The sequence below is a fragment of the Tachypleus tridentatus genome, chromosome 3 (genome assembly GCF_004210375.1).
Source record: "Tachypleus tridentatus isolate NWPU-2018 chromosome 3, ASM421037v1, whole genome shotgun sequence".
Taxonomy (NCBI): domain Eukaryota; kingdom Metazoa; phylum Arthropoda; class Merostomata; order Xiphosura; family Limulidae; genus Tachypleus; species Tachypleus tridentatus.
In genome coordinates, this window is record NC_134827.1 from 110,855,298 (window position 1) to 110,916,245 (window position 60,948).

At 34.1% G+C, this 60,948-nt stretch overlaps 1 protein-coding gene and 1 long non-coding RNA gene across 3 annotated transcripts; one reads left to right on the forward strand and one right to left on the reverse strand.

The window, feature by feature from the left end:
• Positions 1–18,425: 18,425 nt before the first annotated feature.
• LOC143247748 (voltage-dependent calcium channel type A subunit alpha-1-like) lies at positions 18,426–47,775 on the forward strand. Of its 2 annotated transcripts, XM_076496179.1 has the most exons (13): positions 18,426–18,745; positions 20,314–20,464; positions 21,333–21,460; positions 22,435–22,531; positions 27,841–27,946; positions 28,673–28,777; positions 29,372–29,481; positions 30,807–30,842; positions 31,442–31,587; positions 33,360–33,477; positions 37,919–37,993; positions 39,446–39,689; positions 44,113–47,775. In XM_076496179.1, the coding sequence occupies exons 1-13, from the start codon at positions 18,693–18,695 to the stop codon at positions 44,967–44,969; spliced, it is 2,226 nt and encodes a 741-aa protein (XP_076352294.1). In that variant the 5' UTR covers positions 18,426–18,692; the 3' UTR covers positions 44,970–47,775. The 2 variants fall into 2 exon arrangements, with proteins under 2 accessions (XP_076352294.1, XP_076352295.1); XM_076496180.1 differs by lacking the exon at positions 37,919–37,993 and having other exon boundaries at positions 18,427–18,745.
• Positions 27,566–47,861, reverse strand: LOC143247752 (uncharacterized). The gene is made up of 2 exons (XR_013026695.1): positions 47,662–47,861; positions 27,566–28,160 (listed from the first exon to the last, which is right to left on the reverse strand). It is a non-coding gene; the product is annotated as an uncharacterized LOC143247752 (long non-coding RNA).
• Positions 47,862–60,948: the final 13,087 nt, after the last annotated feature.

Genomic DNA, 60,948 nt, shown 5'->3' on the forward strand with positions numbered 1-60,948 from the left:
CAAACTTAGTAAATTACTCAAAAACAGAATATAATACTTGAAGGTCGTACAAACTTGTAGTAAATATTACTTGCAAGTAGAATATATAGATGAGAATTGAAGGTCGTACAAACTTGTAGTAAATATTAAAAGTAGAATATATACATATGAGAACGTTCAAACCAGTAGAATATAAGTAGAATATATAGAAGGTGAGAATTGAAGGTCGTACAAACTTGTAGTAAATATTACTTGCAAGTAGAATATATAGATGAGAATTGAAGGTCGTACAAACTTGTAGTAAATATTACTTGCAAGTAGAATATATAGATGAGAATTGAAGGTCGTACAAACTTGTAGTAATATTACTTGCAAGCAGTATATATAGATGAGAATTGAAGGTCGTACAAACTTGTAGTAAATATTACTTGCAAGTAGAATATATAGATGAGAATTGAAGGTCGTACTAAACTTGTAGTAAATATTACTTGTAGTAAGTAGTAGATATATAGATGAGAATTGAAGGTCGTACAAACTTGTAGTAAATATTACTTGCAAGTAGAATATATAGATGAGAATTGAAGGTCGTACAAACTTGTAGTAAATATTACTTGCAAGTAGAATATATAGATGAGAATTGAAGGTCGTAAAACTTGTAGTAAATATTACTTGCAAGTAGAATATATAGATGAGAATTGAAGGTCGTACAAACTTGTAGTAAATATTACTTGCAAGTAGAATATATAGATGAGAATTGAAGGTCGTACAAACTTGTAGTAAATATTACTTGCAAGTAGAATATATAGATGAGAATTGAAGGTCATCTAACAAACTTGTAGTAAATATTACTTGCAAGTAGAATATATAGATGAGAATTGAAGGTCGTACAAACTTGTAGTAAATATTACTTGCAAGTAGAATATATAGATGAGAATTGAAGGTCGTACAAACTTGTAGTAAATATTACTTGCAAGTAGAATATATAGATGAGAATTGAAGGTCGTACAAACTTGTAGTAAATATTACTTGCAAGTAGAATATATAGATGAGAATTGAAGGTCGTACAAACTTATAGATGAGAATAAGGTACTTAGCACTTGCAGTAGAATATATAGATGAGAATTGAAGGTCGTACAAACTTGTAGTAAATATTACTTGCAAGTAGAATATATAGATGAGAATTGAAGGTCGTACAAACTTGTAGTAAATATTACTTGCAAGTAGAATATATAGATGAGAATTGAAGGTCGTACAAACTTGTAGTAAATATTACTTGCAAGTAGAATATATAGATGAGAATTGAAGGTCGTACAAACTTGTAGTAAATATTACTTGCAAGTAGAATATATAGATGAGAATTGAAGGTCGTACAAACTTGTAGTAAATATTACTTGCAAGTAGAATATATAGATGAGAATTGAAGGTCATACAAACTTGTAGTAAATATTACTTGCAAGTAGAATATATAGATGAGTATTGAAGGTCGTTCAAACTTGTAGTAAATATTACTTCCAAGTAGAATATATGGATGAGAATTGAAGGTGGTACAAACTTGTAGTAAATATTACTTGCAAGTACAAAGAATATATAGATGAGAATTTGAAGGTCGTACAAACTTGTAGTAAATATTACTTGCAAGTAGAATATATAGATGAGAATTGAAGGTCGTACAAACTTGTAGTAAATATTACTTGCAAGTAGAATATATAGATGAGAATTGAAGGTCGTACAAACTTGTAGTAAATATTACTTGCAAGTAGAATATATAGATGAGAATTGAAGGTCGTACAAACTTGTAGTAAATATTACTTGCAAGTAGAATATATAGATGAGAATTGAAGGTCGTACAAACTTGTAGTAAATATTACTTGCAAGTAGAATATATAGATGAGAATTGAAGGTCGTACAAACTTGTAGTAAATATTACTTGCAAGTAGAATATATAGATGAGAATTGAAGGTCGTACAAACTTGTAGTAAATATTACTTGCAAGTAGAATATATAGATGAGAATTGAAGGTCGTACAAACTTGTAGTAAATATTACTTGCAAGTAGAATATATAGATGAGAATTGAAGGTCGTACAAACTTGTAGTAAATATTACTTGCAAGTAGAATATATAGATGAGAATTGAAGGTCGTACAAACTTGTAGTAAATATTACTTGCAGGTAGAATATATAGATGAGAATTGAAGGTCGTACAAACTTGTAGTAAATATTACTTGCAAGTAGAATATATAGATGAGAATTGAAGGTCGTACAAACTTGTAGTAAATATTACTTGCAGGTAGAATATATAGATGAGAATTGAAGGTCGTACAAACTTGTAGTAAATATTACTTGCAAGTAGAATATATAGATGAGAATTGAAGGTCGTACAAACTTGTAGTAAATATTACTTGCAAGTAGAATATATAGATGAGAATTGAAGGTCGTACAAACTTGTAGTAAATATTACTTGCAAGTAGAATATATAGATGAGAATTGAAGGTCGTACAAACTTGTAGTAAATATTACTTGCAAGTAGAATATATAGATGAGAATTGAAGGTCGTACAAACTTGTAGTAAATATTACTTGCAGGTAGAATATATAGATGAGAATTGAAGGTCGTACAAACTTGTAGTAAATATTACTTGCAAGTAGAATATATAGATGAGAATTGAAGGTCGTACAAACTTGTAGTAAATATTACTTGCAGGTAGTAGAATATATAGATGAGAATTGAAGGTCGTACAAACTTGTAGTAAATATTACTTGCAAGTAGAATATATAGATGAGAATTGAAGGTCGTACAAACTTGTAGTAAATATTACTTGCAAGTAGAATATATAGATGAGAATTGAAGGTCGTACAAACTTGTAGTAAATATTACTTGCAGGTAGAATATATAGATGAGAATTGAAGGTCGTACAAACATGTATTAAATATTACTTGCAAGTAGAATATATAGATGAGAATTGAAGGTCGTACAAACTTGTAGTAAATATTACTTGCAAGTAGAATATATAGATGAGAATTGAAGGTCGTACAAACTTGTAGTAAATATTACTTGCAAGTAGAATATATAGATGAGAATTGAAGGTCGTACAAACTTGTAGTAAATATTACTTGCAAGTAGAATATATAGATGAGAATTGAAGGTCGTACAAACTTGTAGTAAATATTACTTGCAAGTAGAATATATAGATGAGAATTGAAGGTCGTACAAACTTGTAGTAAATATTACTTGCAAGTAGAATATATAGATGAGAATTGAAGGTCGTACAAACTTGTAGTAAATATTACTTGCAAGTAGAATATATAGATGAGAATTGAAGGTCGTACAAACTTGTAGTAAATATTACTTGCAAGTAGAATATATAGATGAGAATTGAAGGTCGTACAAACTTGTAGTAAATATTACTTGCAAGTAGAATATATAGATGAGAATTGAAGGTCGTACAAACTTGTAGTAAATATTACTTGCAAGTAGAATATATAGATGAGAATTGAAGGTCGTACAAACTTGTAGTAAATATTACTTGCAAGTAGTATATATAGATGAGAATTGAAGGTCGTATATAGATGATTACTTGCAAGTAGAAGGATGAGAATTGAAGGTCGTACAAACTTGTAGTAAATATTACTTGCAAGTAGAATATATAGATGAGAATTGAAGGTCGTACAAACTTGTAGTAAATATTACTTGCAAGTAGAATATATAGATGAGAATTGAAGGTCGTACAAACTTGTAGTAAATATTACTTGCAAGTAGAATATATAGATGAGAATTGAAGGTCGTACAAACTTGTAGTAAATATTACTTGCAAGTTGAATATATATATATGAGAATTGAAGGTCGTACAAACTTGTAGTAAATATTACTTGCAGGTAGAATATATAGATGAGAATTGAAGGTCGTACAAACTTGTAGTAAATATTACTTGCAAGTAGAATATATAGATGAGAATTGAAGGTCGTACAAACTTGTAGTAAATATTACTTGCAGGTAGAATATATAGATGAGAATTGAAGGTCGTACAAACTTGTAGTAAATATTACTTGCAGATAGAATATATAGATGAGAATTGAAGGTCGTACAAACTTTAAATATTAGCAAGTAAATATATACTTGAATTGAAGGTCGTACAAACTTGTATATTACCTGCAAGTAGAATATATAGATGAGGAAGGTCGTACAAACTTGTAGTAAATATTACTTGCAAGTAGAATATATAGATGAGAATTGAAGGTCGTACAAACTTGTAGTAAATATTACTTGCAAGTAGAATATATAGATGAGAATTGAAGGTCGTACAAACTTGTAGTAAATATTACTTGCAGGTAGAATATATAGATGAGAATTGAAGGTCGTACAAACTTGTAGTAAATATTACTTGCAAGTAGAATATATAGATGAGAATTGAAGGTCGTACAAACTTGTAGTAAATATTACTTGCAAGTAGAATATATAGATGAGAATTGAAGGTCGTACAAACTTGTAGTAAATATTACTTGCAAGTAGAATATATAGATGAGAATTGAAGGTCGTACAAACTTGTAGTAAATATAGATGACTTGGTCACAAACTTGTAGAATATATAGATGAGAATTGAAGGTCGTACAAACTTGTAGTAAATATTACTTGCAAGTAGAATATATAGATGAGAATTGAAGGTCGTACAAACTTGTAGTAAATATTACTTGCAAGTAGAATATATAGATGAGAATTGAAGGTCGTACAAACTTGTAGTAAATATTACTTGCAGGTAGAATATATAGATGAGAATTGAAGGTCGTACAAACTTGTAGTAAATATTACTTGCAAGTAGAATATATAGATGAGAATTGAAGGTCGTACAAACTTGTAGTAAATATTACTTGCAAGGTAGAATATATAGATGAGAATTGAAGGTCGTACAAACTTGTAGTAAATATTACTTGCAGGTAGAATATATAGATGAGAATTGAAGGTCGTACAAACTTGTAGTAAATATTACTTGCAAGTAGAATATATAGATGAGAATTGAAGGTCGTACAAACTTGTAGTAAATATTACTTGCAAGTAGAATATATAGATGAGAATTGAAGGTCGTACAAACTTGTAGTAAATATTACTTGCAAGTAGAATATATAGATGAGAATTGAAGGTCGTACAAACTTGTAGTAAATATTACTTGCAAGTAGAATATATAGATGAGAATTGAAGGTCGTACAAACTTGTAGTAAATATTACTTGCAGGTAGAATATATAGATGAGAATTGAAGGTCGTACAAACTTGTATATTACTTGCAAGTAGAATATATAGATGAGAATTGAAGGTCACAAACTTGTAGTAAATATTACTTGCAAGTAGAATATATAGATGAGAATTGAAGGTCGTACAAACTTGTAGTAAATATTACTTGCAGGTAGAATATATAGATGAGAATTGAAGGTCGTACAAACTTGTAGTAAATATTACTTGCAAGTAGAATATATAGATGAGAATTGAAGGTCGTACAAACTTGTAGTAAATATTACTTGCAAGGTAGAATATATAGATGAGAATTGAAGGTCGTACAAACTTGTAGTAAATATTACTTGCAAGTAGAATATATAGATGAGAATTGAAGGTCGTACAAACTTGTAGTAAATATTACTTGCAAGTAGAATATATAGATGAGAATTGAAGGTCGTACAAACTTGTAGTAAATATTACTTGCAAGTAGAATATATAGATGAGAATTGAAGGTCGTACAAACTTGTAGTAAATATTACTTGCAAGTAGAATATATAGATGAGAATTGAAGGTCGTACAAACTTGTAGTAAATATTACTTGCAAGTAGAATATATAGATGAGAATTGAAGGTCGTACAAACTTGTAGTAAATATTACTTGAAGGTAGAATATATAGATGAGAATTGAAGGTCGTACAAACTTGTAGTAAATATTACTTGCAAGTAGAATATATAGATGAGAATTGAAGGTCGTACAAACTTGTAGTAAATATTACTTGCAAGTAGAATATATAGATGAGAATTGAAGGTCGTACAAACTTGTAGTAAATATTACTTGCAAGTAGAATATATAGATGAGAATTGAAGGTCGTACAAACTTGTAGTAAATATTACTTGCAAGTAGAATATATAGATGAGAATTGAAGGTCGTACAAACTTGTAGTAAATATTACTTATAGATGAAACTGAACAAGTAGAATATATAGATGAGAATTGAAGGTCGTACAAACTTGTAGTAAATATTACTTGCAATTGAAGGTCGCACAAACTTGTAGAATATATAGATGAGAGATTGAAGGTCGTACAAACTTGTAGTAAATATTACTTGCAAGTAGAATATATAGATGAGAATTGAAGGTCGTACAAACTTGTAGTAAATATTACTACAAGTAGAATATATAGATGAGAATTGAAGGTCGTACAAACTTGTAGTAAATATTACTTGCAGAGAATATATAGATGAGAATTGAAGGTCGTACAAACTTGTAGTAAATATTACTTGCAAGTAGAATATATAGATGAGAATTGAAGGTCGTACAAACTTGTAGTAAATATTACTTGCAAGTAGAATATATAGATGAGAATTGAAGGTCGTACAAACTTGTAGTAAATATTACTTGCAAGTAGAATATATAGATGAGAATTGAAGGTCGTACAAACTTGTAGTAAATATTACTTGCAAGTAGAATATATAGATGAGAATTGAAGGTCGTACAAACTTGTAGTAAATATTACTTGCAAGTAGAATATATAGATGAGAATTGAAGGTCGTACAAACTTGTAGTAAATATTACTTGCAAGTAGAATATATAGATGAGAATTGAAGGTCGTACAAACTTGTAGTAAATATTACTTGCAAGTAGAATATATAGATGAGAATTGAAGGTCGTACAAACTTGTAGTAAATATTACTTGCAAGTAGAATATATAGAGATGAGAATTGAAGGTATTACAAACTTATAGTAAATATTACTTGCAAGTAGAATATATAGATGAGAATATAGAAGAATTGTCGTACAAACTTGTAGTAAATATTACTTGCAAACTTGTAGAATATATAGATGAGAATTGAAGGTCGTACAAACTTGTAGTAAATATTACTTGCAAGTAGAATATATAGATGAGAATTGAAGGTCGTACAAACTTGTAGTAAATATTACTTGCAAGTAGAATATATAGATGAGAATTGAAGGTCGTACAAACTTGTAGTAAATATTACTTGCAAGTAGAATATATAGATGAGAATTGAAGGTCGTACAAACTTGTAGTAAATATTACTTGCAAGTAGAATATATAGATGAGAATTGAAGGTCGTACAAACTTGTAGTAAATATTACTTGCAAGTAGAATATATAGATGAGAATTGAAGGTCGTACAAACTTGTAGTAAATATTACTTGCAAGTAGAATATATAGATGAGAATTACAAGGTCGTAAATATTACTTGTAGTAAATATTAGAATTGAAGGTCAAAACTTGTAGAATATATAGATATAGATGAAATTGAAGGTCGTACAAACTTGTAGTAAATATTACTTGCATAGTAGAATATATAGATGAGAATTGAAGGTCGTACAAACTTGTAGTAAATATTACTTGCAATATAGTAGAATATATAGATGAGAATTGAAGGTCGTACAAACTTGTAGTAAATATTACTTGCAAGTAGAATATATAGATGAGAATTGAAGGTCGTACAAACTTGTAGTAAATATTACTTGCAAGTAGAATATATAGATGAGAATTGAAGGTCGTACAAACTTGTAGTAAATATTACTTGCAAGTAGAATATATAGATGAGAATTGAAGGTCGTACAAACTTGTAGTAAATATTACTTGCAAGTAGAATATATAGATGAGAATTGAAGGTCGTACAAACTTGTAGTAAATATTACTTGCAAGTAGAATATATAGATGAGAATTGAAGGTCGTACAAACTTGTAGTAAATATTACTTGCAAGTAGAATATATAGATGAGAATTGAAGGTCGTACAAACTTGTAGTAAATATTACTTGCAAGTAGAATATATAGATGAGAATTGAAGGTCGTACAAACTGTGTAGTAAATATTACTTGCAAGTAGAATATATAGATGAGAATTGAAGGTCCTACAAACATGTATTAAATATTACTTGCAAGTAGAATATATAGATGAGAATTGAAGGTCTAACAAACTTGTAGTAAATATTACTTGCAAGTAGAATATATAGATGAGAATTGAAGGTCGTACAAACTTGTAGTAAATATTACTTGCAAGTAGAATATATAGATGAGAATTGAAGGTCGTACAAACTTGTAGTAAATATTACTTGCAAGTAGAATATATAGATGAGAATTGAAGGTCGTACAAACTTGTAGTAAATATTACTTGCAAGTAGAATATATAGATGAGAATTGAAGGTCGTACAAACTTGTAGTAAATATTACTTGCAAGTAGAATATATAGATGAGAATTGAAGGTCGTACAAACTTGTAGTAAATATTACTTGCAAGTAGAATATATAGATGAGAATTGAAGGTCGTACAAACTTGTAGTAAATATTACTTGCAAGTAGAATATATAGATGAGAATTGAAGGTCGTACAAACTTGTAGTAAATATTACTTGCAAGTAGAATATATAGATGAGAATTGAAGGTCGTACAAACTTGTAGTAAATATTACTTGCAAGTAGAATATATAGATGAGAATTGAAGGTCGTACAAACTTGTAGTAAATATTACTTGCAAGTAGAATATATAGATGAGAATTGAAGGTCGTACAAACTTGTAGTAAATATTACTTGCAAGTAGAATATATAGATGAGAATTGAAGGTCGTACAAACTTGTAGTAAATATTACTTGCAAGTAGAATATATAGATGAGAATTGAAGGTCGTACAAACTTGTAGTAATATATTACTTGAAGGTCGTACAAACTTGCAAGTAGAATATATAGATGAGAATTGAAGGTCGTACAAACTTGTAGTAAATATTACTTGCAAGTAGAATATATAGATGAGAATTGAAGGTCGTACAAACTTGTAGTAAATATTACTTGCAAGTAGAATATATAGATGAGAATTGAAGGTCGTACAAACTTGTAGTAAATATTACTTGCAAGTAGAATATATAGATGAGAATTGAAGGTCGTACAAACTTGTAGTAAATATTACTTGCAAGTAGAATATATAGATGAGAATTGAAGGTCGTACAAACTTGTAGTAAATATTACTTGCAAGTAGAATATATAGATGAGAATTGAAGGTCGTACAAACTTGTAGTAAATATTACTTGCAAGTAGAATATATAGATGAGAATTGAAGGTCGTACAAACTTGTAGTAAATATTACTTGCAAGTAGAATATATAGATGAGAATTGAAGGTCGTACAAACTTGTAGTAAATATTACTTGCAAGTAGAATATATAGATGAGAATTGAAGGTCGTACAAACTTGTAGTAAATATTACTTGCAAGTAGAATATATAGATGAGAATTGAAGGTCGTACAAACTTGTAGTAAATATTACTTGCAAGTAGAATATATAGATGAGAATTGAAGGTCGTACAAACTTGTAGTAAATATTACTTGCAGAATAGATGATATACAAATGAGAATTGAAGGTCGTACAAACTTGTAGTAAATATTACTTGCAAGTAGAATATATAGATGAGAATTGAAGGTCGTACAAACTTGTAGTAAATATTACTTGCAAGTAGAATATATAGATGAGAATTGAAGGTCGTACAATATATAGATGAGAATTGAAGGTCGTACAAACTTGTAGTAAATATTACTTGCAAGTAGAATATATAGATGAGAATTGAAGGTCGTACAAACTTGTAGTAAATATTACTTGCAAGTAGAATATATAGATGAGAATTGAAGGTCGTACAAACTTGTAGTAAATATTACTTGCAAGTAGAATATATAGATGAGAATTGAAGGTCGTACAAACTTGTAGTAAATATTACTTGCAAGTAGAATATATAGATGAGAATTGAAGGTCGTACAAACATGTAGTAAATATTACTTGCAAGTAGAATATATAGATGAGAATTGAAGGTCGTACAAACTTGTAGTAAATATTACTTGCAAGTAGAATATATAGATGAGAATTGAAGGTCGTACAAACTTGTAGTAAATATTACTTGCAAGTAGAATATATAGATGAGAATTGAAGGTCGTACAAACTTGTAGTAAATATTACTTGCAAGTAGAATATATAGATGAGAATTGAAGGTCGTACAAACTTGTAGTAAATATTACTTGCAAGTAGAATATATAGATGAGAATTGAAGGTCGTACAAACTTGTAGTAAATATTACTTGTTAGTAGAATATATAGATGAGAATTGAAGGTCGTACAAACTTGTAGTAAATATTACTTGCAAGTAGAATATATAGATGAGAATTGAAGGTCGTACAAACTTGTAGTAAATATTACTTGCAAGTAGAATATATAGATGAGAATTGAAGGTCGTACAAACTTGTAGTAAATATTACTTGCAAGTAGAATATATAGATGAGAATTGAAGGTCGTACAAACTTGTAGTAAATATTACTTGCAAGTAGAATATATAGATGAGAATTGAAGGTCGTACAAACATGTAGTAAATATTACTTGCAAGTAGAATATATAGATGAGAATTGAAGGTCGTACAAACTTGTAGTAAATATTACTTGCAAGTAGAATATATAGATGAGAATTGAAGGTCGTACAAACTTGTAGTAAATATTACTTGCAAGTAGAATATATAGATGAGAATTGAAGGTCGTACAAACTTGTAGTAAATATTACTTGTTAGTAGAATATATAGATGAGAATTGAAGGTCGTACAAACATGTAGTAAATATTACTTGCAAGTAGAATATATAGATGAGAATTGAAGGTCGTACAAACTTGTAGTAAATATTACTTGCAAGTAGAATATATAGATGAGAATTGAAGGTCGTACAAACATGTAGTAAATATTACTTGTTAGTAGAATATATAGATGAGAATTGAAGGTCGTACAAACTTGTAGTAAATATTACTTGCAAGTAGAATATATAGATGAGAATTGAAGGTCGTACAAACTTGTAGTAAATATTACTTGCAAGTAGAATATATAGATGAGAATTGAAGGTCGTACAAACTTGTAGTAAATATTACTTGCAAGTAGAATATATAGATGAGAATTGAAGGTCGTACAAACTTGTAGTAAATATTACTTGCAAGTAGAATATATAGATGAGAATTGAAGGTCGTACAAACTTGTAGTAAATATTACTTGCAAGTAGAATATATAGATGAGAATTGAAGGTCGTACAAACTTGTAGTAAATATTACTTGTTAGTAGAATATATAGATGAGAATTGAAGGTCGTACAAACTTGTAGTAAATATTACTTGCAAGTAGAATATATAGATGAGAATTGAAGGTCGTACAAACATGTAGTAAATATTACTTGCAAGTAGAATATATAGATGAGAATTGAAGGTCGTACAAACTTGTAGTAAATATTACTTGCAAGTAGAATATATAGATGAGAATTGAAGGTCGTACAAACTTGTAGTAAATATTACTTGCAAGTAGAATATATAGATGAGAATTGAAGGTCGTACAAACATGTAGTAAATATTACTTGCAAGTAGAATATATAGATGAGAATTGAAGGTCGTACAAACATGTAGTAAATATTACTTGTTAGTAGAATATATAGATGAGAATTGAAGGTCGTACAAACTTGTAGTAAATATTACTTGCAAGTAGAATATATAGATGAGAATTGAAGGTCGTACAAACATGTAGTAAATATTACTTGCAAGTAGAATATATAGATGAGAATTGAAGGTCGTACAAACTTGTAGTAAATATTACTTGTTAAGTAGAATATATAGATGAGAATTGAAGGTCGTACAAACTTGTAGTAAATATTACTTGCAAGTAGAATATATAGATGAGAATTGAAGGTCGTACAAACTTGTAGTAAATATTACTTGCAAGTAGAATATATAGATGAGAATTGAAGGTCGTACAAACTTGTAGTAAATATTACTTGCAAGTAGAATATATAGATGAGAATTGAAGGTCGTACAAACTTGTAGTAAATATTACTTGCAAGTAGAATATATAGATGAGAATTGAAGGTCGTACAAACTTGTAGTAAATATTACTTGCAAGTAGAATATATAGATGAGAATTGAAGGTCGTACAAACATGTAGTAAATATTACTTGCAAGTAGAATATATAGATGAGAATTGAAGGTCGTACAAACATGTAGTAAATATTACTTGTTAGTAGAATATATAGATGAGAATTGAAGGTCGTACAAACTTGTAGTAAATATTACTTGCAAGTAGAATATATAGATGAGAATTGAAGGTCGTACAAACTTGTAGTAAATATTACTTGTTAGTAGAATATATAGATGAGAATTGAAGGTCGTACAAACTTGTAGTAAATATTACTTGCAAGTAGAATATATAGATGAGAATTGAAGGTCGTACAAACTTGTAGTAAATATTACTTGCAAGTAGAATATATAGATGAGAATTGAAGGTCGTACAAACATGTAGTAAATATTACTTGCAAGTAGAATATATAGATGAGAATTGAAGGTCGTACAAACATGTAGTAAATATTACTTGTTAGTAGAATATATAGATGAGAATTGAAGGTCGTACAAACTTGTAGTAAATATTACTTGTTAGTAGAGTATATAGATGAGAATTGAAGGTCGTACAAACATGTAGTAAATATTACTTGCAAGTAGAATATATAGATGAGAATTGAAGGTCGTTACAAACTTGTAGTAAATATTACTTGTTAGTAGAATATATAGATGAGAATTGAAGGTCGTAGAAAGTTGTAGTAAATATTACTTGTCAGTAGAATATATAGATGAGAATTGAAGGTCGTACAAACTTGTAGTAAATATTACTTGTTAGTAGAATATATAGATGAGAATTGAAGGTCGTACAAACTTGTAGTAAATATTACTTGCAAGTAGAATATATAGATGAGAATTGAAGGTCGTACAAACATGTAGTAAATATTACTTGCAAGTAGAATATATAGATGAGAATTGAAGGTCGTACAAACATGTAGTAAATATTACTTGCAAGTAGAATATATAGATGAGAATTGAAGGTCGTACAAACATGTAGTAAATATTACTTGTTAGTAGAATATACAGATGAGAATTGAAGGTCGTACAAACATGTAGTAAATATTACTTGTTAGTAGAATATATAGATGAGAACTGAAGGTCGTACAAACATGTAGTAAATATTACTTGTTAGTAGAGTATATAGATGAGAATTGAAGGTCGTACAAACATGTAGTAAATATTACTTGCAAGTAGAATATATAGATGAGAATTGAAGGTCGTACAAACTTGAAGTAAATATTACTTGTTAGTAGAGTATATAGATGTTACTTGAAGGTCGTACAAACATGTAGTAAATATTACTTGTTAGTAGAATATATAGATGAGAATTGAAGGTCGTACAAACTTGTAGTAAATATTACTTGCAAGTAGAATATATAGATGAGAATTGAAGGTCGTACAAACATGTAGTAAATATTACTTGCAAGTAGAATATATAGATGAGAATTGAAGGTCGTACAAACTTGAAGTAAATATTACTTGCAAGTAGAGTATATAGATGAGAATTGAAGGTCGTACAAACATGTAGTAAATATTACTTGCAAGTAGAATATATAGATGAGAATTGAAGGTCGTACAAACTTGAAGTAAATATTACTTGTTAGTAGAGTATATAGATGTTACTTGAAGGTCGTACAAACATGTAGTAAATATTACTTGTTAGTAGAATATACAGATAAGAATTGAAGGTCGTACAAACTTGAAGTAAATATTACTTGCAAGTAGAGTATATAGATGTTACTTGAAGGTCGTACAAACATGTAGTAAATATTACTTGTTAGTAGAGTATATAGATGAGAATTGAAGGTCGTACAAACATGTAGTAAATATTACTTGCAAGTAGAATATATAGATGAGAATTGAAGGTCGTACAAACATGTAGTAAATATTACTTGTTAGTAGAATATACAGATAAGAATTGAAGGTCGTACAAACTTGAAGTAAATATTACTTGCAAGTAGAGTATATAGATGTTACTTGAAGGTCGTACAAACATGTAGTAAATATTACTTGTTAGTAGAATATATAGATGAGAACTGAAGGTCGTACAAACATGTAGTAAATATTACTTGCAAGTAGAATATATAGATGAGAATTGAAGGTCGTACAAACATGTAGTAAACATTACTTGTTAGTAGAATATACAGAGAAGAATATAAGGTCGAACAAACTTGAAGTAAATATTACTTGCAAGTAGAGTATATAGATGTTACTTGAAGGTCGTACAAACTTGTAGTAAATATTACTTCCAAGTAGAATATATAGATGAGAGTTGAAGGTCGTACAAACATGTAGTAAATATTACTTGCAAGTAGAATATATAGATGAGAATTGAAGGTCGTACAAACATGTAGTAAATATTACTTGTTAGTAGAATATACAGATAAGAATTGAAGGTCGTACAAACATGTAGTAAATATTACTTGTTAGTAGAATATATAGATGAGAACTGAAGGTCGTACAAACATGTAGTAAATATTACTTGCAAGTAGAATATATAGATGAGAATTGAAGGTCGTACAAACTTGTAGTAAATATTACTTGTTAGTAGAATATACAGATAAGAATTGAAGGTCGTACAAACTTGTAGTAAATATTACTTGTTAGTAGAATATATAGATGAGAATTGAAGGTCGTACAAACTTGTAGTAAATATTACTTGTTAGTAGAATATATAGATGAGAATTGAAGGTCGTACAAACTTGTAGTAAATATTACTTGTTAGTAGAATATATAGATGAGAATTGAAGGTCGTACAAACTTGTAGTAAATATTACTTCCAAGTAGAATATATAGATGAGAATTGAAGGTCGTACAAACATGTAGTAAATATTACTTCCAAGTAGAATATATAGATGAGAATTGAAGGTCGTACAAACATGTAGTAAATATTACTTGCAAGTAGAATATATAGATGAGAATTGAAGGTCGTACAAACATGTAGTAAATATTACTTGTTAGTAGAATATATAGATGAGAACTGAAGGTCGTACAAACATGTAGTAAATATTACTTGCAAGTAGAATATATAGATGAGAATTGAAGGTCGTACAAACTTGTAGTAAATATTACTTGTTAGTAGAATATACAGATAAGAATTGAAGGTCGTACAAACTTGAAGTAAATATTACTTGCAAGTAGAGTATATAGATGTTACTTGAAGGTCGTACAAACTTGTAGTAAATATTACTTCCAAGTAGAATATATAGATGAGAATTGAAGGTCGTACAAACATGTAGTAAATATTACTTGCAAGTAGAATATATAGATGAGAATTGAAGGTCGTACAAACATGTAGTAAATATTACTTGTTAGTAGAATATACAGATAAGAATTGAAGGTCGTACAAACATGTAGTAAATATTACTTGTTAGTAGAATATATAGATGAGAACTGAAGGTCGTACAAACATGTAGTAAATATTACTTGCAAGTAGAATATATAGATGAGAATTGAAGGTCGTACAAACTTGTAGTAAATATTACTTGTTAGTAGAATATACAGATAAGAATTGAAGGTCGTACAAACTTGTAGTAAATATTACTTGTCAGTAGAATATATAGATGAGAATTGAAGGTCGTACAAACTTGTAGTAAATATTACTTGTTAGTAGAATATATAGATGAGAATTGAAGGTCGTACAAACTTGTAGTAAATATTACTTCCAAGTAGAATATATAGATGAGAATTGAAGGTCGTACAAACATGTAGTAAATATTACTTCCAAGTAGAATATATAGATGAGAATTGAAGGTCGTACAAACATGTAGTAAATATTACTTGCAAGTAGAATATATAGATGAGAATTGAAGGTCGTACAAACATGTAGTAAATATTACTTGCAAGTAGAATATACAGATAAGAATTGAAGGTCGTACAAACATGTAGTAAATATTACTTGTTAGTAGAATATATAGATGAGAACTGAAGGTCGTACAAACATGTAGTAAATATTACTTGTTAGTAGAATATATAGATGAGAACTGAAGGTCGTACAAACATGTAGTAAATATTACTTGCAAGTAGAATATATAGATGAGAATTGAAGGTCGTACAAACTTGTAGTAAATATTACTTGTTAGTAGAATATACAGATAAGAATTGAAGGTCGTACAAACTTGTAGTAAATATTACTTGTTAGTAGAATATATAGATGAGATTTGAAGGTCGTACAAACTTGTAGTAAATATTATTTGCAGGTAGAATCAGAACTTTACACAATGAATCATCTCTTAATTTCTGTTAACTTCCAAGAAGTAATGTCTGAAAATAACAAACACCCTTTTGTGGCGAACCGTGTTCGAATCTGTGCAGCATTCTATAATGTGCTCTACTTTTTTAGGTGTGGGTGCGTTATAAGTGTGATAGTCAATCTCCTAGTGCGAATAATGGGTGACAGGTTTCAGTTGACTGTGGTCAGTAGCTCATAATTAGGGACAGGTCATACAATCTTAGTAACTTTGCTTTAACTGCAGAATAAATATGCTTTGAAGTGATTCACAAATAGGTTCAGACATGTTTAAGATTATTTTACTTAGTTTTATTATGCAAGTGCGTGGGCGTTTATATTAGACAACTGATTTGTGCTCCAGATATTATATTTACTTATTTATTTGAACAAACCTTATTTTGGGGGTGGGGGTGATTTACAGTTGACAAAAACTTGCATACTTTGTAAATAAGTCATTAGCAGGTGAGGTTTTTTAGCCTAATTCGTGTTTTTCTTCTTCATGTACTACTGGGAGATAAACATGTTATCGCTTTATCAAATTATGTTTATTGGGTTGAAGGTCACACGAGGTTGTCATTACTTACAAATCAACATATCGTATTTAATGAACTTTAAACTATCACTTAAGTATAATTATATTGTTACAAATCTGCTTCAGAACTATGGTACCTTACAGTGTTAACTAAATAATAAAAATATTATATTGTTACAACTCGAGTTCAGAACCATGGTACCTTACAGTGTTACATGAATGATGTAAAATATTATATTGTTATAGATGTACCTCAGAACCATAGTACCTTACAGTGTTAACAAAATAATTTAAAGTATTGTTATAGGTGTACTTCAGAACCATGGTACCTTACAGTGGTAAATGAATACCTTAAGGTATTATATTTATGGTTTAGACAGGTATTAAGGTATTACTTGAAAAAAAACAGAATTTGTTTATTTATAGAAGACTAGAATAGTCAACAAAATGAGTGTGTAACCCTTATATATTCCTAAACTGAGGATTTTAAACGTTAAAAATAAATGCATATTTTATGAACTTTTACTTGATTGGTTAGTATAATATCACGTGACCATTTGGTTGTTTTCTGATTCGCGTGAACTGTAACTGTAAGAATTGTTATACATAAAAATATCGTATGTTTGAATTTAATTTGTGCCTTAACCCTATTTCCTCTTTAGTTTACACCATATCTTTGTTATCTCAACCAAACTGTGCTTTTAATAAACACTTTTTATTGCTTGCTTATTTCTCAGACTGGTTCTACTTGTTGTGTAGAACATAACAATTGCTGAAATGTATCGATAATGACTATATTTTTAAGTTGTTACTGAGCTATGAAATTCTTTATGCAACGATCACCCGCCATATTTGCTTTCTGTCTTGCACTCCTTTCGTTTGATCTTTTCTGTTATTTCCCATCCTGGACATCATCAGGTCTTTGGGAGCATGCAGAATCAACCAGATACAGACGTAACAACAACTTCCAAACCTTCCTTCTTTCACTGATACTCTTGTTTAGGTGAGTCCAACAACAGAGGGCGTCTTGAGGCGGGTGAAGAATCGCCGTTGTGTTTTCAGTTCTTCAAATTAAAATTATATAATTTTTCTGTTTAATACCCCAAAAATTACTTTTAAATGTGAGAAATTATAATTTTTTAAATGTCTCTAATTTAAGAGAAAGCAAAGAAAATTTGAATCAGAAAATACCGTTACATTGCAACTTAAACTGACGTTAAGAGGAACCGCGACCAGATATGTCATTAAAATACAGCGATGAAAATGTCATTCCTTACCCCAACGTGTGAGAAAAGTTGTAGCTCAGATTGTTGGAAGCCCGATAGAGTAAGAACTCTAAAAACTCTGTTTGTTTGTTCATTTCAACAGTTTTCCCTGCCTGTCTGCTTGCTTCCCTGATTTTAGTATTCATCTTTAAGTAAATGTTAATGTACTCGCATTCTGTTTGCCTGTTTCACTAGTTAGAATTGATTTTGTGTTTTAAATGTAGAAGTGAAATAGGCTGTGTTAAGCCTAATAAATAATACTGTTCGTGTACTAATTCGTTGTGTCACTAGTTTAGAATTTATAGAGATCATAGAAGTGACATTGGCTGTATTAGGCCTAGTATTAATACTTTAACCGTACTGATTCGTTGTGTCACTAGTTAGAATCTGGTATGTGTTTTTATTGTTAGCGTAGAAATTCGATGTAGTGTATTTATAGAAGTGGTAGAAATGTAATAGACCGTATTAGGCCTAATGATTAATGACGTAGTGGTTCTAACTATTTACCCCATCCTTTTGTCCCCAAAATTAGGTTTTTGGTAATATCGCCCTCAACCCAGAAACATCGATAATGCGCCACAATAACTTCCGTAACTTCTTCCAAGGACTCTTGCTTCTCTTCAGGCAAGTCCCTTCTTCAAACAACTAGCAAGATCTTCTTGCAGAGGGTTTTAACTTGTAATGTCGTTTAATGATGTCTTGGCCAACAGTTAACTTGTTTTTCATCCAAGTTATTAAGACTATTTCGACTTTAGTTCTTTTTTTTTTACCAATATGGAATCCAAAAATCCGTAGAAGTTTACTCAGCATAGAACCTGACTCTAATATCCGCTTGATTTTATTGTAGAATTTGATACGAGTTACATTTTTAAACTAAGAGAAATGAAAAGTTATTTGTGAACGTTTTAACATTTTTATTAATCACAACTATTACAATTCGAAATTCAGTTTTAATAAAAATTATCGTCGTCTTCTTTCTTATACGAGACAGAAACCAAGGTATTATTTAACCCTAACTTTATTATTTTCACTACGTTACTTAATATTTATTCGTACAAATAAATTAGAGATTTGTATAGCCTGGTGGTTAGGGGACGCTCGATTCGCAATCTGCAGGTAGCAGGTTCGAATTCCCTTCACCGAACATGCTCGCCCTCTTAAATATGTGTTAAAATATGAGGGTAAGTCTCACTATTTGTTGGCGAAAGGATAGCCAAAGTGTAGGTGGTGTTGACCAGTTGCCTTCCTTCTAGTTTAAATCGTTTTATCCCCAAATTGCGAGGAGAAATGAATCTGAACACGAAATGACCAAATTATTTAATATTTGTGGAAGATTGATGGAACGTATCTATAATGAATCATGTTCTTGTTCTCGGTTTTCACAAACTTAAAGTTCCACTTAGGTAAGCCTAAATTATATGGTTTTGAAAATAACGCCTCTTTTATGGTAATACTTTACTTAAAAAAGAATTTTTTGTGATTATGAAAACAATGCTAATAGCTCAGGTGTTAATCTTTAATTTCAACATAAACAAATCGTACCGCGTGTTTCACTCTAGCAGTAAGATCTGTAAACAGTTTATTGTTGTTTACATCGAATATTGTCATCATTACAGCCCACCAGTTCCGTTGTAAACATCCTAGGTAGTTTCTAAATATAACTCTGGAACAGCTAGAATGTAACTCATTCTTCTGTTTCGTAATGTAACATTTTAGAAATGTTTAGTTTATAACTCTTGACACAATTTCACAATATAAAACTTTGCATATTTTAGGGTATAATCCTTTTCACACTATAACCCTTTACACATTTTTAGATCATAACCTTTTTCACAGTTTCAAATTCGTAATATTTTACTTTGCACCAGAATGAAACTCTCTACACAGTTGTACGGTATAAATATGGTTTACACATTTCTAGAGTATAATTTTTAACACATTTCCTGCACATGATTCAAGTTTCCAGCGTCGTTTGATCTTCAGTTCTGAATTACTAAATATTGGCAGATGAAGAAAGTGACGTGATGCCACCCAGTATGAACTTTAATAGATTAACGCATCTGAGTCGTGTAACATTCGATGTTTTTATAATAATTCTAATTAATGCCTGCTTCAGAATCACCTAAATTACTGAGCGTTAGAACTGGCGTTTCCAGAATATTCGGTAATATTCAACGTATCTCACTTTGAAGGTGTGCAACTGGAGAGAATTGGCAAACAATCATGCTGTCCTGTATCAAAGGTCGACTGTGTGACCCCAGGTCCAGTAAGTCAGGTTATGAGTGTGGCAGTAACCTTGCTTATGTGTATTTCGTCAGTTTCATCTTTTTCTGCTCCTTTTTGGTGAGTTAGCGATTTTTTTATTATTATTTCGATGTATTTTCAATGTTGATCAAAATTTCTTTCTATGATCTGTTTTGATGAAAGAACAAACGTTTTTGGGGTTGTTTTATAGCACTATGTAATTGTAAACTTTGAATTCTTCCAAAGTTAAAAACTTAAACCAGAAAGTGAAATTTGTTTAATGTTCGCAACTACATGGTGTCTATGGATGGAAGACGTGCCATCTTCTGTGTCGAGATCTTCATAGGCCAAATGTCATCCTGATAAGAGATTCGACACAAAAACCGAAACTACGTGGATAACATGTTATTCTCTGTGTTTTAACACAGGTACCGAAATGACATGGACGACATGTCATTTTCTATGCTGAGACCTCCACTAGATCAGATAATATTCTGATGAACGTTCCAACGCAGGTACCGAAACGGCACCTATGATATGTAATATTTTGTGCTAAGACCTCCACTAGATGAGATAAGATTATAATGAAAGTTCCAACTCAGATACCGAAACGGCAGAGATGATATGTCATTATCTGTACTAAAACCTACAGGTTATCGAAACACATCCTGATGAAGGTTTCAGTACATTTGTTGTTGTTAATAAATGTTATAAAATTACGCCTAGTGTTAAGGTTAGATAACGCATAACAAATGAATCGAGTCTTACAAATGTATCACACTTACCTATTCAAAATTCCATCCATCTTTTGTTTTTGTTTGTTTGTTTATATTTTCTTCATGACGTCACGTCTTATGAGGAGACGAAATATGTGAAACTACAAGTTTTTTTAACCGTTTTACTTTGTGTTGAAAAAGATTTCATAACCTTACCTATTTCATTCTCTACCATTTATTAACTCTTGCAGATGCTTAACCTGTTCGTTGCTGTTATTATGGATAATTTTGATTATCTTACCCGAGATTCCTCAATTTTGGGTGCCCACCATCTTGACGAATTCATACGTGTTTGGGCTGAATACGATCCCAGTGCCAGGCAGGTTTCTTTTGTCGTTGTTTTTTTTATAAAGTTTATTCATCAGTAATTACTGATCAAAATGTACACAAATAACAAGCAGTGTGGTCACTACGAAGATAACAACATTGTTACTTTTATATCTCCCCAAACAAAACTACAGAAAAGCTTTAATTAAACAAGTACATATCTCTCTGGTCTTATTTGTCATGTAAAATAACATGAATTGTCCTGTTGGAACAACTGTCCTTCGACTTATTACTTCCATTGTACGTTTGTTTGTTTTGTTTTGAATTTCGAGCAGAGTAAGACTAGAGGGAAGGCAGCTAGTCATCACCACCCACCGCCAACTCTTGGGCTACTCTTTTACCAACGAATAGTGGGATTGACCGTCACATTATAACGCCCCCACGGCTGAAAGAGCGAGCATGTTTGGTGCGACGGGGATTCGAACTCGTGACCCTCAGATTACGAGTCAAGTGCCTTAACCACCTGGCCATGCCGGACCTCCGCAGTTCGAAATTGATGATTACTGACTTGGAGTACGGCGGAAGAAGTGTGAGGACAATCCGTGCTATTTTACATGCCAAACAGGACCAGAGAAATATGTATTTGTTTAATTAAAACTTTTCCGTAGTTTTGTTTGGGGAGATATAAAAGTAACAATGTTGTTATCTTCATTTTTAAAAGTGGCCAATTAGAAAAATAACTCTCTCTGAATTTGGAAGTTTACATTGAAATGTGTAGAGTTTATATCGACGTTTTTAAGTTTATATTCAACAGATTGTTAAGTAAGTTGTTTTATTTAATTTGAGACTGGAGACAGCTTTATTCTAATACAACATACCCAAGTGTCATTATAACTTATATGTACGTATGGTGTTTTTATCTGTTACAACAGTGCCCAATGCTTTATGTATTAAACCTCGCTTCCCTTGTCTTGAGGAAAGCTCAAATATTCTGTTTTTCTCAACTTCATTGTATTTATTTTTCAGCGGCTACATTCATTACACAGAAGTGTACGATATGTTGCGAAACATGGAACCACCGCTAGGATTCGGGAATAAGTGTCCATATAAGTTAGCATACAAGGTGAGCTAACCCTAAGTACAGTGTTAAGGCGATTAGCGATTGTTTATGTGTTCCGTTTGTAAGCAATAAATAAAACGTTTCTTCTATGTATGATTAGTAGTGTGTCTACTGATTAGAGTAATTACACTCGCAACCTGCGAGTCCCCAGTTCGTATCCCGTCACTGAAAAGGCAGTGTTATAGACCAGGGGGTTCCCAACCGGTGGGTCTCGACCCCCCAGGGGGTCGCGAAGCCTTGGCAGGGTAGTCGCGTAGCCTTGTTAGAAGTAGCTTGGGATAACATTAATTTTATTTCATCAATTACATTTTCATGCTCTTACATTTTTTTTTTTTTTTTTTGTTTTGGAGCAAAGCAGAACGTGTGCTACGTTAGTTCAATGTCATTAGGTGATATTATGGGTGTATGTATGCGTGCCTGTGAGTGAATGTGCCTGTGTGAATGTGTATGTGTCTGCAACTGTATGTATGTGTGTACTAGTGAGTAGCGAGTATGTGAATGCACGCGCATGTACGTATGCTTGTGTGTCTGTTTAGCTGTGATTAAGTGTGTGTGTGCTCGCTGTCGACACGTGAGTCGCATGTCCGTTGCTGATTGGTGGATGACGAATCGCGCGACTGGCCACGCTCCCTTCCCTCCCAATACTTACCCCATCATTACTCTACCTGCACCCCCCACAAGTAGTCAGTGTAAGATCTACAGTTGCCAAAGCGTTCATTATTCAACATTTTTATTTTATTTTAACAAGGAGATAAGTAAGCAGTAGAGGTGAGTTGTGTCCATGGCTAAACGGCGCAGATACTTAGAATGCTACCTAAACATTGGCTTCACCACTGTGCTCGCCAACGACGGCATCGAGAAACCACAGTGTGTTTTGTGCCATGCTGTCCTGAGTGCAGAGTCAATGAAACCATCAAAACTCAAGCGTCATCTTGAGACGAAACATCCCAGAACACGCAAAGAAGGGTTTGGATTTCTTCAAACTGCATGAACGGTGTCTTAAAAGCCAAAGAATCGATAGAAGTGGGTCGTTTCAGCAGCAGAGTGCAGCCGTAGTGGAAGCTTCATATGAGACTGCATTCGAAATTGCTAAACAAAAAAAGCCTCAAACGATTGGAGAAACACTTCTTAAACCCTGCATGATGAAAGCAGTAAATCTTATTCTTGGAGAAGCCAGTGCAAAGAAGATGCAGCAGGTATCCCTGTCAAATAATACTATACAGAGGCGCATTTCTAAAATGTCTATGGATGTGAAGGAACAGGTTTTGACTGAAATCAAGGGTTCCCCTTTGTTCTCCTTTCAGCTCGACGAGTCAACAGATATAAGTTCATGTTCTCAGTTGCTTGTCTTCGTGAGATACATTAATTCAGGTGACATCAAAGATGAATTCTTATTCTGCAGTGCACTTGAAACTACAACAAAAGCTGATGATGTCATGGAAAAATTTTCAACTTTTTTTTCAAGACGAAGATCTTCAATGGGAAAACGTGTGTGGGGTTTGTACGGATGGGGCACCGGCTATGCTGGGATCGAAATTAAGATTCCAGTCGAGGGTGAAGAAGCCAGCATCTCAAGCAAAGGGCATCCACTGCATTATTCACCGATATGCTCTCGCCAGTAAGACTCTCCCTGCCTCTCTGCAGGAAGTGCTTGAATCTGTAATCAAAATTGTAAATTATGTGAAGACTCAACAATCGCCTATTCAAAGAACTATGCAAAGACATGAATGCTGACCACGAAGTCCTTCTCTTCTACACAGCAGTACGTTGGTTGTCGAAAGGAAACGTTATTAATCGTGTCTTTGAAATGAAAGATGAAATAAAGCTATTCCTGGAGACTCAAGAAAGGAAAGATCTTGTAGCTCACTTCAAAGATGAAGCATGGAATAAAAGGGTTGCGTACCTAGCCGACATTTTTGACCAGCTGAACAAGCTCAATTTGAAGCTTCAAGGAAGGGAAACACATGTTCTCCTTTTTCAAGATAGTCTTCGGGCCTTTGTTTCCAAACTGCAGAACTGGCGTCGGAAAACCAATCTTGGAAACATCGCTATGTTTGAAAAACTTTGTGGAGTGACGGATGAGTCTCAGATCCAACTGGATCAGTTCCTCAAGGATGAGATTACTGAACATCTTCAGTCTCTAGAAAAGGAAGTCCAGCGTTACTTCCCTGAGCTATCACAGGAACAGGAGGCCCTAGTAAGGAACCCATTTTGTACTGAACTTGATGTATCCAGCATCCCAGATGATATCCAAGATGAATTTCTGGATCTAAGGAACGACTCTTCAGCTCGTGATCTCTTCAAGGTGAAATCCGTGATTCAGTTCTGGTGCGTTATGTATCAGTCATACTCCAAAGTCAGCATGATAGCTTCACGTGTCCTTGTTCCATTTGCTTCTACCAACTTGTATGAGGCAGGATTTTCCACTCTTGTCAATATAAAAACAAAGAATAGGAACAGATTGGATGTTGGAGATGACATGAGACTGGCTCTAACAAACGCTCGGCCACGAATTTCAAAGCTTGCTGCTGAAATGCAACATCAGGCATCTCACTAGCTGGGTTGGATAGCTGTTCAAACCTATGTTAATATTATTTTAAGAAATATATGTTCTTTTTGTGAATTCAGGTTGGACCAATGTGATTTAATTTGCTAATAAATAATTACAGAATTTTTAAATATTTTCTTTAGATGTTTCTTTCCCTCTCCTTCACAGAAAATAAAAGAAAAATTGAGCTGCTGATAGTAAGCCCTAAGTAGGGGGTCACATGGGTTTCAAACTTTTAGGTAAGGGGTCGCGAGTGTCAAAAGGTTGGGAACCCCCTGTAATATAGACAGTCCTAGTTTACTTAGGTATAGAGTAGCCCAAGAGTTGGCAATGGGTAGTGTTGACTAGCTGTTTCCCTTCTAGTCTGCAATTTCTAAGTTGAGGGTAGTTGTCACAAATAACACTCTAATAGCCTTGCGTGAAATTAAACAACCGACTAGTGGCGCTTTGGATAATTTAATTTGGTAAAATTATGATTCACTATTTTCAGTGATATTTGCATATAGTATCTCTCTGTTTGATATAAATTTCACGTTGCATTTATTGTTAATTACACTTAGTTGGCCCGACATGGCCAGATGGTTAAGACGCTCGACTCGTAATCCGAGGGTTGCAGGTTCGAATCCCCGTCACACCAAAAATGCTCGCTCTTTCATCCGTGGAGGCATTATAATATTACAGACAATTCCCCTACTCGTTGATAAAAGAGTAGCCCAAGAGTTGGCAGTGGGTGGTGATGACTAGCTGCTTTCCCTCTTGTCTTACACTGCTAAATTAGGGACGGGTAGCGCAGATAGCCCTCGAGTAGCTCTGCGCGAAATTTAAAAAACAACACACTTTGTCATTAGTGTTTCTCTGAAGCCCAGCGCTGCGTGAGTGGCTAGCATGCTCCCTTCTGTAGTCAAAGATTCATGGTTCGTGTACCGTTACCACAGAAAAATAAATATTGCTCCTCACTTTGGGGTTCTTGTTGAAAATAACTGTCGCTCTATTCATTATCTTCCCTTAAAATCAATTAAGGACGGCTGGCTTAAATAGTTATTTTATAGTCTCTCGCGGATAATCCAAAGAAGCGAGACCAAATACTTAATGTTTTTTATGTGTGCTTATGTTCTTAAATAATACCACGATTTCTGAACATTATTTCACTTTTATATTTGGTTATAGAATTTTAAAGACAGTGGTGAAATAGAATGAAACAAGGTTACTATCGTCACATTTCACAAACTGTAGAATAGCCTGCTAAAATTGAACAAAACAACGTACACTGAGATTGTTTTAAAAGTATAATATTGGTCATAGTTGTGACCAATAGTTGGTCACAAAGTTGTGATTTTAAAAGTAAAATATTTACTTCAGTAGCTTTTAAAAGTCTCAGGACTCTTGCCCGAACAATCAGAATTCTTTTTGGCCAAATATTACAATAAGATATGAAAATAACTTCCGCCATCTTCTCAGTTACGTAATCAGCTAATCTCGTCAAAAGCACACAATACGAAACGATCTTTAATAGTGATTTGGTTTGTTTTTTTAATTTCGCGCAAAGCTACACGAGGGCTATCTGCGATAGCCGTCCCTAATTTAGCAGTGTAAGACTGGAAGGAAGGTAGCTAGTCATCATCGCCCACCGCCAACTCTTGGGCTAGTCTTTTACTAACGAATAGTAGGATTGACCGTAACATTATAACACCCCCACGGCTGAAAAGGCGCGCGTGTTTGGTGTGACGGGGATTCGAACCCGTGACTTTCGAGTCGAGTGCCTTTACCACCTGGCCATGCCGGACCTTTGAGTAGTGGTATTAAAATGTTCAACAGTATTTATAAAATGTGGTCAGTATAAATTTATGTTAGGGTACTTTAATCGTGATCATTATCAGGATATTAAGGTATTTAGTTTCGATAACAGCAAATCAACACAGTGCATTGCCTGTGTAACTCGAACCTGGAATTCTTAGTTGTTCGTGATAATGTGAAGTGATTGGTTAGATACTTCCCTTCACTATTTAATAATTTTAAATATATATCTGATAGTTAAATTTCATCTGCACAGTACAAGGCTTAATGATTAGTATGTGCTGCAGATCCAGGGTTCGAGACTTTGAAGACGCTTGTTATTTTCAGCTGAAAGCATGTTGTGCAAGCAACATTGAATCTTGGCATTCAGTTTTTTAAAAAAAAGTCCCCCGCTGGTACAGTGATAAGTCTACGGATTTATAACGCTAAAGTCAGGATTCCGATTCCTCTCAATGGACTCAACAGATAGCGTGATGTGGCTTTACTATTAAAAACACACACACACAAAGAGCTGGACAAAAACCGCTATGTCGACAGATGCTACCCTAAATTGTAAATAAGCATTCCTAAATCCTAGAGGTTTTTATGTTTTTTATTCTGTATGTGAGAGGAGTGAAGTTCATGTTGAAAATTCCAGTTCCTAAACAGTCTGGAAAACTTGTATACTATTTCTGAATTTAACGTACGTTAAACCATAGAATGTAAACTTAGGTTTTTATTACACTTCATTAAATCTTTAAATTACACCTAAATTTAAATTTATACAAACTTGGAGAGTTTTAATAATTACCAGATTGCTCTTGCGTCACCCCGAATAGAATCTATAATTCTCCATCTGGTAAGTTTTAATTTGTAAGCTAACCATTAAGATTTGGTAACTCTCTTTCAGTTTTAAATCACGATATAATATTTGGTTATTTGACTCTGTTTTCTCAGCACTAATCTCTCATTTTATCTTTATATTGAGCAGAAGTTAATTCGCATGAACATGCCGATATTAGAAGAAGGAAAAGTGAATTTCACCACAACACTTTTTGCTTTGATTCGAGAGAATCTAAACATCATGATGAGACCAGGTAAGATAGCTGATTGTCGAATCTGTATAAAAGATTGTAATTTATTTCGGTGATGATTTTGACAGTGATTTTTGTCATGATAAGGGGAGGGGGTTGCTATGGATTTTTCCCCCTTTCCTAATGTTTCGTTAAAACGATCAAGATTCGATTCCTGGGCTGAATTGATCTTCGTGTCTGAGAAGCTCCATATCAGGACCGCGCTCCAATACCGCACCTGAAAAAGGAACGAAAGCTAGTAAGCCTATTGTCAAAGTTGACACAATCCACCTCGATCATTGAAATGTAAAAGTAGAAACTATCTTTAAAAGACCCTCAGAGGATTTATAACGCTCTTAAAATCGGTTTTCGATGTCCGTGGTGGGCACAGCACAAATAGCCCATTGCACAGCTTTGTGTCTAACAACATACAATCTTTAAAGATAAGTAACTGATCATTTGATTACTATTATTAGAGATGTTAATCTCTTTAACAAAATATTGTATTATCGCTTGAATATAAGTGGTACAAAAATATGAGGCCTTAAAAACTTCTGTCTTACTTGTGTGTATCAAAACTACCTAAGTGTGCAGTAGAAAAGAAACAGTTGTCGTCCTAGCAATAACTCAGTGGTAACGGAGTTGATTAATTAGGGGTTCGATTCCCTTGACAGCAGATATCCCGATGTGGATTTTTTATGAGAAAAACAAACGAATGTAATAATCAATTATATTATGCGTTTTTTTCAGCGGACGAGATGGATTTAGCCGACAGAGAACTAAGAGAGATGATAAGAAAATTATGGTCTTTTCACGTGAAGAAATTATTTAACAAGATATTACCTGAAGGCGATGGTAGGCCTAACCAAAACTGTTTTATTCAGTACTTTTATTACGACTTTTGTATTCTTAAGATAGAAACGATATAAGTTAGTGTACAGTGACTTAAGATTCGTAAGGAGTGGAAACATATTTAAATTCTGAGGTCAGAATAACCCAAGAAATCTTATAATCAAACTGTCCACCATCTTCCAGAAACAGAAATACAGTTCCATAATTTCTCAGCTTTATTTTAAAACTGAAAAACAATAATCATTCAACTTGTATGTGGTCTTCGAGTACCAGTGTTTTATCAGTAGAATAGGTGTTGTAGTCAGACACTAAGTAATCATTTCTGTAGACAACTTATAAAATATACATAATACTAACATATTCTTTCATTTTTTCATATAATTACTTATTTTCTATCAGCCAACGTTCAGTAATGTTCTTTTCTTTCTCTGACCTTAACAGATTTTGGTACTAATGGTTTCCATTTCACACTGTGTGTAGTTTCCTTCGCTTTAGTATCATAATAATAATAAAGTTCTATTATCTATGATCCATTTTTATGACTTATTTCCACTTCTATAAAGTTTAATTTTTTTTCTTAATCATCCAATCAAACAGTCCTCCGAGAAGGAAGTCTTACTGTTGGAAAAATATATGCAGGTCTGTTAATTCTGGAAAACTGGAAATGTACGAGATTTGGCCGGTTATCCACTGAAGAAAAGCTCTCGGTTGGTTATAGTTATAAGTGTATCTCGATTTTAACACGTTGTTAATTAGTTGGCTGTACACTCTAATGTTTGGTAGCTTTAAGATAGTTTTAATTAATTAACCTGACTTAATTTTAACAGTAAAACCGACAAGAATGTTAATTAATTAAAAACTACGTCACACGAGACAGTTCAAAGACGACTGAACCGTGTAATATTTACGAAAAGCAGAATTAATCTGATAGAACAGTATTTTCAATTGTTTTTAAACAGTTCTTCTCAAATCATGGCCAGGTGGTTAAGGCACTCGACTCGTAATCTGAGGGTCGCGGATTCGAATCCCCGTCACACCAAACACGTTCGTTCTTTCACCTGTGGGGGCGTTATAATTTGTCGGTCAATTCCACTACTCGTTGGTTAAAGAGTAGCCAAACAGTTGATGGTGGGGATGACTAGCTGCTTTACCCCTAGCCTTATATTGCTAACTTAGGGACGGCTAGCGCAGATAGCCCTTGTGTAGCTTTCCGCGAAATTCAAAACAAACCAATCCCTCTCAGATTTCAATTAGTGTCAAACATTTTCTGTAAATAATAAAATAGATTTATTAAATTAATTGTTCTGTTGTATTAATATTTATTCCCAGTTTCTTAAAATATTGAATCAGTGCTTCAGACTAGAATGTTTTATTGTCAACATTATCGTAACAAAAGTAATATTTTGAGAGTTTCATAAGTTATAACTCTAACCTACCTGCAAGATCCGTAATTAATAGCTTTGAAAAACTTTAATATTTTGACGAATCAAAACTGAGTAGTTTTAACCCTGAATCGTAAATCAACCAATCATGTATTACCAATTTATTTTCGTGATTAACCTGTGTGTATTGTACCTTCTGTAACGGGCTACACTTTGTTTAGTTTTTGAATTTCGTGCAAAGCTACACGAGGACTACCTGCGCTAGCCGTCCCTGATTTAGCAGTGTAAGAGTAGAGGGAAGGCAGCTAGTCATCACCACCCGCCGCCAACTCTTGGGCTACTCTTTTACCAACGAAAAGTGGGATTTACCGTCACATTATAACGCTCCCACGGCTGAAGAGGCGAGCATGTTTGGTGTGACGGAGATTCGAACCCGGGATTACGAGTCCAGCACCTTAACCACCTGGCCATGCTGGGCCGGCTACAGTTTAAGACCAATCTTTAAACAACTAAGGATGTTTCTTATCTTCTTGGTACAGTTTCCAGTTTTAATTAGGACGTGAACTCTGTAGTTTGTGTTGCTAAAGTTTAGTTTGTGTTTTCATATGTGATGCCGATATTAATGAGCGTCATTGTTTGTTTTGTTTCAGAAGGAAAATCCTCCTTCTCCTCAAAGTGATTCGACGGTAAATGTTCCTTCATGTGTCTTTCCTTGTAACGTTTACATCACAAAATCCTCAACCTTACGGCCAAAACTCGATGGACACAGTTTTGGATTTCACTTTCAAATAATTCTCACAATTTATATTTTGTAAATGATTTGTGATCTTTGTTCTAAAAGTGACATCTATCGGTCGCTAAGGAAGTTACGAAGTTGTTTATTCTTGTACCGTTTCTTTGTTTTTATTCAGTTATACCAGTTTTATAAAGTTGAGATCTTACATCATTCATCTTGATAAAGCTTTTCATGTCCTTATTTTGGTAATGAGGTAAGAATGATGTTTGTTTACCAGGTAATAACAAGATAAACACTAATAGTAATAAAGACGAGACTTCGACTGGAATAAAGTTGTTTTTTTTCGTCATAATCTGAAGAGCAATAGTCATTGTTTTTTTTCGTCGTTATCTGAAGAACAAAGGTCATTGTTTTTTTTTCTTTATAAATTTATTACGAAAGTATCTTCAATCATTCAAAACAGTTTGCAAGGTAAGTATACCTGTCTCAGCTGATACATATATTACTTTGTTATAATTTTCTATAAATGACCTCCTTCCACATCTTCAGCGACCATCCTTGCTACATCGCTTGATGGGCGTGGTCAGGAATTCCAACTCACACACTAGTCTCAACCAGGAGGACGAACAGTTTGAAGATGCTGAATGCCGATCTGTTCATTCTAGAAGAGGGTCTTTCAGGAACTCACGACTCAGGTAAAAACGTTTGTTTTATCCAGTGTTAAACTGTCAGAGAGGATATTCATAGTTCATTTGGGCACAACAAATTCTAACCAGACATCAGAACCCAACCAGGCTGATCAAAAAAGCACTAGGAGGTCCCAAGGGTACTCTGGAACTTTCTGAAGTCTGGTTAGGACACTTCAGAACTTCTTAAAGTCTAACCAGACATCAGAACCCAACCAAGCTGATCAAAAAATCACTAGAAGGTCCCAATGGTACTCTGGAACTTTCTGAAGTCTGATTAGGGCACTTTAGAACTTTTTAAAGTCTAACCAGACATCAGAACCCAACCAAGCTGATCAAAAAACACTAGAAGGTCCCAAGGGTACTCTGGAACTTTCTGAAGTCTGGTTAGGACACTTCAGAACTTCTTAAAGTCTGGTTATTTCCATCAGACTTTAAAAATTCTCCAATATTACACAGTATCTTCCATTGTTAAACTGAGGCAGTAATGACAGGCCAGCAAAGACATACAAATAGTGAGTAGCCCCATACACCTCAACTGTAGCTAGGAGAACGACAGCACTGTGCAGCTCCATCCACTTCAACTGTAACTATGGAAACTACAGTACGGTGTAGACCCATCCACTTCAACTGTAACTATGGAAACTACAGTACGGTGTAGACCTATCCACTTCAACTGTAGCTATGGAAACTACAGTACGGTGTAGACCTATCCACTTCAACTGTAGCTATGGAAACTACAGTACGGTGTAGACCTATCCACTTCAACTGTAGCTATGGAAACTACAGTACGGTGTAGACCCATCCACTTCAACTGTAGCTAAGGAAACGACAGTACTGTGTAGACCCATCAATCTCAACTGTAGTTACAGACATGAAAAAACTGAGTAGCCCTTCACGACTAGTAAGACACCTGGTGAAAGATTTGATAATGAAATTTACTAATACTTAAACTTTACATGACAGAATTGACTTATTTCTGTTAATTTATTTGACTTACTTATTCTGATAGGGGTAGCCTAGAAATTAGTGTGCTGAACCGTAAATCCGAGGGTCCATGGTTTGCATCCCATTGCAGTACAATTGCACTCCATATTTTTGGACATTCGTTAAAGTAACTGAAACATTCAGATACAATAGTCCAAGAGTTTAGGGTCAGTGTTTTTGACTAATAACCTATAAACTAAAAATCAGGAATGGTTAACCCTTGTGAACATTTTCGTGAATAACAAATAGCTAATTAGTTGTTGGAAGTGTATACGACTACGTCTTTTAACGAATTATCAGACAACGTATACAACAATGAACTATTTCATTTCATTCATAACACACAGAGAAGTTGTTTACACTCAATCAAATTGCATACTGTTATAGTGTAGTTTTAGTCAGACTACGTGTTGTTGTAGTGTAGTTTTAGTGAGATTACGTGTTGTTGTAGTGTAGTTTTAGTGAGATTACGTGTTGTTGTAGTGTAGTTTTAGTCAGATTACGTGTTGTTGTAGTGTAGTTTTAGTCAGATTACGTGTTGTTGTAGTGTAGTTCTAGTCAGATTACGTGTTGTTGTAGTGTAGTTCTAGTCAGATTACGTGTTGTTGTAGTGTAGTTTTAGTCAGATTACGTGTTGTCGTAGTGCAGTTTTAGTCAGATTACGTGTTGTTGTAGTGTAGTTCTAGTCAGATTACGTGTTGTAGTAGTGTAGTTTTAGTCAGATTACGTGTTGTTGTTGTGTAGTTTAGTCAGATTACGTGTTGTTGTAGTGTAACAATAATCTTTCTTCATAGTATCGACAAAACCAACGACAACCAGGACAGGACTTGGCAACGGTCGTTCAGTTTCCTCCGTCGCGGAAGTACTCGAAGAAAGGAGCGCGGTGGAGACGATGAACAATCAGAGTCTCAGGTCTGGTAGCGAGAGTGCATGATTACCTCACTGGAGGGGCTTAATCACGCTCTATGCATGGCTGATACACCATAGCAGCATGGACAGCAAGGTGTTACGTTGCATGAACATTGCTTGAAACGCACTTTCCCGTGAAAATGTGTGATTATTGTAAAATAATAATTAATTATTGGTTTAATAATTCTCATGTGTGTATAAATAAATGATCTTTAAGAAATGTTATTCGCATTACGTGGGTTTTGCAGTAAATTTCGGGTGTTCATAGAAGGTTTTTCTAGTCCTAGTAATTTTCACCCCAATTGTCTGGTGACCCGGTCATTCCTTGGCTAGTGACTTTCCCAGGGCTAGCGATCCTTTTGTCGTGGCTACTCTTCATTTCCCAATGCTGTTGACCATTTTATTTCTAGTGACCCTTTCTTTCTCGCCGCTGGTGACCATACTTATATCAGCTATAGAACCATTTCTTTTATTATTTAAAATAAGATAGAAATGTTATCAGTTAGCCCGAGTGGTGGCGGGTGAAATGAAACGTTATTTATGGTTACGGTACGGGTCTTATGGATTACACATACCTGTGTTGTGAAGTATTATAAATCAGTAGTGTGTGGTAAGATTACCATAATAAAACATAATGGTTATATTACCACAATGGTCACTTTACCATGATTAAAAAACAGGGTTATATTACCACAATAAAACACTATGGTTACATTACCACAGTAAAACACAATGGTCACTTTACCATAATAAAACACAGGGTTATATTACCACAATAAAACATAATGGTCACGTTACCACAATAAAAATGTATGGTTTCATTACCGCAGTAAAACACAGTGGTCACTTTACCACAGTAATACACAGTGGTCACTTTACCACAATAAAACACAATGGTCACTTTACCATAATAAAACACAGGTTATATTACCACAATAAAGCACAATGGTCACTTTACCATAATAAAACATAATGGTTGCATTACCACAATAAAACAATGGTTGCATTAACAGAGTAAAACACAATGCTTACATAACCACAGTAAAACATAATGGTCACTTTACCACAATAAAACACAATAGTTACATTACCATAATAAAACGATGGTTACATTACCATAATAAAACGATGGTTACATTACCACAATAAAACATTATGGTTACTTTACCACCATAAAACACAATAGTTACATTACCATAGTAAAACACAATGATCATTTTACCACGATAAGATATAATGGTTACTTCACTACAATAAAGCACAATGGCTACTTTACCACGATAAGACACAATGGTTACTGTACCAAAATAAAACACTGGTTATATTACCACAATAAAACACAATGGTTATATTGCCATAATAAAACAATGGTTACATTACCACAGTTAAACATAATGGTTACTTTACTACAGTAACACACAATGGTCACTTTACCACCATAAAACACAATGATTACATTACCACAGTAAAACACAATGGTCACTTTACCCCAATAAGACACAATGGTTACTTTACCATAGTAAAACATAATGGTTTCTTTATTACAATAAAACATAATGTTACATTACCACAAAGTTTAAGACGCTCTTAATAGTTGCGTGGAATTCAAAGTAATCAGATATATTTATAGAATATATATTTCTGAAAGTGAATACGAAAACCTCTTTATATTTAAGTTGGGACAAATGTAAATAGTACATACATATTTATTAACAATTTTAACGTTTTGGCCCATGGTTACGTGTCCGTGTATGTTGTTAAGCCTAATTCAGTTACCGATGAACGTTTGTATTAGATCCAATACAAGATTTTAAAACCCGAAATGGGTCCCCAGTTGGACAGCAGTCTTACGACGCTAAAATCTGGGTTTCATTTCTCCATGGTGGACACAGCAGATAGCCCATTATGGCTGTCCTATAAAGCAAATAGATTTCTTCGAAAAGATGGATACAAAATTTTGCCGAAAGAATCACTAAAAACTGAACTCGTATTAATAAATATGGGTGCAGCACCCCTTACCCAACCAGTCCTGTCGCTACGTCCATGCTATGTGTATCACTTTGCAATAACAGGTAGTTTGTTTGTACCGTTGAATTTAGACAAATAATTAAGAAAGTCTGTCGTCACAAAACGCACAAAATCCTGAAAGCACAGAATTCTATGATATGTCACCTTGCACGTTTCTTTACCAGTTCCGCACTGAACCTCCGATCTCGAACATACCGTTTCCTTCCTGAAAGTTTTGATTCAGAATTCTAGATGGCGCTTCAGAATAATGCACGTTTCGTTCAAGTTTAGATCCAATATGTTCACCCTGTTGTATTCCGATACCTTTAATATTTCCATTTTTTTCTTAAGAAGAACAAACCGTTTTTTATTATATTTGTGCTTAACTCAAAACCACACAATAAGTTTAGTTCAAAATATTGAAGCCAATACTCGTCAATAAACACTCTGGAAAAGATGTTTATAAACAAGCTTTAATTACATGTGAACATCCTTTATCAGGTGTAGACACTAAATGTAAACATCCTTTATCAGGTGAAGACACTAAATGTAAACATCCTTTATCAGGTGTAGACACTAAATGTAAACATCCTTTATCAGGTGAAGACACTAAATGTAAACACCCTTTATCAGGTGTAGACTAAATGTAAACATCCTTTATCAGGTGTAGACTAAATGTAAACATTCTTTATGAGGTGAAGACACTAATTGTAAACATCCTTTATCAGGTGTAGACTAAATGTAAACATTCTTTATGAGGTGAAGACACTAATTGTAAACATCCTTTATCAGGTGTAGACTAAATGTAAACATCCTTTATCAGGTGAAGACACTAAATGTAAACATCCTTTATCAGGTGTAGACACTAAATGTAAACATCCTTTATCAGGTGAAGACACTAAATGTAAACACCCTTTATCAGGTGTAGACTAAATGTAAACATCCTTTATCAGGTGTAGACACTAAATGTAAACATCCTTTATCAGGTATAGACACTTAATGTAAACATCATCGTCAAGTATAGAGACTAAATGTAAACATCCTTTATCAGGTGTAGACACTTTAATGTGAACATCATCATCAGGTGTAGACACTAAATGTAAACACCCTTTATCAGGTGAAGACACTAAATACGAACATTTAAACACAAATTGTGGCGGTAGCAGCACAGAATGTGTAATATGGCTTTTCTCTAGAACAAAGAAACACATACGTCCACTTCATTACCTAGGGCACCTGAGCAGTGAGTCTGATGGCTCGTAACACAAAAGATCGAGTTTGAATAGTCGTAGTGGGCACGGAACAAATAGCCCACTATTTTGCTTTCGGCTAATCAATAAACATACAAACTCTATCCTGTACTATAAAAGTGGACTTATGAAAAAATGGGAAGAGGGTTAACAAACAAAACTGATTGTTCAAAGGAGTCCACAAGTAGGTTTATACGTTATTTATAGAAAGGAGTCCACAAGTGGGTTTATACGTTATTTATACAAAGCAAGGAGTCCACAAGTGGGTTTATACGTTATTTATAGAAAGGAGTCCACAAGTGGGTTTATACGTTATTTATACAAAGCAAGGAGTCCACAAGTGGGTTTATACGTTATTTATAGAAAGCAAGAAGTCCACAAGTGGGTTTATACGTTATTTATAGAAAGCAAGGAGTCCACAAGTGGGTTTATACGTTATTTATAGAAAGCAAGGAGTCCACAAGTGAGTTTATACGTTATTTATAGAAAGTAAGGAATCTACAAGTGGGTTTATACGTTATTTATAGAAAGAGTCCACAAGTGGGTTTATACGTTATTTATAGAAAGCAAGGAGTCCACAAGTGGGTTTATACGTTATTTATAGAAAGCAAGGAGTCCACAAGTGGGTTTATACGTTATTTATAGTAAGGAGTCCACAAGTGGGTTTATACGTTATTTATAGAAAGGAGCCCATTTTAACGTTTCTTAAGTATTCATTCTTCTATTAAATCAAACTTCAAGTTTTCAAGTTACTTAACGATTAGATCAGAATAATCTTGTGAACAAAGAATGTTTGAAACTCTTTACTTTTATAAGAAGTGATGTTATTGGCGTAGATATAAATGTTTTCACATAAGGTTGAGTACCTGTGGAATTTGGATCAGTATATTTTTTTCGAAACCAGATCATTTTTTCATCACACGTTTTTTTGCGATTTTCCTTCACGCAAAAAGCACTGTTTCTTCTTTTTTTTCCATGGTGATGTGTTTTGTTTTTTTAGTTACACACGGTTCCTCACGTGAAAATAGTTTATCGTCTTACCTTACCTTCCAACCTACACTTTGTACTGAGGTTTCAGACAACACAGTTCTTTAAGTCATCTTACCCCGTGCTTAGCGAATAAGCTTTTAAAAACTAAAATAATTAACAAATGTCAAATTACAAACGTTACTCTCGGGTGTAAACAGGGTATCGAAATGTTGGACGTCAACGCTGGACGACCATCCGTGGACGGTGCAGGCTGGAAGCCAAGATCCCAGGAAGTGAGTGGGTGTCCATTATTGTACTTTCTCTCCCTTCAGAAAAAATGCTACGTTCCTTCTACCACGCCCCCTACTTGTTGTTAATTAAGTTGATTTTTTTTTCAACTTCTTTTGAATTTTTCACATCTGTAATATATCAGAAATTGTGATATTTGATTGTTTATGAATAACTGTTTTTTTTTCAAAAAGTTGGTTATAACAATTTAATTGATAGCATATGATGAAAGTGTTTCCAAGAGGGCCATCAATACGTTTTCGGTATTACGATAGTAGAATCCTGGACTTAATACTACGTGGTGAACATAGCACAGAAAGACCATTGTGTAGCTTCCCGCTAAAAGGAAAAGAACAAACAAAACATCCACCAACAATGACAACATATGGGGAGTTTATTTTTGTAGTTTCTTGTCGAACTATTTTTCTGATTCATTACTTCAAAGTTTTATGGTATAAAATGCCGAAAAGCATTCCAAACTGTTGTAAGTTTTTGTTGCTGTTTGTCTTTTTACTTTATTAGAAAGTTGTGTGGGCAATTATGTAATAATTAGTATCCTTACAATCATGAGTGTTAGTTGTTTAAAATAAGACCACAGGTGCGTTTTGAGAGTGACAATAACATCCTCCTATTCGATTAAAGCAGCCAAAGACTTGGCGGCAGGTGCTATTTTCTAGCCGCCTTTCCTCTAGTTTTTATTAGATAACCCTAGTCAATACCTAAGAGAAATTATGTTGAATGTTGTTTTTTTACATAAGTAATAAAGTGCTGTTATAAACTTATTTTATCGATTTATCTTTCTTCTAAAATATCAAATCAATAAAATAACTATTTATCGATGGTTTTAAATAATTCCATTGTAGTTTTACATTCTTTTATAAAAGAAAAAAGTACTAATAGGATGTGTTCATAATCTTGGAAAACAAACGTATTTAGAACAAATGTCATCCAGATGACAGATATATTTGTTGTTTATAAGAAATATACATATGTCATCCAGATGACAGATATATTGGTTGTTTATAAGAAATATACATATGTCATCCAGATGACAGATATATTGGTTGTTTATAAGAAATATACATATGTCATCCAGATGACAGATATATTGGTTGTTTATAAGAAATATACATATGTCATCCAGATGACAGATATATTGGTTGTTTATAAGAAATATACATATGTCATCCAGATGACAGATATATTGGTTGTTTATAAGAAATATACATATGTCATCCAGATGACAGATATATTGGTTGTTTATAAGAAATATACACGTCATCCAGATGACAGATATATTGGTTGTTTATAAGAAATATACATATGTCATCCAGATGACAGATATATTGGTTGTTTATAAGAAATATACATATGTCATCCAGATGACAGATATATTGCTTGTTTATAAGAAATATACATATGTCATCCAGATGACAGATATATTGGTTTATCTACAGAGGACCAAGGAAACACATCTTTATCCTCGTGATCACAACTATTATCCATCCCGTTCCCGATCACCTTCTCCAGAAAGATCGAGGCGGGACTCCCCAATCCTCACTAGACGAAGACGTTCCCCAACACCAATCAGAAGATCACCATCCCCTCGGAGGGGAGTCCATGACATTGGCTTTTCGGATACTGTTTTTGATATCGTAGAAAGGACCAAACATGAGACTTCTCGCAGAGGAAGGGCAAAAGGTAAATTTAGAAAATGTTAAACAGGAATATAGTAGTACAGATAATGGGAAAGGTCAAACAGGAATCTAGTAGCACAGGAAATAGGAGAGGTCAAACAGGAATCTAATAGCAGAGGAAAAGAACATAGGTAATGGGGAGGTTCAAACTGGAATCTAGTAGCAGAGAAAAACATAGGTAATGGGAAAGGTCAAACAAGAATCTAGTAGCAGAGGGAAAAAACATTGGGAAAGGTCAAACAGGAATCTAGTAGCAGAGAAAAAGAACACTGGTAATGGGAAAGGTCAAACAGGAATCTCGTGGCAGAGGGAAAAATATCGGTAATGGGAAAGGTCAAATAGTAATGTAATAGCAGAGGAAGACGTAGGTAATGGGAAAGGTCAAACAGTAATGTAACAGCAGAGGAAAACGTAGGTAATGGGAAAGGTCAAACAGTAATGTAACAGCAGAGGAAAACGTAGGTAATGGGAAAGGTCAAATAGTAATGTAATAGCGGAGGAAAACGTAGGTAATGGGAAAGGTCAAATAGTAATCTAGTAGCAGAGGAAAAAAACATTGGGAAAGGTCAAACAGGAATCTAGTAGCAGAGAAAAAGAACATTGGTAATGGGAAAGGTCAAATAGTAATCTAGTATCAGAGGAGAGGACATAGGTAAAGCAGTATCAGAGGAGAGGACATAGGTAAAGCAGTATCAGAGGAGAGGACATAGGTAAAGCAGTATCAGAGGAGAGGACATAGGTAAAGCAGTATCAGAGGAGAGGACATAGGTAAAGCAGTATCAGAGGAGAGGACATAGGTAAAGCAGTATCAGAGGAGAGGACATAGGTAAAGCAGTATAAAATGTCTTATCCATCTGCCTACCTAACAGAATTCGGGTATGAACGTTTAGATATGTTAAAGTTAGAGGATTTACACAGTTCTGTCTTTAAACTCCACGTCCACTTATTTTCATTAGAGGATTTACACAGTTCTGTCTTTAAGCTCCACGTCCACTTAGTTTCATTAGAGGATTTACACAGTTCTGTCTTTAAGCTCCATGTCCACTTAGTTTCATTAGAGGATTTACACAGTTCTGTCTTTAAGCTCCATGTCCACTTAGATTCATTAGAGGATTTACACAGTTCTGTCTTTAAGCTCCATGTCCACTTAGTTTCATTAGAGGATTTACACAGTTCTGTCTTTAAGCTCCATGTCCACTTAGTTTCATTAGAGGATTTACACAGTTCTGTCTTTAAGCTCCATGTCCACTTAGTTTCATTAGAGGATTTACACAGTTCTGTCTTTAAGCTCCATGTCCACTTAGTTTCATTAGAGGATTTACACAGTTCTGTCTTTAAGCTCCACGTCCACTTAGTTTCATTAGAGGATTTACACAGTTCTGTCTTTAAGCTCCATGTCCACTTAGTTTCATTAGAGGATTTACACAGTTCTGTCTTTAAACTCCATGTCCACTTAGTTTCATTAGAGGATTTACACAGTTCTGTCTTTAAACTCCATGTCCACTTAGTTTCATTAGAGGATTTACACAGTTCTGTCTTTAAGCTCCACGTCCACTTAGTTTCATTAGAGGATTTACACAGTTCTGTCTTTAAACTCCATGTCCACTTAGTTTCATTAGAGGATTTACACAGTTCTGTCTTTAAACTCCATGTCCACTTAGTTTCATTAGAGGATTTACACAGTTCTGTCTTTAAACTCCATGTCCACTTAGTTTCATTAGAGGATTTACACAGTTCTGTCTTTAAACTCCATGTCCACTTAGTTTCATTAGAGGATTTACACAGTTCTGTCTTTAATCTCCACGTCCACTTAGTTTCATTAGAGGATTTACACAGTTCTGTCTTTAAACTCCATGTCCACTTAGTTTCATTAGAGGATTTACACAGTTCTGTCTTTAAGCTCCATGTCCACTTAGTTTCATTAGAGGATTTACACAGTTCTGTCTTTAAGCTCCATGTCCACTTAGTTTCATTAGAGGATTTACACAGTTCTGTCTTTAAGCTTCATGTCCACTTAGTTTCATTAGAGGATTTACACAGTTCTCTCTTTAAGCTCCATGTCCACTTAGTTTCATTAGAGGATTTACACAGTTCTGTCTTTAAGCTCGATGTCCACTTAGTTTCATTAGAGGATTTACACAGTTCTGTCTTTAAGCTCCATGTCCACTTAGTTTCATTAGAGGATTTACACAGTTCTGTCTTTAAGCTCCATTTCCACTTAGTTTCATTAGAGGATTTACACAGTTCTGTCTTTAATCTCCACGTCCACTTAGTTTCATTAGAGGATTTACACAGTTCTGTCTTTAAGCTCGATGTCCACTTAGTTTCATTAGAGGATTTACACAGTTCTGTCTTTAAGCTCGATGTCCACTTAGTTTCATTAGAGGATTTACACAGTTCTGTCTTTAAGCTCCACGTCCACTTAGTTTCATTAGAGGATTTACACAGTTCTGTCTTTAAGCTCGATGTCCACTTAGTTTCATTAGAGGATTTACACAGTTCTGTCTTTAAGCTCCACGTCCACTTAGTTTCATTAGAGGATTTACACAGTTCTGTCTTTAAGCTCCATGTCCACTTAGTTTCATTAGAGGATTTACACAGTTCTGTCTTTAAGCTCCATGTCCACTTAGTTTCATTAGAGGATTTACACAGTTCTGTCTTTAAGCTCCATGTCCACTTAGTTTCATTAGAGGATTTACACAGTTCTGTCTTTAAGCTCCATGTCCACTTAGTTTCATTAGAGGATTTACACAGTTCTGTCTTTAAGCTCCATGTCCACTTAGATTCATTAGAGGATTTACACAGTTCTGTCTTTAAGCTCCATGTCCACTTAGTTTCATTAGAGGATTTACACAGTTCTGTCTTTAAGCTCCATGTCCACTTAGTTTCATTAGAGGATTTACACAGTTCTGTCTTTAAGCTCCATGTCCACTTAGTTTCATTAGAGGATTTACACAGTTCTGTCTTTAAGCTCCATGTCCACTTAGTTTCATTAGAGGATTTACACAGTTCTGTCTTTAAGCTCCATGTCCACTTAGTTTCATTAGAGGATTTACACAGTTCTGTCTTTAAGCTCCATGTCCACTTAGATTTATTAGAGGATTTACACAGTTCTGTCTTTAAGCTCCATGTCCACTTAGATTCATTAGAGGATTTACACAGTTCTATTTTTAAGCTCCATGTCCACTTAGTTTCATTAGAGGATTTACACAGTTCTGTCTTTAAGCTCCATGTCCACTTAGTTTCATTAGAGGATTTACACAGTTCTGTCTTTAAGCTCCATGTCCACTTATTTTCATTAGAGGATTTACACAGTTCTGTCTTTAAGCTCCATGTCCACTTATTTTCATTAGAGGATTTACACAGTTCTGTCTTTAAGCTCCATGTCCACTTAGTTTCATTAGAGGATTTACACAGTTCTGTCTTTAAGCTCCATGCCCACTTAGTTTCATTAGAGGATTTACACAGTTCTGTCTTTAAGCTCCATGTCCACTTAGTTTCATTAGAGGATTTACACAGTTCTGTCTTTAAGCTCCATGTCCACTTAGTTTCATTAGAGGATTTACACAGTTCTGTCTTTAAGCTCCATGTCCACTTAGTTTCATTAGAGGATTTACACAGTTCTGTCTTTAAGCTCCATGTCCACTTAGTTTCATTAGAGGATTTACACAGTTCTGTCTTTAAGCTCCATGTCCACTTAGTTTCATTAGAGGATTTACACAGTTCTGTCTTTAAGCTTCATGTCCACTTAGTTTCATTAGAGGATTTACACAGTTCTCTCTTTAAGCTCCATGTCCACTTAGTTTCATTAGAGGATTTACACAGTTCTGTCTTTAAGCTCGATGTCCACTTAGTTTCATTAGAGGATTTACACAGTTCTGTCTTTAAGCTCCATGTCCACTTAGTTTCATTAGAGGATTTACACAGTTCTGTCTTTAAGCTCCATTTCCACTTAGTTTCATTAGAGGATTTACACAGTTCTGTCTTTAAGCTCCATTTCCACTTAGTTTCATTAGAGGATTTACACAGTTCTGTCTTTAAGCTCCATGTCCACTTAGTTTCATTAGAGGATTTACACAGTTCTGTCTTTAAGCTCCATGTCCACTTAGTTTCAAGCATAACCTTGTGTTGTTAACTTCCTGTAAGATAATATTGGCTAACATAAAATATGAAAAATGTGTTTAGTGTTTAATGTTTTCTACAGAAACAAATAATTTTATTTTAAAAACATCTATAATTGGCAGAAAGACTACGTATAGTTGTATTTATAGTTGCACGACCGAAACGCCACTTGCATTAAGAGTGCGAAAAAAGGCGTGTGTTAGTTTGTGATTTTTATTGTGATGTATCTTTCTGTAAGGTTTCTATAAAATCTCAAATTAACGATACTTGGTTTTAATTTGTGATTTTGTCTTCTGGACATGCAGTCAAACTTCGTGGGGATGAATTTGGTATGTATGGCCAAGGCTCCCCGTTTCGAGGTAGATCACCAGTTCGCTCCATGCTTGGCAAGTCGTCGCCATGGCGAATCTCCTCTCCATCACCGGGTAGGAGCCGGAGTGTCAGTCCAGAATACGGAACGGCGTGTCTGTACAGACCATCTCGTAGTCCTAGTCCCAAAATAACTTCAACCCACAGTGAATTCTATGGTAGAGTACCGTTAGAGCATCGGTCCCGCAGCCCGAGTCCAGCTTCTGCGCACAGCCTACCATTGCAACGTGTGTCGCGAGGGAGAAAGTTACCACCTACCCCCAACAAGCCCTCCACTCTGCGTCTTAATGTTCGATCCATGGAAAGAATCAATTTTCCTACTGTGTCTCGTTCGCCTACACTGCCTGTACCCGTCAACAAATCTCAGTTCAATATTAACTTTCCCAAAGTAAATGCCTCACCCACCCATCTGCCAAAGTCCCAACTACCGTTCTGGCAACAAAGAACTACTCCGGGTTCTGGTCTTCACAACCTCTCTTTAAGGCCAGACAGAAGAGCGGCTAGCAGTGTTAGTTTGCCACGTGGCCAGAAGCAGACTCGCGGTATTGGCCAACACCCTACTCTGCCATATAAGGACAGACAGTTTATCCCTCTGGGTCATAATAATGAACCGCTAAGTTTCGAAGCTGCTGCTGCGATTGGAAGAGGTTCTCGACAGCTTCCATTGCCAATGCCCAATGGCTACAAGCCAGGTCAAAGACAACGCGACAGAAGAGGAAAGACTGCAACCTCGTTTGGTTTGCGGACAAGCCAAATGGGGCCACAAAGTGACTCCGAAGATGATTGGTGCTAGTTAACCGATCATAGGTTGTAGACATGCCGAATTGGACCAGAAAGTGACATCGATGATGATTGGTGCTAGTTAGCCAATCGAAGGTTTGAAGACAGACCGATTATGATTGGTGCTAGTTAACCAAACACACGTTGCGGATAGGCCGTATTGGACCACAAAGTGAATCCAATTATGCTGAAGTTACCTAGCCAGTCACAAGTTTGCAGACAACACCGTGGGACCACAAAGTGACACCGATGGCGATTGGTGCTAGTTAGCCAATCAAACAAATAAACTGAGAGATAGAACGAAAAAAAAACACTCAATTTTTTAGAAAGAGAGAATTTATAGGAGTGAAATGCAAATTATTCGCCAGAGGGAACAGAAGTGACCTAGGAGGTCAAGTTCCTGAACAATGATATTGTATATAAGAAATTGTTCTATTGCTAACTATTATCAAACCTATTTCTTTTCAATCTTTTGGTGGTTCATTGCTAAAAATGTTTACTTATTTGTCAGTTGACTTATCTTAATGACTCTTAACCCCTTGTCTTTCATGGTCATTCTCTGTGATAGAACACACTGTTGAATGAAGAGATTTAACGATATGAGGATTAAGGCAGGTATATGACTGGTTCATCTCGTTAGCATGATTTACAATCCTTGCAGCCATATTTCAAAACTAAAGTGCAATATTTATGAGTGGATGCTTTGTTGTTGTTTTTTTATACCAGAAACTTACTGTAGCTGTAAATCCATTCCATCAGTAACTAAAGGGTAACAATCAATCATATTTCCTATTTCAAAATCCTGTGGTTCTTAGCACACCCACCCTCCCGTAAAAAAATATTAAAATCATTTATCTTTAAAGCTTTCATCGTCTTTCCTCAAGGGTACACTTCTTGTAAGTGTAGCCCTCTTCCCCCATAAACAATATCGTAAAGGCTTCCTTTCAGAGCATTGGTCGAAATATTGTTTTAAGCTTAGAAATTCTACCAGTCGAAGAGATAAATTATTACATCGTACCTTGCTAAAGATTTGTTGACATCTGCGCATGCGTTGTAGCACTGCTAACGCGACTATTTAAAAATATGCACTAAATTTATTAAATAAACTTTACTTATTTCATCACTTGCCTATTTTTCGATTTTGGAAACTGTATATGTCTTTCTCTCTTTGTAAATTTATATTTCGATTTTTCTTAGTAAAATAGCTTAAGACAGGTGGCGCATTGTCTGGAGGATCGAATATTCACAAGTTGATAAGTAAAAGTGAATTATGCTCCAAATGTCTTTTGTCCCCCCCCCCAGGTTTCAGTGTCACTTATGTAAATTAATGTCTTTATCCTTTAAATTGTATAGCAAGCATGCTTTCTGAAAATTGTAGCATTTATACATTTCAACTTAGGCTTAACTTCAACAAATAAACTGCACACAACTTTAAGAAACAAATATAGGACAATGTTAACTCCCACTATACATAGGTAAGAGTTCATTTCATTTTACCCAATATTCAATATGGGCTTTTCTCTCTTTGAAATTAAATAAATATATTAACTTCCAGCTAGTAGGTAATATTACAAAACCTTTTTTCTCGTAATTAATTTTATACGTCATTGTCACCATACGTTAGGACTAATCCTTTGTATAATTGTGTGTACAATCTGACCAAGTTACGTAGTACATTAACCCTAACTTTCAAAATTCTCACGTCCTCTTATTTAAATATGAAATTAGACGGGAAAAAATGTGTGCCTTTTCTAAACTCAGAAGAGACGTTTATATTCACTCAGAATTCTGGATTGTCTAAGACTGCTCTAAATATAAAGATTTAGTTAAACAGTTACGGAGGTGTTTGTGTGAATTTTTAATATTGCCTACAAAATGGCGAATACGAGTTATTTAATAATAGCGATGGATCCTCTCTACACACGACTCACTTTTTTAGGGAGCTGTGTAAGCATGAATGTTTCGAAAACTTTGTAAATAAAGTTTACCTAGAGCCAGGAATCTTAGGAGAACAGTGTCACGTTTCTTAATATAATTATTACACACTTCATTGTAACTTTTTAGTAAAGCTTTAAGCCTACTTGTCAAAAGATGCGTCACCTTTGAACTTAGTGTTATTATCACTTGTCCTGCTTAGTTATACTGTTACTGGTCTCTAGTTTTTAATATTGATTAAAGATACGGATTATTAATATGTTTATAGTTAATTCTATATGCACAGTTACAAGTAACTTTTAAAGTCAGGAACTGATCGATGTTCCACATGTGTATATATGATATACACGTATACGTAAATCTATATACATTACATTCGTCATTCTCTTTGTATATTATTGCCTCGTTTATGAGGATTTCAAAGCCAATGTTTGTAAGCCTTTTCGAGCCAAAGCAATCGCATGAATAATTTTTATTTGTTTCCTAATTGTTTAGGAACAAGATAAATTGGAAGACAAAAAGTTTTTTCTTATCAAGTTTTAACATATAGGAAGAACTTACTGCCCTTTATTATACTCAACGGTTTATAGATTAAAATTTTAGTGACTGCTTATTAATAAAGCAACGAAAACAAAATAGGCCTAAACTACAGCTAACTAGCGTTCTCACCGAGACGTAATGGCCGCTGCTAAAATTCAGTTTTCAATTGGATGATTGGAGTGTCTTCTTTTTTTTAGGGAAATAATTTGTTTACACATAAATAAAAATACCTTTAACACCTTCCGGATTGACTCGAATCCTCGTCTAAACAGTAAAGTTGAATATAGTGTTTACTTCAGCGTCTGGGAACACGACACGCAATTTAATCTAACATCGTTACGTTTTCAGTTCGAGATTTTTGGGTTGTGAACGGTCTATGAGAATAATTATCCCTCAATAAATGTACTAAAGTAATTATTTTGCGCTATGCTAGTTGGCTGATCTAGTTTTGAAATTCTGGACTTTGTTAGCTGTAGTTTTGATAAAAAGTTTTAAACGTTTAATCACACGTTTTCTTTTTGATTTAAAATTATTCTTATATTAATTCTGAGAAGATATTTAATAAAAGAAGTTGTTTGTATCTCCGATATCTTGTTAATGTATCATAGGGAAAAACTCGTCATGCATTTCTTGGAATTTTTCAAACATGGCTATTATTTCGTTTACATTTTTACCGAATTTCTGAATGAAACCAGTAGAAGAAACTGATAAGAGTCTCAAAGTTTATAAGTTAAGAGTGTATTTATGGTCAAGTTTTTACTACACTTATCAAACTGTTTGCTCTCTTCTCTCTCACTTGTAAGGACGAAAAACTTCTCAATTGGGGAAGTTTTTATAATGTTTAATAAAACTGTTGATTCCTCAGACTGATTGGCTGGTTTACTGTGCACTAATACACATAATGTCAATAACACTTCCCCTCTGGTAAACTTCGGGTTTTATAACACTAAAATTCTGAGTTCGATTCCCTAGTGAGAACACCAAAATAATGACGTATAAAAATCTGAACAGAACGTTCTACACACGCGAGCTAAAACATCAGGTCAGCTATCCCTAGATTTTAGGTACAGTCGTCTATAGGATCAAAATGAAGTAACAACTTCCAACACCAACGTTTTGTTTGTTTTGAATTTCGCACAAAGCTACTCGAGGGCTATCTGTGCTAGCCGTCCCTAAGTTAGCAGTGTAAGGCCAGAGGGTAGGCAGCTAGTCATCACCACCCACCGCCAACTCTTGGGCTACTCTTTTATCAACGAATAGCGGGATTGACCGTCACATTATAACGCCCCCACGGCTGAAAGGGCGAGCATGTTTGGCGCGACGGGGATGCGAACCCGCGACCCTCAGATTACGAGTCGCACGCCTTAACACCAACGTTTTATCACATTCTGTGCAATTTCCGATCGACACTCAGGAGTCGTTCAGAGCTAAAGTGTGAAACAGTCAAACATGGTTGGGTGGTCAGAGCAACTTAGCTTGCAACCTGAAGGTTGTGGAATCGAATCCTTGTCCCATCAAACATACTCACCTTTCAGGTGTGGGATCGTTATTATGTTGAGATCAATCCCACTATTCGTTGGTAACAGAGTAGCCCAAGGGTTGGTTGGACTTGGATGGTGAGGACTAGTTGCATTCCCTCTAGTCTTTCACAGCTGAATTAGGGACGGCTAACACAGATATCCCTCGTGTAGCTTTGCGCGAAATTCAAACCAAAAGTGCAGTGTATCAAACAGAGTCTCGAACTATGGTTCCTTCGAAGCTGCCGATAAATAGGCAGCAATAATTTGAACAAATTAGACTTATGAGAGATGTCACGTGTGTAATAATGAGGACAGTATTAATAATATGTGAACATTTCTTTATTCTGTCTTTAAATTTTCTAAATTAATTTGTTCCATAGATTTCTTTTTGACAATAAAATATTTTTAACACATGAGGAAGTGTGTGTTCTTCATAGCAAACAGCAGTATCTTATTAATAAATACTATTTACGACCGGGCAGCCCACTGTCAAATCAGGTAAGTGGAAACACTTCGACATCACTAGTGTGAAACTTTGTCAGGTCTTGTAATTAATACAGTTATGTTAACAGTTTAATACTAGAAATAAACGACCTTGTAACACCCAGTTGTTGTGTTGATTTAATCAGACACTCAACGTTTCGCTTTACAGCTTCTTTAGGAGCGTCTACTAAAACACAAACTAAAACTTTTGTAAAGCGAAACGTTGAGTGTCTGATTAAATAAAAACTACAATTATAAAATCGTTTATTTCTAGTGTTAATACGTGTTCTATACATCAACATGCACTACAGAAATTATGTACTGTTAATTTGTTTTGATAATGTTTAGTAGAATTGTTGGTAGCTCGTTCTTTAACCCTAGAATATTAATACGCAGTATATTATGAAAATATAGTAAAATAATGTTTGAGACTATATGAACGTCACACACTGAAAGAAAAAAACAACTCGTAAACGTTTGTTTTTAGTTTTAGGCTTAGCTTTGTAATTGGAATAAGTATGTTGAAATGGTTGTCGATTTTACAACCATCAACAATTTGCAGTTCGTTTATCGGCTCATCCTTAACTATTTTCAATAGCTTAAATTATATAAAATCCAACTGTCTCTTAGAAGTGCTTTGTTCGTCTGATATTGGTATGTTATGTACGTATAGGAGGGCTGTTCAAAAAATTCGCGGACTGACGTCATAAAACAAAATGTACTTTATTTAGAAGTTACAGGTCTGGGACCCCTTCAAAGTACTCTCCTCCCCAACGCACACACTTATCCCAACGGTGTTTCCACTTGTTGAAACAGTCCTGGTACGCTTCTTTTGTAATGTCCTCCAGCTCCTTCGTCGCATTTGCCTTAATCTCGGGAATCGTCTCAAATCTTCTTCCTTTCAAGGGTCTTTTGAGTTTGGGGAACAAGAAAAAATTGCAAGGAGCAAGGTCAGGTGAGTAGGGGTGGGTGGGGAAGAACAGTGATCGAGTGTTTGGCCAAAACCTCACGAGTTCTGAGGCACAAATTTCGCAGCAACGCGGTGCATTTTCAATTTTTTGATTAAAATCTCGTAACAAGATCCAACTGATATCTCACACTCTTCAGCAAGCTTCCTGACAGTCAGACGTCGATTTGCCCGCACCAGGGTGTTGATTTTGTCAACGTGTGGGTCGTCAGTTGATGTGGAAGGACGTCCAGGACGCTTATCATCTTCAATGGACTGTCGACCATCCTTAAAACGTTCATACCACTTGAAACATGCCGTACGCTTCATAGCAACATCGCCGTAAGCCGTGTTAAGCATAGCAAAAGTTTCAGTCGCAGATTTTCCAAGTTTAACACAAAATTTTACAGCAAGTCGTTGCTCCTTCAGGTCATTCATTCTGAAATCCGCCAAACGAAAAAATCGCACTTCACTTAAAACCGCGTAGCTAATACACAAATGAAGATATCTGCAATCGGGAAATGGCGTCGTAATCAGCTGATCTGTGCGAACCTAGCGACACCAAGCGGATTTCCTGGAGCCGCGCAATTCAAACAGTCCGCGTAATTTTTTAACAGACCTCGTATGTTCGTGAGTGCTGCCTTGAATTCCGTTTTATTTAGTGTTTTACGTTTTCAGTATTCACTTGACTTAGCGTAAAAATTTCGAAGTTTTGAAATATCTTTGTTAGTGGCAATAATTTACATGTTTTTTTAGGTTTCCACGTGTTTTAGGTTTTCTATTATTTTTGTGGATAAAATATTTTTCTTTTGATTCTTAGACTTAATTAATGACGGTACTTGAAATTAATTTTTAAGTTTAAACTCTGTGATGCGATGTTTATAATAAACCTTAGGCCTACTGTTTTGGGTGCTTTTTTCGGGATTTAAAACGTAAATTTTAAGTTATATGATGTACTTAGAAAAATACATATTTATTGTGAAATATAGATGGGGCTGTGAAACATTCTACTTTAGTACGACAGCTTTATGAAGTAATAATGTGTGTGTGTTCTTATGAAGACATAATGCTGTACTAGCAGGGGGCATGAAGTAATAGATAAATCGGTTATGCCTCACTCATTTCTGCGTAATAATATTTTAGACTTTGGGCTTTTCAGTGCCTAGAGTTCCTTATTATCACCCTTGTTAACTACCCTCAGGATGAAGACGTAGCTAAATACGTCATTCTATATAACTCGAGATTTTTAACATTTCACCAAAACATAATGGGCATCATTGTTTAGACGCAACGACAATTAAACAACAAACAATTATTTAACTAACAATATTGTTAACAGCACATACACGATTGTTTAACTGACAGCATTGTTTAGACATTGGAGAGAAGCTAATGACGTCACGTTCTTAGGTCAGTTTCGTTTTTTTCTTGTTGGAAGAAAACTGTTCTTTTGGAAGGGAAGTTCTAGGCACCAGAGACAGTGTGAGGGTTGAATAATAGGAAACTTGAATTGGCGTACCTAGGTCAGCAGTGCTTTATTGTTTTCGAGTGACTGCTGCACTGTAAGAAGGGGGTATTGATAAGAAAAGGATGGGTTGTATAATCTCGAATTTATTAACATAGTCAGTAGAAACTTAGCTACGTCAGTAAGGTGTAGAGATTTCATATGAAACAAGACATACACAATAAAAATAATATTATTAACTGGCAGTAACTTAATTAAAGATAATCGATACGAAACGAGATCAATACTTTACAGATAAATATCTATGGGTTGGGTTTTTCTTCTGTTGTTGCTACAATACGACTATATATACTTTGTTTAAAGGTGTGTTTTTTCATCAGAAGGACAACACACCATGAGAACATTACAGTGTCATAGAAAATTAACTGATAAAAATAACATTTATGCTTTTATTAAGAAAATTACGTGTTTTAACTTCAGGTTAACCTGAAGAAGGTCAAAACGTTGTCCTGTACTATATTTTAATTAAAGTTTTAACACCCATACCAGCTGTCTTGAGAATACATTTTTACTTCAAGTGAATTTCTCGTCATCACGAGTGTAGATTATTAGGTACAAATATTTATAAAGTTTAATCATTTGACAAAATCATTAAAATACACAATAAAAGTATTAAATGATTTAAAATAAATAAAGAATGCAATAATTATACAAATATTCAGAACAGACTTAATCACAGTGAAGTTGTGTTATTATTTAAAGTTGGAGTTCATTTGTAATAGACGAACTTTATTTAATTAATTGTTTAATATTGGAAGATCCAGGTGAGATAACTTTGCAATTCGTAATCAAGACAGGGTGGTTGGTGTTTTCACCACGTATGAGGATGGTGTACTCTGGTAGATTTGATAGGCGTTACCAGTTCTATTTCGTGCTGTCGGGCCTGGCATGGCCGAGCGTGTTAAGGCGATCAACTCGTAATCCGAGGGTCGCGGATTCGAATCCCGGTCGCACAAAACATGCCCTTTCAGCCATGGGGGCGTTAAAATGTGACGGTCTTTGGTAAAAGAGTAGCCCAAGAGTTGGCGGTGGGTGGTGATGACTAGCTGCCTTCCCTTTAGTCTTACACTTTTAAATTAGGGACGACTAGCGCAGATAGCCCTCGAGTAGCTTTGCGCGAAATTCAAAAACAAAACAATTTCATGCTATCACATGCTTGCAGTTGTAATTGGTGTATGTGTATGTATACACGATGTTGGAACACATAACGGTAAGTAATAGGTCTGTAGATCGGAATAGATCTTATATTTTGAAAATATATTTAAATATCGTTTGTAATTGAACTTGTGGATAAAATGTTTTAATTATTCTTAAAGTTTGTGACTTCAGTGGGAAACTTTTCTTATCTAAGGAACGGTCAATCTCAATGGGTATTTGTGTATGGTTTATTTGGGGAGTTAAACTTACGTGTTGGGCTTGAACAAAATGCAAGAGACAGCCGTTGTTCATTAGAATGTTCTGTTAGATCATTTTGGTGTGAAGAGAGAGGTAGTTAGAATAAATGTTACGTTTTATATCAAGAAGACTGGGTATTGGGCTACGTTTAAAGTTTTTTGTGTTATTTTTTAATTTCGCGCAAAGCTACTCGAGGCCTATCTGCATTAGCCGTAACTAATTTAGCAGTTTAAGACTAGATGGAAGGCAGCTAGTCATCACCACTCACCGCCAACTCTTGGGCTACTCTTTTACCAACAAATAGTGGGATTGACCGTCACATTATAACGCTCCCACGGTTGGGAGGGCGAGGATGTTTGGTGCGGCAGGGATTAAACGCTACGTTTAAAGGAAGTTGAAATAAAACTATTGAAACGAGTATTTAAGCCTCCATATGTTTTTTTACGATAAACAGAAGTTGTGGTTACCTCATCTGTTGACTTAAATATCATAAAAGTCAATTTATCGATTTAGGGTTTCAAAAGTAAAATTAGTGTTAAAATTTTTTAATTTAAATAATAATTAAAAAAAAAAAAAACCTGGTTGATGTACGTAGAGCTACTAAACACTAAAACGTACCACCAATATTCCTTCTGTATAAAGCTGGCTTCTATTCAGTGTAACAGGTATCTAACCAGGCTCTGTTCTAGAGACGAAGAACAACTGTTAGCAACAATCGGCCCTAAAAGTGACCCCACTGTCTCGCCATCTATTTGGTCATATTGCTGGCCATTGAAGATATCAAAGAACGGTTGGTATGAATATTAACATTTTTACTAACAAGGCAGAGAACAACGTTTCGACCTTCTTGCGTCTTCAAATGGGTTTCTTGTCATCACGTTGAAGACAAAGTGGTTGTTCATGATGACAAATTTAAGTAATTCTTCGAATTTTGTCGATTAAAGCTTAGTTCTGGTTATATACTTACGCGACATCTGTTGGAATGAAAATAAACTGCAAAAGCAACGTTCAGGACGTCAAAAATCGGTGAAGCATCAGAAACCGAAAATCCCAAACTTTTCAATGAAAGTCATGCAAACTGCACATTTACCGAAAAACCTAAACTTTTTAATGAAAGTCATGCAAACTGCACATTTACCGAAAAAACCCAAACTTTTTAATGAAAGTCATGCAAACTGCACATTTACCGAAAAACCTAAACTTTTTAATGAAAGTCATGCAAACTGCACATTTACCGAAAATCCCAAACTTTTCAATGAAAGTCATGCAAACTGCACATTTACCGAAAAAACCCAAACGTTTTAATGAAAGTCATGCAAACTGCACATTTACCGAAAAAACCCAAACTTTTCAATGAAAGTCATGCAAACTGCACATTTTTCTCAATAATATTGTATTTATATTCAGCTATTTAACTGATATAAATAATCAGTAATAAACTAATTTTGACTACCGTTCTTCGTGAGACAAGTGGTTTGAATATCGTTAACTCTTTATATTCGCTGAAAAGAAATCATCCATAGGGGGCGCATTAAAAATCTTGTAGCTGTAAAAGAAGTTCAAAATAAATGTCGTTCTGTACGATTGTTCTAAAAATAACATTTGAAAGTTGTAACCATTTAAATATTTTAAAATGTGTTGAGATTTCACAGTTTTTTTAAACAATGTATTTGATTATCAAAATAGACAAAAGTTATATTGAAAGTCGTCTTGGAAAGCTTGTGATAAAATTATGTAACTGATTCTTTGTGACACATTTGTTCTTATCTCTGCCGTCTTAAGAGTACATTTTTATCTCTGGATTGATTAATAACAGTTGAGATCAGTAATAAACATATAATAAAAAGTTGTATTTCAACTTGCATACTGTTCCATTCTAAAAACGAAGATAAAACTAGATATATGTTATCTCTGTGTTGTCGTAATTCAAAACAGAACTCTCGCACTGTCAACAATTCAGGTTTATTAACGTCATAACACTGTACTCCAGTGCATCAAATATATATTCATTTTCTGGAAATAATTACCTACATTGTACTCCAGTGCACCATATATATATTCGTTTTTCACAAAGTAATTTCGCACTTTGTACTACAGTGCACCAAATATATATTCGTTTGTCAGGAAATAACTTCCTACATTACACTACAGTGCACCAAATATATATTCGTTTGTCAGGAAGTAACTTCCTACATTGCACTCCAGTGCACCAAATATATATTCGTTTTCACAAAGTAATTTCACACTTTGTACTCCAGTGCACCAAATATATATTTGTTTCTTATGAAGTAACTTCCTACATTGTACTCAAGTGAACCAAATACGTGTTCAGAGTGTTTTCCTCTTTCATGTAGTTTTAACCCATATTAGTAATTCCGTCAGGCGTTTTTAGCGTAACGGCCGAAAGAGTTGCCAACATTGTAGCTTCTTAACTAATGACCTAAAGTAGGGTGGTCGTACAAGCTTTATGTAGTTCACTTGGTACTCGTAATTAAGACTATTTACTATTAATTGTTATTAAGACTATTTACTATTAATTGTTATTAAGACTATTTACTATTAATTGTTATTAAGCCTATTTACTATTAATTGTTATTAAGCCTATTTACTATTAATTGTTATTAAGACTATTTACTATTAATTGTTATTAAGACTATTTATTATTAATTGTTATTAAGACTATTTATTATTAGTTGTTATTAAGCCTATTTACTATTAACTGTTATTGTAAATATTTTTAGTAACTCTTCTAATAGTAGTTATTAGAAAATTGTTGAAATTTCAATAATTAATTTGTGTCGAGTATAAAATCGTTTTCTTTGTTTCTTTCAAAATTTCGAGCAACGTCACACAAGAGTTATCTGCACACAGCGACCTCTAACTTTCAAGTGATAGACAATATAAAAAGTCTAATATATATGTGAAAACGGCTCGTTCGATCATCGTCAGGTTCACAAAGAAGGTCGAAACGTTGTTTGCTCCTCTACGTAAAATATTTTCTCAACCCAAACGAGCCGTTTTCACATATATATTTCTCTACAAGTGGGTTTTCTCGACATCACTAATATAAAAAGTCAACTAATCAATTTTAAGTCTTGGGCTACTTCTTCCTGATCAAATAGCACAATTTGACCCCCACTCTTGTGGCAACAGGAACTGAGTCATGAAAATAGAGGTAAAACACATAAGAATTTGTACTATCGAATATGTTTCACAATGACTGGACAGCAGATTCAAATAAACAGTTACACTTTCGGCTTGCACGAGATATCACGTAATCTTTATCACAGCTATCACTGAGTGAAAACGGGCGGGACATTTCACAAGCCGACGAAAGGGGACCACTTGTTAGACCAGGGTGCATTCTCCGTTACAGCTACAGAAAAATGACATCTTTGAGGAATTTTCTCGAAGTTTTAACCCTATTTTATACGACCCACGTTCTTCTTGCTGAATTTATTCTGAAAGATGAAAGCGTTATAAACGGTGAGTTATATAATTCATCATGACTTATGTTTTCAGTTCAGCAAGAAACAGATAAAATATGCCGTAACTTGTAGGGTAAAAACACAGCAGTTTTCGAGAAAAGCATTTTGTTACTTATGTCATGGCTTACGTTTTTAACTAAGTGTAAGGCTAAGAAATGAATATTATGGAAAAGTGTCATGGTTTTAAGGACATAGAGCTGTTTAAATATTTACATTTGTTTTTTTGTAGGACTCATTAGATCGAAAAATCGTAAAACTGTCTTTATATATTTTGTAGAAGTTAATAGATCAGAAAGACAAAAACTGTCTTAATATTTATATTATGTGGGTCCTACTAGCTTTCCAATCTCTAGGCTACACCCGGCCCATCGATAGCTAGACATATACAATAAACAAAGGTCATTACTGGTATATTTTTCTACCATAACATTTTCAGTTAAGCCTAATATAAAAACGTCTGTTCTATATATTGCACGCGAAAATATATTTTTTCCCTCAAGTAATGGTTTAGCGTTGTTTAAAACGTGCGTGTGTATAATTACGTAAAAAGTGCTTGAGATTCATTTTTTACACTTTAGTTAGCCGAAAAAAATACAAGACTTTAAACCAGAAGACAAAAATTGCAGACAGACTGAAAAAAAAAATGTTCATAAGAGTTGGGATTTGGCAGGATGGTTTGTTAGTACTTAAGTGTTTTGTTTGTTTTTCATTTGACAAATTTTTAAGAAATACATTTTAACTTTTTTAATTATCTAGAAAAATTTCGCGCCTACAAGACGATACGAATTTTTTTTTTGTATTAAAGTGAAACAGAAAAATAACCTCTTACGGGAGTTTTATGTACTATGAATCAAATTAGAACCTAAATAATAGCCTTAAAAACAGAAAAATGGCTGTGATTGTTGTTATTCTCTGGTGGGCAGCTTTGTTTAAGCCAGAAATGTTTCTTCAACATTAAACAGGCCCAGTATAGCCAGATGGCTAGAGCACTCGTGATCTGAGGGTCGCAGGTTCGATTCTCCTTCGCACCAAATATGCTCGCCCTTTCAGCCGTGGGGGGCGTTATAATGTTACAGTCCATCGCATTATTCGTTGGTAAAAAAGTAGCCCAAGAGTTGGCGGTGGGTGGTGATGACTAGCTGCCTTCCCTCTAGCCTTACACTGCTAAAGTATGGATGACTAGCGCAGATAGCCCTTGTGTACCTTTGCGCGAAATTAAAAAAACAAACAAACAATAATAACAGAGTCTAAGGTTCCCCGGTTTGAGCCCTCTCCTCGAACTGAGTTGCCCTTTTTGTAAGGGGTAAGATAAAGATTTGGTGTTGTTGTTAGCTGATACCTTCTACTAAGTCTATCACTCTAATATTATGAACCTATGGTGCATATAATACACGAGTAGCTTTGCGCGAAATTCAAAAATCAAAGAAACAACTAAACCAGTAATAGTAATTACAATAGAAGACTAAACCAGTAATGGTTATTACAATAGAACACTAATGTCATTTTCTTCAGTGAACGTCAAAATCTTTTAAATCAGCAAAACAATTATAATTACTTGGTTTGTCTTGTCTGTAGTCAAGACACAATACGCAATGTTATCGAACGTATTAAAATTCCATCTGTAACAGTATTACTTAGATGAACATATCGAAAAGGTATTTATGTGAAAAATGCGTCTGATAAACTGATCTACTGGAAAGTTATCAATCGTCTATGAACTGTTTGTGCTTTCACAAACAAATGAAAAGAAGCGGCAAAGAAACAGTAAAAATTTAAAATTCATGAACTCGGTCCTAAAGACAGATTCACCTGTTAATTTAGTGTTTGAGCCCTGATCTCGTAAAGTGATCATGTAGCACTTGTCAGTGAAACCAGAAACCATAACAACGGAAAGAATAAGTGTAGGCAACATCTGACTCTCCCAGACTGCGGACAAAATGGTCAAACACTGACCCATACAGACGGAAATAATATGGTAAAAGGTACTAAGGTTATTTACCGCTGTCCCTAAGTTTGAGCTCCTGACCAGAGTGAAGACGGCCTATCTAACGCATCAAATCCAATCTAAGGCATTGGCCATCAATCCATGAAACCTAAAGTACAAGGAATAATTTGATTCTAGTTAACAGACTCGAAGCTAGCTTAACTGTTCAGAGATTCAGAGTCTTACCATAGTGCCATCTTCAAACCATCAATCATACTAATATCAATTATTATCTTGCACGACAAAATACTATCCATCGTTTAAAAGGCACCTGGAGAGGTATAGCTGTTAGCATTTTAGCTGCGTATTGAGGAGTCCAAGGTTTCAGACGCGACGCTGGGTTGTCCCAGCTCTGGACACTTTATAAAAGTAGTAATCAAACCTAATATTACGTTTAAAGAGACAGACAGACAGAGACCCTGTAACGGTTGGTACGATTGACTGGCTGCGTTTCTCCTGGTTGGTAATGAGAATTCAGGTGTTATATCTGAGTATAGAGTCATTGTAGGAGCTGTTATATCTGAATATAGGAGTCATTGTAGGAGTTGTTATATCTGAGTATAGAATTCATTGTAAGAGTTGATATATCTGAGTATAGGAATCATTGTAGGAGTTTTTATATCTGAGTATAGGAGTCATTGTAAGAGTTGTTATATCTGAGTATAGGAGCCATTGTAGGAGTTGTTATATCTGAATATAGGAGTTATTGAAGGGCTGTTATATCTGAATATAGGAGTCATTGTAAGAGGTATTATATCTGAGTATAGGAGTCATTAAGGGCTGTTATATCTGAATATAGGAGTCATTGTAAGAGGTATTATATCTGAGTATAGGAGTCATTGCAAGAGTTGTTATATCTGAGTATAGTAATCATTGTAGGAGTTTTTATATTTGAGTATAGGAGTCATTGTAAGAGTTGTTATATCTGAGTATAGGAGCCATTGTAGGAGTTGTTATATCTGAATATAGGAGTCATTGTAGGAGCTGTTATATCTGAATATAGGAGTCATTGTAAGAGGTATTATATCTGAGTATAGGAGTCATTGTAAGAGTTATTATATCTGAGTATAGGAATCATTGTAGGAGTTTTTATATCTGAGTATAGGAGTCATTGTAGGAGCTGTTATATCTGAATATAGGAATCATTGTAGGAGCTGTTATATCTGAGTATAGGAGTCATTGAAGGGCTGTTATATCTGAATATAGGAGTCATTGTAGGAGCTGTTATATCTGAATATAGGAGTCATTGTAGGAGCTGTTATATCTGAGTATAGGAGTCATTGAAGGGCTGTTATATCTGAATATAGGAGTCATTGTAGGAGCTGTTATATCTGAATATAGGAGTCATTGTAAGAGTTTATATATCTGAATATAGGAGTCATTGTAGGAGTGGCTATATCTGAATATAGGAGTCATTTAGGAGCTGTTATATCTGAGTATAGGAGTCATTGAAGGAGCTGTTATATCTGAATATAGGAATATTGTAAGAGTTGTTATATCTAAGTATAGGAGTCATTGTAAGAGTTGTTATATCTGAGTACAGCAGTCATTGCAAGAGTTAATATATCTGAGTATAGCAGTCATTACAAGAGTTGTTATATCTGAGTACAGCAGTCATTGCAAGAGTTATTATATCTGAGTATAGGAGTCATTGTAGGAGCTGTTATATCTGAGTATAGGAGTCATTGAAGGGCTGTTATATCTGAATATAGGAGTCATTGTAGGAGCTGTAATATCTGAGTATAGGAGTCATTGTAAGAGTTGTTATATCTGAGTATAGCAGTCGTTGCAAGAGTTGTTATATCTGAATATAGGAGTCATTGTAGGAGCTGTTATATCTGAGTATAGGAGTTATTGAAGGGCTGTTATATCTGAATATAGGAGTCATTGTAAGAGGTATTATATCTGAGTATAGGAGTCATTAAAGGGCTGTTATATCTGAATATAGGAGTCATTGTAAGAGGTATTATATCTGAGTATAGGAGTCATTGTAAGGTTATTATATCTGAGTATAGGAATCATTGTAGGAGTTTTTATATCTGAGTATAGGAGTCATTGTAGGAGCTGTTATATCTGAGTATAGGAGTCATTGAAGGGCTGTTATATCTGAATATAGGAGTCATTGTAGGAGCTGTAATATCTGAGTATAGAGTCATTGTAAGAGTTGTTATATCTG

Coding starts and splice junctions, on each gene's coding strand:
- LOC143247748 (XM_076496179.1), top strand. CDS start 18,693: ATGCGCCACAATAACTTCCGTAACTTCTTCCAAGGACTCTTGCTTCTC. Junction 18,746..20,313: donor GGACTCTTGCTTCTCTTCAG/GCAAGTCCCTTC, acceptor CTCACTTTGAAG/GTGTGCAACTGGAGAGAATT. Junction 29,482..30,806: donor CCACTGAAGAAAAGCTCTCG/GTTGGTTATAGT, acceptor GTTTTGTTTCAG/AAGGAAAATCCTCCTTCTCC.